The sequence below is a fragment of the Dermacentor andersoni genome, chromosome 3, assembly GCF_023375885.2.
Source record: "Dermacentor andersoni chromosome 3, qqDerAnde1_hic_scaffold, whole genome shotgun sequence".
Classification (NCBI taxonomy): domain Eukaryota; kingdom Metazoa; phylum Arthropoda; class Arachnida; order Ixodida; family Ixodidae; genus Dermacentor; species Dermacentor andersoni.
Genome location: NC_092816.1, coordinates 24,985,566 through 25,057,654, shown reverse-complemented (window position 1 = coordinate 25,057,654; position 72,089 = coordinate 24,985,566). Strand labels below are relative to the sequence as shown.

General features: G+C 45.1%; 2 protein-coding genes across 3 annotated transcripts; both read left to right on the top strand.

Moving 5' to 3' along the window:
* Positions 1-15,729: 15,729 nt before the first annotated feature.
* On the top strand, positions 15,730-67,652 carry LOC129382006 (uncharacterized). 2 transcript variants are annotated; one of them, XR_008610093.2, is made up of 3 exons: positions 15,730-16,324; positions 16,868-16,922; positions 67,294-67,652. XR_008610093.2 is itself a non-coding variant. In XM_072286706.1 (2 exons), exons 1-2 carry the CDS (start codon positions 16,149-16,151, stop codon positions 17,640-17,642), a joined length of 951 nt encoding a protein of 316 aa, XP_072142807.1. In that variant the 5' UTR covers positions 15,730-16,148; the 3' UTR covers positions 17,643-18,768. The 2 variants fall into 2 exon arrangements, 1 of the variants encoding a protein (XP_072142807.1); XM_072286706.1 differs by lacking the exon at positions 67,294-67,652 and having other exon boundaries at positions 16,868-18,768.
* LOC126518754 (adhesion G protein-coupled receptor E3-like) lies at positions 51,724-55,874 on the top strand. Its single transcript, XM_050168528.3, has one exon. The coding sequence runs from the start codon at positions 53,250-53,252 to the stop codon at positions 54,276-54,278; it is 1,029 nt and encodes a 342-aa protein (XP_050024485.1). The 5' UTR covers positions 51,724-53,249; the 3' UTR covers positions 54,279-55,874.
* Positions 67,653-72,089: the final 4,437 nt, after the last annotated feature.

The following is a 72,089-nucleotide window of genomic DNA, read 5'->3' as shown; positions in this document are numbered from 1 at the left end:
TCTCGTTAAGGCAGCTTAAAGTGAATTTCGTGAGTGACGAAGGATAACTCTTTAATCTGTGCAGCTTATTAATAGCCTTTGTAGAAAGTTACTTTTCAAACGTTCCAGATGGCCACGTTCGCATTACCCACGATCTTGCCCCAGAACCAGGAAACAACAGAAAAAGATACCCACTTCAAATTCGATGCATATAGGGTCAATACTAAGTGCACCGGGTGGCGATAATTTTGGGTTTTTGACTGGAAGAGAAGCGTTACAAATAATTATTGAAACCTCGTATTTTCGGTTTTTCCAGGAGTGACAAAGAGGCATTTATTTTGTTTCTCCGATGTGCTCAATGAACTATACAAGCTACCTCACCCATATACAAAGAAACTAAGGGGAAGATGCAGGGTAATATGTATGCAAAATTACAGCTGTGTGGAATAATTACAGTCTTTGAGATAAATTACTTATGCAAGTGCTGCGGAGTTTGATGGGTAGGTTTACATGTTTTACGAGCAGCGCAACATTTTGCGAGCTGCCGTGGCGTAAGCAAAAAAACCAGCAAGACCAAACCCGCCACGGTTGCCTAATGTCTTTGGAATTGCGCTGCTAAGCGCGAGGTCACGCGAAGAAGTCGGGGCCGCGGCGGCTGCATTTCTACGGGGAAGTAAATGCAAAAACGCCTGTGACCCTGCGCTGAGTGCGCCTTGGAGAATCGCAGGAGGTCGAAATTTTACCGGAGCCCCCCACTACCACGTGCCTCATAATCAGACCATGGTTTTGGCGCGTAAAACCACCGAATCCTTTTTAAAGCAAGACCGAGTTCATCGACTTCTGGGGGAATGCTATCAAAAATGTGTGGGCCAAGTTAAACGCCACTGCATCACCTACTGCATTTGTAAAGAAAATGTTTTTCAGCAAGTGCTCGAAAGTGCGACGCTGCCATTTTTGTTAACGTGTTGCTGTGTCTAGCGTATGCAAAGTTGAAAGTGAAGGAGTTAAATCGCGCCGTGGCAAGAAATAACCGATGCTAATGCTCTCGAGCGTTATGAAGAGGTCTAATGAGAGGTGTAAAATTCAGCCTGTAGAGATGCCACAGAGATCAAATTTAACGAAAATTGTTGGAAGGCTATGACAAATTTCTTTGTGACGTTACTTAGTTGTGTACAAAAAACAGTTTTTTGGAAAAAGAACCTTAAGCGTTAGGAAGTGTCGTACGGATGCTGTCAGCTATGCTTTTAAACGTCTCGACGTAACTGTAGGCTCCACCATCTTCGTAACTCTAGGCTACACCATCATCGGAAAGGAGGGTCATGATAAGTCTCATCCATGTATAAATTTTTACATGTGTGGTAACGCAATATTTCATCTGAAAATAAGCTCCGATATGCTTTATACCACTTCCATTCGGATCCCAAAGACTGCATGGAGAAAAGCTCGCAACGACGAATAATGGTCATGGGTCGGGAGCACACACGCATTCTTTTGTTTACTCTCCCGTATGTCAAGCATAGCGCTTCCCTTCATTCTGCGTTTTCTCCAGTTTTCTTTTCTTCTGTTTGACTGTGCAAGAGACCGTTATTTAATGCTAACGAATTGTCTCGGCCTTTCTGGCTCGATCAATGCAGATTATTACTATGAGCAATGGGGAACCATATCATAAACCATACCAAACGTTGTACCACAGTTCAATAATGAGACTAGAGCTCAGTCGGAATAAGCCCTACGAACGAAAAACAATATAACTGCCCAGGAGACACTGGTGGTACAGATAATAATGCGTACTTTAAGTTGAGCTTTATAATGATCTCCGGACGAGTAGCGAGCCTCGGAATTTAAGGAAGATTGTCTCAATTAGTGTTTCCTATATAAAAAATGGGGCGAATTCTGTTCTTCTTCTGAAACAGTTACTTTTTCAACTCGAACGTTTTAGAATGCGAGGGTCGTTTACGAAAAAAAGATAGAAAGAAAAACACGAACGCATAGGGGACAAATTTTCTGGTCATAACGCGAGGTCACTGTTCAAGACTAATGAATCCGGGTCTCAAATTACAGCTCTAACTGCGTCGATCGGCGAATTAATGAAAAACGAGCAGAAAATCTCCCTATACGAGGCGGGTTTTCATCCGGACTTATTATTGCAGCACCGAGAGTTTGTGTCTGCTTTCATTTAAAGATGCCTTCGAACTCTTTTATTATTCCCGCTCATTTCACAGCGAGGGCCTCGAATTAGGCACGATTGAAGCCATGATGTAGCATGTACTAGAGCTTGTTGGCCAGTTGCCCCTCCTCTTAAGCTCCCGTAATACGGGAAGCATGAAGTTAAGAGAGTGCACCACGTCCGTCAACTAAGCCGTGAGCGAAGCTGACTAATAATTCCAATTATAATTTTGCGCGCAAATGACCAAGAAAGCGGGCGTGGAAGGATGACCACCACGGTGTCTGAACTGGTAAAGCACCGCATGCGTGACGTGGAGGATGCTGGTTTGGATTCCACCGGGAGCAAGTTATCTTTTCGTCCACTTTCATTTCCTTTTGTCTTAATATGTCTATATTGCAAATAAACATAACAATTACCTTCCCCTGTGATTTCACTAAGCTTCATTGTACGTTACTTCAAATGGTAGTAAAAAAAAAAAAGTCACAGTTTCGCCTGAAAGGCGAAGCATCGACTGCGATAACGGATTACTAGATAGCTATGCGGAGTAAGGATAGCAGTTTTATCGATCGCATAGACGTGTAAACATTAGCCTCGTCGCTAAACTAACAAGCATGGTGTCACACATGCAGAGGCAAACATGAACACATCTCACTCGATGACCGCGCACACTCGCTGTCTAAATACTGGCGTAAGGAAGCGCGGCCACAGCAGCGAGCGAACTGACCTCCCCGCTGCCTCTCGCTTCAACGCGAATGAAGCGGCGTAAACACAGATCACACGAACCTATCATACGTCGATGTAGCTATACTTTGTCCCCATTGCAGATCGCTTTCAACTTAAGGCCCGCGCGGTCGCGCTCAGCGGCGCCATATGCAGCCGCTGCTAGAATAGACCATCCCCCCCCCCCCCCCCCCACGTCCCCGGTGCCTGGCGCGCGATGGATGACGACGGGGGCTGTTCTTGAGTGTATGCAGGTGTGGGTGTGTGCGTAAATACGGCAGTGCTTAATTGCGCCTAGTTACATTGATATGGCGAGTTACCGACTGCCCCAACAGCAAGTACAACTAAGATACGCGAACAATAGATATCGCAATAAAATGAGTCCCTAGGATCATCTCATTCTTCCTGCTTTAGCTAACAGTGAAATAAAAAGTGTTTTTTATTGGTGCGATGCGGAATTCTCCGCATATTCTGCAGGCCTCTTTCTGTTCTACCGTTTTAGCTTTAGCAGCCTCCGTAATCTTTTGTAGCTTTAGTAGAACGGCGCGGTTATATACCGAAAGTTTCCTAAACTAGTTTCTCTGGTGAATAATGGAAGGCCATTCGTCGAGACAAAATAACTTATACTAACGAAGTTTTATAGCAGCGTGGACATGAAAATGTCCATTAAAACCACCAATGCAGTTATTAACGCCGTTTCGTAATAGCATTTGTCACTAATGTCTCTAAGGAGTGTAGTGTATGAATGAACACTGCATAAACCTGTGGTCAAGAAAACGCAAATAAAGAAATTGCATTAAACAAATAACAACGCTGTACCAAACAGACAAAAGCACGAGGGGGTATGGACACGGACAAGAGCAATGAATAAAACTTGTGGAGCAGGTTTGTTCATAATGCTTAAAAAAAAGAAACTACTGCGCGAAAGACGGACAGGCATATTTTTTAAGCATTACGAACCAACTCGCCCGTTGAAAGCTTTATTGAAAAAAAAAAAGTTGTAGCAATAGCAAAATATTACGCAACTACGCGATGCAATGTTCACAGTCTCATCGGCTGTGGAAATTGCAGCAAACATTCTTTTACTAATTAAATTACCTAGCATGGTACCACGCGCGCACAGAGAAACACGAACGGAGATCTCACTGGATGACCGTGAACACTCGCTCTTACAACGCTGGCGGGATAAAGAGTACCTGCATGGGGAAGTGAATGCTTCGTGCACGCAGCCTCTCACTTCAATGATTCTCCGGAGCTTTAAGCAACGCGACCTCCAACAATACGTGCGCGGAATCCAGCTCACATCAGGCCAACATTCATCACGACTCACCCTCGCAAACTTTTCCTCGCACCAACAACACACGGGGCGCAACCTTATTGCAGTGATACTTTATACACATCACGGCGGCAGGGACGGCAAAATTTCCCTGGACCGAAGCTAGAACCTCGTTTTGAGTGCCGCACGCACTCCGAGAGCCGCAACGTCGGTGTGTGTATCTCGGAGGCAACAGCTAGCAATACCGTAGCGGACGAAGACGACATTGTGTGCATTGCAAACAAATTATTTTGTCTAGACCATAGCGGTAGGCTGTGCGAATATGCTGCTGCCGAGTAAATGAGATCAGAGTTGGTAGAGCGGCTCAAATGCGCTGACCTTATTATTTTTATTTTCCTCCGGTGCTTTCAACGTAAACCTAAACTTCAGTTGACAAGCGTTGTTGCATTCTGCTTCCACGAAACTGCAATCGCCTTGCCCGAGAACCGAACCCACAACGTCGTACTTGTCACGAGAACAACAACGCTCAAGACGTAAACTGAAGCGTACGACATTGCACAGCGAACAGGTTTACTGATTATTTCGCACGGTAAAATTGTGCGAATGAAAAATTTGCAGTTCGTGCACACGCCACCACCTGCGCATCGTTGTTCTCTTCCTCTAAAACTGGATAATTTTGCAAGACTCCTTAAGGTGTTGGAGGAGGGCGCGAAATGGCTTCCGGCCTAGAAGGGGCGCCGAAAAGGACGCGGCGGCGAGGCGATGTCTAGTATGTTGTAGCTGGGTATCTGACTGTGGTGGCATCAATGTTCACTTCTAAGGTGTGAGGAGATTGGTTGGTTGTACGTGATGCAGACTGACGACTTCCTCACCACCATTCTGAAAAATCGTTGTCGATTTGGCTCTTCGTCAAAGGGAGCGCAGGAGGTTTAATGCTGCGTGCTTATGTATTATCTTAAGTTTACAGTTATTTTTTAAGACCTTCATACAAAATCTATAAAAACTGCCTGCGGCAGCAATCGCAATTGTATCGCAACCCTTGAGCTTGATTAAGCGAAGCGGCCTACACTACTCGCACGACAAATCAAACTGCATAATCGACTAATTAAGGGTGATTCACTAATATACGTGTCAATTTCTTAAATATTGGAATTAACGAATTGTACCGGTGAATTTGCAAGGCATATTCACGAGGAAGGACTTAAAGGATAGCACAGGTTTCGAAAAAGGTGACGGGAAACTTGTAAAAATGTACTGCTTTTCCACTTATTTGAAGGAAAAATTCGGCAGAGACACTTTAGACTGCTTTCATATACGCGTGGGAATATGAAAGCATTGTAGTTCTTTTAGTTAAATGTTTTTAATTATCAGGCAGCGCGCTCATTTTATACACTCATGACGTGGCGCCACCTCCTCTCCATTGGCTGCGCCGTCACGTGTCCAAGGACGAGCGCACTAGGCCTCACATTTAGTCAGCCAGATGGCTGCGACGCGACGTGTGCAATGACGCTCGCACTAAACCTGCTTTCAGTGAGCCAGAACCTTGGTGTCGGGGAGGCGTGCGCGTCTCGCATCCCAGAAGCCCGAGTTCTGTTCCCACCGGGACCGGAACGTACCAAATGTTCTTTTCAAATCCAATAACTTGCTTTGTTTACAGGAACCTACCTGAGAAATACGACGTCAATTAGAGTATTTTTACTTGTTTTTACACTTTGCGCCTTCGGCCATTTTTGGTACCACCGCTCGGTCACGCCGCAGCCGCCACCGTATATTCACGTAATAGGGCATAAATGCTTTCGCTATAAAACAAAGCACCGTTTCATGCGATGGAGCGCAAAGGAAACTGAAATTATCGTGTATTTCATCGCACAGTTTGGGACAAAGTATCTCTGAACTGGTATCATCCCGAAAATTTGTTCCATGCGGATGCGCCTTGCGAACTCACTGGCTGCGTTTCATGGATTGTAATATGTGCGTAAATTATTCATTAGGAAGTTAAGTAGTCTTTTTGCTAAGAAGTCGACTATGCATTTTGATGTTTCGTGCAATTGATTCCCGCCTCATCGAATAATCGAGATTTATTACTAGAATTACACTATCGGTCTGTCGAAAGCAATGTTGAAACATTCTGTATACCTGCGAAAAAAGATAATGAAGAACAGACAGTATATAAAGAGTGAGAGATGGTCTCAAAAACACATGCAGTACTTTCGGGCGAGTTGGTAATAAGTGCTGTTGTAAACACGTAAACAAAACCACATGAAAAAGAATTTAAGAATCGATCCATGCTATCTGTATGTGAATGTAGTACACGCCACATTTTTTGCGCGTGGTATTAACTCGCGGTAGTTCTTATTGTTTACAACCGAAGCAACAGGGGTGAAAATGAGTTAAATAGTAATGCATTCTCATGCCTCTTTTATAGAAGCGGATTCCAATGCAAGCTTATTTTAACTTGAACGCGCTAAGAAACAGCGGTTTCATTCAACTGCGTTTCGTGTAGCAAGTAACAATGAGTAATAAGTCTGTAAGAGCTTTTTGATGGGGGTGACAGACTGAAATTGCGGATGAAATGACGTCGCTAAAGAGTTTTATCAGGAAAAATAAAGCTGCTCTCCAACACGATAAACAAGATATTCCGTCTCAAAGATTTTGCCCACTCAGGATTGGGGACATCCCGGTAACTTTCAGGCCCGACACTTTAGTGCCGGATGTGGCGGCAGGAAAGGAAAGGTGGTGACTGCCCGGGGAAGAAAAAGAAGAGGAAAGCGCGTAATTGCATGCTCTGGTGAGATGCTTGCTTCGAAAGACTGACCTCTAAAGCTTCTATACACTTGACAGCAAACGTCTACTCGTCACATCTTAGTGGATTTGTGCATTCTTTGATGTCATTCCTAGTAGCCCAGACGATACAGACAGACCCAAGGAAGGGAAAGAGAGATGCGAAGCTAATGGATTATAGACGCAGGCAACGCGGCAATGCTGTAGAGGCCACAGTGATTATTACGAAAACAATCTTCCTCGCTTAGACTGGGCTGTTGCAATTCCTTATGGCGACATAGCACTATTTGGGGTAGTGTTGCAATGCATGGTTAGCATACGAGTGCTGGTAACAACAAACAGTACAGCGTTGTTTATTGTTACGAAAAGCGAGAGAGTGAGACGAAAGAAAGGAAAAGGCGAGGAGGTTAGCCACTTATTACAAAGTTGCACAGTTGACAGTGCGTGACGTCTGCATATGCGATTGCGAATAAAATCGGATAATCACGGGTTCTTTGTAGTCAAAGTTCGGCCATTGCGCCACCCAGACAAATCAACCGCGACGACGTTGCCAATAATGAACTGCGCGCTGACATTGCCTACACACCATTATACAAACGAACTGTACGGTTGTTTCACCAGTAGCTGGGAAATACGTTAAAGTCCAGTACAATGACCGAATAGGACAAATTTATGTCGGTGGTCGGTGGCGGTTGCTAATTATCCCTCACAAGTCCTAGTTAAAAATGAACACAGATATGAATAAAAACCATCATTGCATCATAAGGAAGCCCTCAAACGCGCCCTTTTGTTTATATTTGTTCTGTGACATTCCGGAGACGCCCGTGAAAGTATTATACGATGGTAGGAATGTGAAATAATGACAGCGCGTGTTTATTCTTACTTTACTGAACACGTACAGAAACGCAAGTGCACAATGTTTCCGGCGCAAGACTTCAGCGTCTTTGCATAAACACTCCGCGTAATCATTTAGTAAATAACTGCGATGTGTAGCAAGGTACAAAATTTGTTGTACCAGGACTGGGATGACAGCTCAACGAAAATGTCGCAATACTTTTTTGAGGCACAGAAACTAGCGTTTCGCATATGGTATGTTTCCTTTCAAGTTTGTTTTCAAGATACATAATCCTGTGTTCAAGCTTGAAGATGTGCAGTTCGGTTGCAGCCGCCTGTCCTTGAGCACATACACGCTACTAGGAATTACCTTACGAGCATAAAAGACCCGTACTAATGATTTAATGCCTCGCCACAGCATGAACTTGTCATTCGACTACTTGCATAAGAGGGAAAGAGAAGTGACAAAACCAAGAACACACAAGAATTCAAGCTTCGTAGAAAAGAACAGAACATAATCTGATTTCGTGGCATCGGCAGATGGCAGTCTTTCTTCCAGATAATGGTGGTTGGCGTAGCACAGCGACTGGATCTAAGTATATCCGGGCGAACAGTTCACCGTCAGACGCAGCTGTTGGTGACGACGAAGGGGGATGACAGTGGGGCTTTCCTGAGAAGGTAACTGGCGCATTTGGCGCACAACCGATAGTGAAACCTAAGATACGGCGTCTTTTGATGGGCCTAATCACGTGTGCTGGCTAGTCGCGAAGAATTAAGAGTGTCGTAAGTGATTCGCCTTCGCCACAGTAACAAAACAACCGCAGAGAAGTCACCTCTACAGGCGATACACAAGGTCCCTTTCTGCTGCAGGTCAAGCATGGCTTACCACCGGCTGCACCGACGCGCTCGCACAAGGTTCGTAGCATGCTTGGCTTCCGTGCCGGGTATGTGTGGGGAGCGGTAATAAGTGGAGGGAAGGTCCTCGTTATATGATCTTTTTCAGCAAAGTGTCTACGCAGGCATGAACGCCGTCAAACAGCCACATGCATGAGGTAACTCCAACTAGTCGGGACAGGTCTGTGGCAACTTGGCAAACGTGAAAGCGCTGGAGCGTGTAAGAAAAGAATATATACTAAAGGACCATAAGAGGGTCGGACTCGTGCACAGTGGCACCAGTTTTCGGTGAGGGCAGCAAGCCTCGCCGAACTGCCTTTATTAAGACAAATGAAAATCAGGTTGCTCTATACAAACACACAGGGCTTTGCAAATATATGCTAGCGATTGCCATAGCCTAATTTGATTTGCATTCACGTTTCTAACACACCCAAAGTTTCAGTTCGTTGCATGCGCATTAAACGCAACCGATAGCCTGTCTTACACCTTCTCGGAACTTATAGGGATGTTGTTTAGATTGAGACTCGGTTTATCGACACCTCACTGGTTTTATTGTCGCATTGTGCTGCCACCTATTCAATAAATATGCATGTTTAAGATTTTCTCAGCAAACACTCAGCAGAACAACGTCTTCTTAAAGTCGGTCCTGAGCATGAGAAGGGAAGTGTGCGGTTTATGGTTAATCTAGCTTGGTGACAAGAATGGGCTTCGACGTAGTAATCTTAATTCTGCACAAATTAAATGAAAACTAGTTATTATGCAGATTCTGGAAGTCTTTCAATTCAGAGGTGACAACATCGTGGTTATTAATAAGGCAACTGGAGTCAACGTGACACGGTGAAGCGTCGACCTCATTAGTTTTATGCAGAAGGTTCAAGTCCCTTTGACTGCCGAGAAATGCAGTTTGTATTATTGGTGATACTGTCACATTATGGGGACATTGAACGGTCCCATTGTCAAAGAACCTTAGTTAAGAGCTTTACTCTTTACTGAGCGAACTTGTGCCGAGAAAAACAAGCAACAGCCAAAGCACACTCTTAGCAGCCAGCAGATTCCTGGGTTATAGAAATCTGAATCGCAACGACGTTGCCTTCGCTACAGAATCCGTGAGGACATTGAAGAATTTTCGAATACAGTAGGCACACCTTGCACCAAACGATACTTGATAACACTGATACACTGTAAGATAACTTACACCTCCAAAAAACGAAATAGAGCTTAAATCAATCTAAAACGCACACCCTTAAACCCAAAGAGGGTGCAAGGTTGCGAGTTATTGACCGATTTACACCACTTACACCTCCAAAAAACGAAATAGAGCTTAAATCAATCTAAAGTTATCACACCCTTAAACCCAAAGAGGGTGTAAGGTTTTGAGTTATTGACCGATTTACACCCTTTCTCACTTTAATTGTTGTAAATTATTTAATATTGTAGTCTGGTGCAAAACGGCCCTCAACAAAAAGCAAAATAATGTGCGCGCGAAGATATTGTATGCAACAAAAGCGTCATACTTGCTACACAAAGGTTGGCGAAACGTAATAACGTCTCCACCCTTTACGTGAATATCAGGGAAGGGCAATAAAATAAACATTCTGGTGTTTTACATACCGAAACGATAACCTCCTCATGAGGCACGCCGTAGTGGTGGTCTCCGGATTAGTTTTGACCACCCGAAGTTCATCAACGAGCATTTCAATGTGCACGAACGTTTCTTTTTTCTTGCATTTCGTCCCCATGTAAACGCGGCCGCAGCGGCAGGAATTGAAATCACAATCTCGAGCTCCGCAGTGCTACTCCATCGCCAGTAAGCTACCATGGCGGAAGAGAAGTCAATGGCTGTTAGATAAACGCCAGCGATCGAAGTATGTGTATAACGTTTGCAGTGCTTGTTAGCATTAAATCGTTCTTGTGAACGAGGTCCAAAAAGCAGCGGCATATAGCTTTAGCTTAAGGGTGAGCATTAGCTCGGGGCCTCCTATATACACGTATGGCAAAGAAGAAATCGTTTTTTCTCGGCAAGCACTGCACAGAATGTAATGAGGCTTGTTACAATTCAAAGAAAAAGCTAAGACCTAAAGTCTATCGGCAGCCTATTTTCGACTTAGGCCGTACATTCTTTTACAAAAGTTTTTGAAAATTGCGAAAAAATTTGATAAATGGAAGTATGTAGTTTACAAAGACATAGGCAAGCAATTAAAAACAACATGACCATTCTGAAGCGGTCAAAATTGGTATTATATACAGTCCTGTGAAACATATTACTAATCTGATGCACTAATGGATGTAGTTCACAGAGCTTCGATGTTTGATTTTGATGCAGAACTACAAATTTGTAAATTCCGTGCGCCAATTCTTTTCTACAAGCTTTCCGATTTTCGGGAATTTCAAATAGAAGCCTTTAGGCGCCACATCGACACAGAGAGCCTCTTACAGTCGCAACAATTTAAGTTTTGCCCTCGAATACAACAAATTTATTGAAATTTTGTTAAAGGATTAACTTATGAAAGAATTTCTGCATTCAGTGGCTATGATGTTGGGCTGCTGAGCACAAGGTTGCGGGATCGAATTCCGGCCACAGCGGCCGCATTTCGATGGGGGCGCAATGCGAAAACACCCGTGTACTTAGATTTAGGTGCACGTTAAAGAACCCCAGGTGGTCAAAATTTCCTGAGTCCTCCACTACGGCGTGCCTTATAATCAGAAAGTGGTTTTGGCACGCAATACCCCATAAATTAATTTCTGCGTTCTACATGTGTATAAACAGGTTACATCGGAAGTGGGCCCGAGTTAAACCTTCCTCTTAAGGTTGTTGTGTAATGCGTGCGCGAATAATGTCTGCTAGCTTGTCACAGAAAAAAAATTACTTCGCGATTCACCGAAAATAAGAAACATGAACCTAACCATATTTCTTTTCTGTCGATGTAGCAATGAACGAAATGCTTTTTCATGAGGAACATTTTACAGCGAAGCTGTTAAGAGCTACTTTCCCAGAGCAAGCATCCAGCAGTGGACAGACGTGGATGGGAACGCGAATCCACCGTGAGAGTGTGGTTGGCTAAGCGCCGCGCAACAAACCAGTTATGTACTGCCCGGCCAGAAGAAGGAACCCAGGAGGGACTGCAAGGACCTAGAAGCCCGTAATGGTGGCTGTACAACGTGACAAACGTACCACACACGGCCGTCAAGTACAGACGGTGCTATGTGCCTCCTTTCTAATAGGGATAAATCATATACCCTTGCAGATGCTGAATATTTCGCCTTACATCTTCAAGGATTGAGAGTCACACAGAGTTTAATATGGTATCATATCTGTAGTCAAGCCCTAAAATTAGAGTAGAATCGTTATTTTGAAGACGGAAGCGGTGCTTAGGCTTCTCTATGGTGAACCAATGAGCAAGTAACGACATTTTGAAAAATTTAGCGCGGCATCTGAAATATTTCCGCACACGACGAAAATTCGAAGGCTACGGGATAAGCTATCTTCCTTCCTTAGTTACAATGTGATGTGATCGCCGAAGGGTGTCCCCTTCACAACACCACTACCAGGCAATGGGAGACCGCATATGTGATGGTCTCTCAGTATCAAGCGCGGATATGGCTAAAGGCTGAGCGCAAATAGTACTGGGGATAGAGGGCACCCTTGACGAAACCCACGAATAACAGGAAATGGTACACTTTCGCAACCATCAAGAAAGAATGTACTTTGGATAATTGAATAGGCATACCTAATGAGTTCAACAAAAAATGACAAAAAGTCGAACGAGGCCAGTACATTAAATATGTAGCTAAGCTCAAGGCGATCGAATGCCTTTTCTGTATTTTTTGGTGAAACGCGTGTGAGGAAGTGTGGTGATGTGTTAGTTCCTGAAAAGCTGTGCGACTTCAGAGATTTGAAAAGTGTGTTACACATGATCGAACAGACACATAAGGATATCAGCACTGAGCGTTCTGAAAAGGCCCGTCATCTACTGGCACTGGTTTCGACATTGCTAGAGGAAGTAAGTGGAAAACATTTTGCACGCGAGTTGCAAGAATAGCATTTGGAAGTGCTTAAATTCTTGAAGAGTCAAGTTGATCTTGTTTTGAATAATGCTGGCCGATATCCCCCCGATTTATTGGTTTTTGCTAGCCTTTTGTTCACAATTTCACCTCATGCATACAGATTCCTGAGAAGTTTGATGAAGCTTAAGATGCCGCATCCTGATACGATCAGAAGACTGTTCATCGTACGATGTACGCCCTTAAACGGAGCAGCAATAATGTAGCTTTCTTTCCTATGCATAGCGCATTGTAAGCACATATAAAGAGCTTGAAAAGACTGTAACGTTAATGATTGATGAGATTCACCTTCAATCATTTTTTGATTACAAGGCTGGCTTTGTTACTGGTGCTGCGGTAAATTCATCGACTGCAGGAAAAACTGCCCACGTATTTATGATACAGAGCCTGCTTTCTTCAAACAAGGATGTTGTACACATTCTTCCTGTGGCACAAATCGATGCTAAGGCGCTGCACAACTTCCTTCGGAAGATTGTTCTTGATCTAGAGGCATCTGGTTTTAGAATAATCGCAGTGATCTCGGACAACAACTCTATAAACAGAAAAGCCATGTCCTACTTTGCTAAGACGGCAAGTGTCAGCATTGTTTACCAGCAACCTGCTGACCTATCACGACCCCTGTTTTTTGTGGTTGACCCAGTTCACATACTAAAGTTTATAAGAAATAACTGGCTGAATCAAAGAAACATTGGCAAATGCATGTACTTTCCTGAACCGAAGAGTGATGAGGCTGAACCAAAGATACTTACAGCATCTTTCAAGGTATTATGCCAGTTGCACGAAGCTGAAAAGCATGAGCTCACGAAGCTAGCGCCAACGCTCACTTTGAAGGCACTGAACCCCTCGAACATGGAACAGCAGAACGTTAAACCGGCCTTAAAGATATTTAACTCATCTACTGTTGCTGCTCTCAGTGTCGCAACGTTCCAGCATGCAAAGGAAACATCTCGATATGTCGACACCATTTTGACTTGGTGGAACATTATTAACGTCAAGACGCCAAGAAAAGGACAGCGGTTGCGAGATCAGTTGCAAGGTCCAATAGTTTCATCGTCATGTCCTCAACTAGAATTCTAAGAGAGAATAGTTCAATGGCTTCAATGGCCGCCTGACACGTGAAACGCACACAGCTTTCAGCCACACTACCCACGCCTTGCACGAACTTGCCATATACTGTCCCGAAGAGCTTCATTTCGAGTATGTTCTTTTTGACAAATTTCAAACGGATAGCTTGAAGGATCGCTTTGGAAAGTATCGGCAATTGTCTGGTGCCAATTACCACGTGTCTATAAGGCAGATATATGAAACAAATTGCGTTTGCAGAAGGTTCTGGACCTGCCAGATTTGGACATGCTACTACCACCGAGCGCGAGCACGTTGGAGACAAGTGTAAATTCAGGAAACGGCCAGTTTCACGTCACTGTGACTGACTCTGACATTGAGAAAAAAACGTCAAGGCTACCGGCACTAACATATGTTGCCGGCTATTGTGCCCATGCAGCTCTAAAAAAGTTGACATGTGCATCTTGCAGTGAAAGACGTCGATCTAGATGACCCTGAGAATGCATTAATCACGAAGATGACGAGGGGTGGCCTGAATTTTCCACGAGCAGTTGTAGTTAATGCTGTACTCTTTACTGAAATTATATTGGACAAGCTCAGGACACCAGAATATGCTGTACGATTTTTCTGCCGTCCTAGGCAGAAAGATACTCTTGTCGACCTTGTGTTCGCTACGCTTCATGACTTTGAGGATGTAGATGTGTGTGATTTCGGTCATCCTGCACAGGAGATAATGGGCATGTTGTAAGTGCTGCAGCGAATACACTGCTGAACAATTTGTGCCGCACAGAAAATGACAAATAACGCAACGGCAAGAACGACCGAAAATTGCAGACCTAGAAGGCCTGAGATATGTTTCTCATTATTTTTTTATTCAGGAAGCTCTGTTTTGTTGAGCATCTACGTATGTTTGTGTTGACATCTACGTTGTTTGGTTAAAAAGAAACCTGGGGCGTAGCTAGGACTTCTTTGCCTACATTATCAAAATTTAAACCCTGCATTTTGGCGAATTCAAATGTTAGCGTTTGAGTTTATTGTGCTACCTGTTTATGATTCGAACTCCCCATGCTACCGCATTCCATTAATTGCATGTTTTCCTTCAGGACTGAGAGTAGGCCTCTCGTTTCTGCTTTACTTTATCACCATTATCTCAGCATTTTATGAAGACCAAAAAGGCCTGCAAGCAAGGCGGGTGGAAATAAAACAACCACAAGAAATGGTACGACAAAGACGGAAGCTTATTCTATTCAACATTTCGTTGTGCGCGACCCTATAATAATAAAATTTTCACAATAAAATGAACCTCGATGTTCGTGTGTCCAGCGAGGACTGTTTTACGCAATGCAAGAATGAAAATGATAATTGTATGTGGAAGATTTAAAATGTTTGTTTCTGAATGCAGTTCTTATCATTTGTGAATAAAGCATATTTTGTGTCTTCAATATGCAGTTTTCCTCTTTCTTTCTTTCCGTCTAAGGTTAAAGTGACTAAGCAGCATGCAATTTTCTTGTCTTAGTCACGACCAAACATCACAAGCACAATAAGGCCGGTCGTGTTGCGATACACGCAAAAAAAAAAAAAAAAATGTCGCCAGTCAAGTAATCTAAGGAAGGTATGAAATAATGTTGCTTCCTATGGTGGTGTTGACTGCAGTGAACCAGCGGCTCCCCCTTATTTTTTGCGTCAGCTATACGTGTCTTGCTTTGGAACCGAAGCATATGCATTTATAGGTTGCTGTCACTTTAAGGACAGCACTAATTTTCCCATGCCATAGTATCCGCGACACGCAAAGAGACGCCCTGCAAGCGCAACGAACCTAGGTGTGGAGACGCCGACGGCGTCGACTGTCCGGCCCATCCGACTAGCGTGACGTCACACCGGCGTGCGGAGGCCTTACATTTTTTTTAGGTGGCTTTGCCCCGGCTTGCAGCACGTCAAGGTTGCCTGCCGACGCACGTCCGCAGCGTTCCGTGACCCCAGTCGCCGTGCATCTGTGGCAAGATTTGTCGAAGGACAAGCTCTGTCCACGCCAGGCCAAGAAAGTCGTGTACAACGTTTACGCACAAGTATGCAAAAGAGACCCACAGCTTCATATCACAGACATTCCGGAAGGTGAGCGAGCTGACTGGGCTTAGCGAACGCAGTGGGTACCGGATTAAGCGCGACGTACAGTGTGACACTTTGAAGTCACCGAAGCGCAAACGGCTGCGTCTCCCAGCCGCAGACAGCAATGCCAGAACCGGAAGAACGAGACTGCAACTTCATGGCAGTTTCTCCCTTGCCGCTCTGCGAAGGAAAGTGCACCAGTATTTCCTGCGGAATGAAATTCCAACAGTCGCAAAACTTACTCGAGATGTGACCAGTGATATTAACATGAATATGCCTAAAATGTGTGTGCGTACAATGCAAAGGCTGCGCAACGACGCTGGATTTTCTTTTCGCAAACTGAAGAGAAACTCTCCTTTCCTCGCGAGAAACGACATCTTGTGGCGGCGGCAGTGCCATAGGCAGTACCTGCGTACCATCCGGGAACTTCGCACCCAAAAGCAGTATGTACGATAATCGATCCTTTTTGCAAGTTTTATAGTGTATGGACGAATAAGTGATTCTTTAGCACCCCGTAAACCTGAACCTTTCATTGTTCTGTAAAAAAATTTTTTTCCGAGACGCAAAAGACGCGATCTGCGTTTGGCTGTAATTGTTAGCATAAAAAGTGGTAGCGCCCAATCTTTCTCTGCTCACAAAAGTGCTGTATGCACAAACGCAAGCGTTGTTGCTTGACAGTTCGGTGCATTGTTTATTCTCGCAGAACAGATATTACAGTTAGCGTTCCAAGTGGTCGTGCATCGCCATGCACATTTCAAGGCCCGTTGTGCAGCTCACGCCAATCACCTGGCCAGCGTTTGTACGCTGCGCAGAATAACAGGCTTCACTTTTTGCGTCTAACGAACTTGCGGTGCCTGGATATTGCTTATTTATAATAGCTGAGCAGTGCAAATTCACTCGGTCATTCGCCCATCTTGAGAAACTGAGCTGCGTGTGGGCCTGGCGACATGCTTCAATTCTTTTCGTTGTTTGTTTCTTTTTCGCAGGCACATATACTACCTTGACGAAACTTCAGTCAACGCTGGACATACCAAGGAAAAGGTATGGAAGGATGTGACCGTCGTTACACGCGAGGATTCTTTTCTGGAAGGTCTGACAAAAGGCCTTTACGCACCCAACGATAAAGGTGGCAGACTGATCCTATTGCACGCCGGTAGCGAGGATGGCTCCATAAATTGTGCTTGCCTCGTTTTCCGAACAGCGAAAGGAGCTGGTGACTACCACAAGGAAAATGATGGGCCACAGTTTGAGAAGTGGTTCTCTGAGCAGCTTCTACCAAACATCAAACCACGCAGCGTTATAGTAATGGACAATGAACCCTACCATAGTGTTCACCTCGAGAAAGTACCGACCGCATCAACACGAAAGGTTGACGTTCAGACTTGGCTAACCGAGAAAGGCATCGCGTTTTCTCAGGTTAATTTAAGGCCAGAGTTGCTGGAGCTTGTCAACCAACACAAGAGGATGTTTTCCGCGTATTGCGTGGATGTGGTTGCTAAGACTGCCGGTCACGACGTCGTGAGGCTTCCTCCATACCACTGCGAGTTGAATCCGATGGCACTGATTTGGAGCCAGCTGAAAGGTTATGTAGCGGCTAACAATACCGCATTCACCCTTGCAGCTGTCGAAAAGTTGCTGCAGGAAAGCGTCAATTTTGTAACGGCAGACAAGTGGCTTAGGGCGTGTTCTCATATTCAGGGAATCGAAGAGGAAATATGGCAGCGTGACGGCATTATTGCCGCAAGTCTCGACAGGCTTTAAATTTCACTCGTATCAGATACGAACAGGGAGAGTGATGCGAGTGATATTGAGGTGAGCGGAATGGGAAGAGCCGCCGGGAATGCGGGCACGGTCGCAGAAGCCTCTGCAAAATTGTGTTTTGTGACTGGACTTCTGCCTCAAGCTTTTACTAATCACGCGGCATATGAAATAATTGACTGTGAGGTTTTACGTGCCGAAACGACAGTATGATCCCAAGGAACCGCGTAGTGCTCCACCCTGGGACAATGTGTGCCGCTTCATTTTTCCTTTTAACTTTCAAAGCTTCCCCTTATGCTTCACCAAGGGGGCGCGAAAAATATGTGAACAAATGCGCTCTTTGATGTGCACCAAAATTTAATGTATGGGCGCTGTTACATTTTCCCAACATTGAAATTTGCCCGCAGTGATCGAACCCGCAAGCAAGAAAGAAGAGAACGACGTTGGCCAAGCTGCCTCGGGACCGTTGGAAACGCGCCTATCAACCAGATTCATCTGATTCTGCGTGAAACACCTCGTGTGTAACTATATATATATATATATATATATATATACCACAAGCATGCACGACAGCAATCATCGTAAAAGGCCCATTTGTACCTCGCGCGAAATTTTCGGGCGACTTGGCCACGTAGCCTTCCCTGCTATGCCAGAGAAAGTTGTCGCCAGGCATAGACGCTTACACAGTAGCGCGTGGGCACAAAGCAAAACAGGAAAGCAGCGCTTTCACGACAGAATAAACATTTATTTCGCAGCGACGACCGTCGTTTAAATAACTAAGAACGTAAAGTCACTTAGTAAAAAAAAAAAAATTTAAGAGGCATGTGCCGGCATATTGTAGGGTCATCAGCATGACAAAAGGCTTCGTTATCTCTTATTTAAGCGCTTTTGCTTGCTGGGAAAAATATTCTGTCGTGAAAGATTGGCGTCCTTCATATCCTCGTTTTGCGTCCCCGATCTTTCGCGCATTCTTTATTGAGAGTGTCCGCTGACGTCATCGCTTGGAAGCCGCCATATTGTTTTATAGCCAGCACCGTGAAAAGCTGCGCGTTATCTGGTTCCGCTTGTCTCCAACAACGAAGTAAAAACCGTGAAAATAGAACAAGGAAAGTTTCAATAAATTCTCAGTTGCAAGTGGGCGTCTGTACTGTCCACCTGACCTCTCTTTTCCCGACAAGTTTTCCGCTCAGGACAATGATAAATGTGCAAACCAACTAGCCCAATTGGCTATAGTCATAAAACAAAGCTTCATTCGGGATGTCACACAAATACGCCTCATAACGAGTCTTTCCCGATTTGCCCAACTTGTAGTGTTGCCGTTCCGAACATAATGTGCTAACCACTGAGCTATTGTGCATACTTGATACTTCATAGTGTGTGCGGGTTTTTGCCCGTGACGCATACGACATCGGCGCGTGTCGTTCGAATGTCACGGCTGGCAGAATTTCTTCAAATAAGGACGTCGCTGTGTTCGTCGCGAAGTACTTGCTCTCCAACAGATAGCGGTGTTCGCCGTGAAAGCCTTCGTCTGTCACAGTAAACGAGCTCAGAGTCCGGGGGAACAGCTGACGTTTGATCCAAACGAATGATGAGAAAGCTACGAAGTGACGCCAACGGACACACGAGCAGGACGAAGTTCTCGGCGGATGCTTGCAGTATATTGAGGCGCATTCCCCCGGGCTCTTCAGGCAGGGGTAATCTTTTGCGAATATGAAAAGCCCTCATCACAGCGGAGGAGTTTGCCACGGGAAAGCACACCGCCAAATCCCGAGTTCATTCGATGGTGGCCATATGCAAAATAGTTTTCTAGGAACACGAGTGCACGGGTACAGGAGCGTGTATGGAAGCCTGACAATGTATAAACGTGCAAACATAAATGCGCAGTAAAATGAAATCCCTCACAGAGACGTCGGAATGGAAATAGCCGAGCGAGGAAGAAATGGAATGTCGCGTCCGCGCCAGTGACATTTCTAGCGCTTTAGTCAACAAATATATAAAACATTTCGGTTAAGGAGCTGCGTTTTGCAACATAAAACGCAGATACGCAGGCACAAAAGAGGAGAAAAAAATGATGGATATTTGAGACGGCGCGTTTTTCCAGCGCGCCACATCAAGTGAAATCATGCAACTTCTCGCTGATTCCCAAATGTCAGAACGGCGTCAAATATCGCATCAACGGTTGGCGCAGTCGCACATCTCAGGTTTTACATTTCCAGGCTTGTTGTCAGTTCTCGACAAGAACGCAAGGTGACTTCCTTCTTCCTTACGGAACTTTTTTTCTTTTTTTTTGGGGGGGGGGGGGTGGGGGCGGGGGGGAGCTGCATATTTAAAAAATTCACCGGCCTTAGTATGTCTACAGCGATAGATCTGTCTCGCTTACACATCCTAAAGGTGAATTATTTGTCGCCTTAGACATCAGAAAGTAGCACGTGTACGTCCCATGTTAATGAAGTCAATTTTGGTAATAGTCATGGAAAAGAAGGGGTTGTACGGCTAAAAATGTGCAAACTACGGGTATGCAACAATGACACATACCATATCTGTTAAAGTATTTGGAGGCTGTGTAGAGATTTCTGAAGCTACGCTAATTAATGTGTGGGATCTTCCTTGCACTTTGAATAACGAAGGCGTTACTGTGCAAAAAAGAAAGAAGGATCCTATATGCGATAAGAGCATTAGTACGGCGTATACACAGTAAATTTATTGCTTGGAGTGCATGTGTGCAGCTTCTACGGAGTTTAGAGTTATACTGGAAATTAGTGAATTTAGAAACTCGCTGCATAATCGGTTGAGAACTACAACGATGTAGCTGGAATCTGCGCACACGTCGCGCAAGTCTGTCAATTCAGGCTTTCTACGGTTCCCCACTTTACAGCAAGTAGCAACTTGCCGCAGTGTTCGCTTCACCAAACACTTGATAGCTACGTAGCAAAGTAAGCCCACGTAAAGGAGAAGTACAAAAGGGGGAGGGGGCATGCAAAAAGAGAGCGTGGGAAGGTAATTAGGATATGGTGCAGTTTTGTGCATGAGAGAAAGGTGAAAGGGATTGAAAGAGGAAAAAAAATGGAAATAGATGAGTAGAGGGATATAAATAGTTCACAAAAAATGAGAGGTCGCACTCGATCCTCACCGTTGTAGCACACAATACACAGGTCTCACCTGTGCACACAATGCACAGGTGAGACACTTGGCATGAATTTTAAATATTTAAATAGCCAGCCACCGTTAACTACCGATATCTGCTGTTCAAATTTTACATTTCATTATTTCGTGAAAGTAGTCGCTTTGAAATTCCTAACTTCTGGTTACGTTTAGGGCTACAGTTCTAGTCCATATATATAGTTGGGGCTAGCATAAAGAAAATAACTTCCTGGCACCATCATTCGTTAATTCTGTTATTGTGCTGTGAAGTGAATTGACTGAAGCTGGTCGATTTCTCAGTCAGCCAACACTCAATACACGTAAAAGCTAAACGTTTTTATTATTTATTCCCACATATCGTGCTGGAGAAAGACTGACCTCCAGGCAGTTCGAAAGTGTCAATCTTCAGAAAATTTCAGTGAAAATACACAGCTTAATCTTTCTTCATTACGGGAGGGGTGCATCAAAACTGAACAAAGAATTACGTGCGTGCTTCGTTTCGCCGTCATAGCTCTTCAAAATTGATAAACCACCATTGCTGGGTGCGTGTTTTTTTTTTTTACTTTAGCGTTGACCATTCATGTATACGAAGTAGAGTGAACAAAATGCATAGCCTAACAAACATGCACTCAAGCCCTTCATTACAAGTTTTCACCTGCAGCAGATGGGCTGCCGTCATGACGAATGAGTCGAACAACACTACTCTTATGTCAATCCACTAAAGCTTGCACAGAACTGCCTTACTTATCCAAAATGAATACCTGCTCAGGAAACAGAGTGAAACACTTGTGCTTACCTGCTGTCATTAGAAAACCTGAAAGAGTCCGCAGAACTGAAAATCCTGGTGTCAGAACACCACAGACCACGCAAGAAATGCGATGCCCCAATATGGCCATCTTCGTGTAACGCTTGGTAGACGTGGCTTTCTGGCTGCGTGGCTTTCCAAAAACTGGACAATCGGCCGCTTTCTGTGCAAGTGTTGCTGGAACACCGCCCCCATCACCCGTCGGCCCATAAATCGGTGAAGGCGCTTTTCTGTTTGTTAAGGACGACGGGCTTGTGCGACCATCTGTGACTATTAATGCAATTTCTGTAAAACCACACGCGTCAGCGAACTTGCCGCAATTTCCTTCTTTCATTCCCTCCTATCTCTCGCTGTTATCTTTGTCTTCCCCTTTCCCATCCCCCCGGTGTATGGTAGCCAACCGGACGTTATTCTGCTTAACCTCCCTACCTTCTACTTTTCTTTCTCCTCCCTCCCTGCGTCGTCCGTTCCTTGCATGCCTGACCAAGCGTCTCTGTCTTATCTTTCCCATTTTCATACTTGGTACGGCAACCGAAGCTGATGGCCGAGCGCGATCCGACTTGCGATATCGCTGATAGAGTGGCAAGTGTGAGCGGAGGGAAGCTGGATGGACACAGGAAGTCAACCACTTTAGGATAGTAAGCTGTTGGGCTAGTTGGTTTGACATGATTTTTGGCAGCGATGGCAGCGCATGCGCAATAACGTTCCTGGTGGTTTGTCTCCGACAATATACTTATTTGCAAGTGAGCGTCTTTCTTGTCCACGTTTCCTTTTCCCGCAATGCTCTTGCGCGCCCCTTGGCAAACAAGAAGTCAACCACTTCCCACTCTTCACCCGATTTAAAATTCACAAGAGAAATACAAAAATAATTAAACGGACCGAAGAGCTGATTGCCGCTCACTAAAATTTCTTTATTCCTAAAAGTTTACGAATGACAAGAAATGCGAAGACGATGAGCAAAATGAAAACAAGGTGAAAGCAGGAGAAAACGGTTCAACAAGTGGACTTGCCTTCTGCAAGGCGATATTTGCTTTCCTCGCCAGAGTATATATAGGTGGGATTCGCTTGAAGTGTCACCTTGAAGACAAGTCCACTAGTCGAAACGTTGGCTCCTGTTTTCACCTTGTTCTCATTTTGCTCACCGTCTTGAATTTCCATCTCCCGCCTTCCCCGTGCTTTCCCAACAAATGTGAACATCCACATCTGCTTCGTTCCACGAGATTTTAGGAAGTCCGGCAACCGCTAGGAGCGCGCATGTTCCTTGACATCGAAGCTAGCACTCGCCTTCCGGGCATGGGCAACGTGCCATTAGAAGGCGCGCTGACCGGCCGACCAGTCGACACTCGCGCGGTACTGTAAAACGAGTCGGTCGAGTGTACATGTGCATTTGCAACACTCGTATAATATATGAAAGGGTCCGTATGCCCAAGTACACCGTTGACCAGTCAAATGCGCTGATACATGAGCCTTCTGGTTTCCGAATTCTTTTATAAACGACGGCAAAAACACACACACACACACACACACACACACACACACACACACACACACACACACACACACACACACACACACACACACACACACACACACACACACACACACACACACACACACACACACACACACACACACACACACACACACACACACACACACACACACACACACACACACACACACACACACACACACACACACACACACACACACACACACACACACACACACACACACACACACACACACACACACACACACACACACACACACACACACACACACACACACACACACACACACACACACACACACACACACACACACACACACACACACACACACACACACACACACACACACACACACACACACACACACACACACACACACACACACACACACACACACACACACACACACACACACACACACACACACACACACACACACACACACACACACACACACACACACACACACACACACACACACACACACACACACACACACACACACACACACACACACAAACGCGCGCGCGCGCGCACGCACGCACTCACGCACGCACGCACACACACACACACACACACGCACACACACACACGCACACACACAAGCACACACAAACACAAACACACACACACACAAATAAAACAATGCACAATATAATGCATAGGAAATACTCGTAGGGTAAGAAAGGGTAGAAAAAGGTAGGAAAGTGCGCGTGGTCTCTCACGCCAAAAGTTGTCGAGAAAGTAGAGGCTGAAACGGTGCGGCCACCATTCATTGCTTGCATACACTGTGGGACTTCTTAGCGATCTCCACGGTTCGGCTGGGATAGCTTTCATCGTGGGATAGTTTCTTTTGTTGAATTTCCGCAACATCGACGCATGCTGCAGCTCGACCATTCTTGGCTTGCACACACGCCTTTTGCCGACTATAAGCAGCGTCGCTGCATGCCAAAAGAATGCGCAGAAGATTGCCCACTCACGAGCGCGTGTACCTCGAGATTCGGAGAATTTCGTCACCTCGACGAAGCTCCTGCTGGGTGCTCTGTAGCTTCGAATTCTCTGTTCTTCGGGGAGTTCTACTTCGTAGTACTGTTCGCTCAGTGTAATCTCGGTTTCGTGCCCACTCATCCGCACACTGTCGCCGAAGCCCGACAGGTGAACCGAACGAAATTGAAGGTGCTACGCAGGGTGCATAGGAATTGCGTGCAATTCCTGCCAGGAGAAATGCTGGGCGTAGCTTATGTCTGCATTTTTGAAATTCTGCAGCTGAATTTCAGAAACAAAAAATGAGAACAAGATATGGTGTATACCGCTTTTACTGCGGTGGTTTCCTGGTTGTTCTCCTGCATTTTTCAAAGCAATCGGTAACTTTATCTTCATAAATTTTGAAAAGAAAAAGTATTCGGTGAAACAATAACTCGTGCTTTCTCTGCTAAAACATGACCGAGGGTGAAAAGCTTTCACTAAACTTCTTTTCATTGCGGCTTAGAGTAAATAATTTTATGATTAGTTCCGTGCACAGGAAGCAGGGCTCGGGTGCCTAACCTCTGTTACTGAGAAGCTGTTAAAAAGAGCGGGTGCCTGATAGACCAGTTACAAAGAAACCCATTTTTAAAGAAGTACTAAATACAAAAAACATTTGCTCAACGGGGCGGTATTTCATACATTCCAACAGGCGTGTTAGAAGATTTTATTCGCCGTTTATTTATTATATACTGAGAGTAATATATTGAAATAACGTAGTTCGAGACCAGTTTGTGAAATTGGTCAAGAGGAACGTAAAACAGGCTACACGAGCTCGTCGTTAGTTAAAAGAAGAGCGCCTTACTGACTTCTGCAAATAAACATGGTTAATATTGCGGCAGTGCGGTTACTGTTTGAAGTGTACCGTAATTTATTATTGCTGGTTATTCATGCTGCGCTGCATTCTTGCGTCATTAATTAAGTGATCGATGTATACTACTGTAGCGTTTGATTATGTGGAAGACAACATCGTGTTTGGTGAGTTCGGTGCTACGTGACGTTGTCTATGCAATCGCAAATTTGATGACATGGAGGGAAATAAATTTCTCGTGCCATAATTTGTTTTTGTACGCTTCTCACACTGGCACAGCCTCGCCGATATTTATTAACGTAGCACGCTAGGTTACACACCACATAGCATGTTAGAGCCTCATAACGGCGAGATGCCGCAAAATCGGCGAGTGTTAAGGACAAGCGCAGAAACGGCTTTTCAGCGTGAGTGTCACGTGCTACGCGGTTCCCTAACGGAGAAGACATGCCGTGCTGCAGTAAATGTGCTATCTTGATAAAAATAAATTACAATAAAAAAGAAGTGAAGAAATCGGCTTGTGAACATGCTAAACATGTACCTGACTAATGTGGGTCATCTTTAATGTGCCTATACTTATTTTTATTTATTTTTTTGCATTTCGTCTCCATCGGAATGCGGCAACCGCTGATAGCACGCGAACCCACGACTTCGTACTCCGCTGCACAGAACACCGTAACCATTGAGCCGCTGCGGTCAGTAAAAGAAATTTGTTTGATCTGCTTAAGCGAAATATGTTTAGTATTTTGAAAGAAAATTGCGATAAGAACAGACAGCTCAGAACCAAGATGTTCCTTTCATTTCAGTTACCTGTATCTTTTTGCGCTGAAGCAATGTCATTCTCTACGTATTCGGAGACGTCTTCCTATTCGCCACCATTTATTTTTATTTCCACAATGTTCGTAGCCCACATTTGCTGCCGACCGCATGCAGAGAAACTAAAGTCTAAAACATATCGCTATTTCAAGTAAGCCAAAGGAGATCGAGGCCCGAGTGGCTTTCCGGATGAGACATTTAATAAACGAGCCACATACCTGGAGGTTGTTCCTCTCTGATGCGGCCGAGAAAAGTGGAAATTATACAGACCTGATGAGCACCGCTGTGTGATTCACAGCAGCGAACCACTAGGCACTCAATGCAGCACTGGGCCATTTCGTATGGGCAATGGAATTGTTTAGTGGGGAAGCCCGCAAACGTTCCAGTCCTCTTTATACGATCGAGAGCCTTCCCGCATTTTATTTCTATTCGCGCATCAACTCGGACCGATACGTGCTTCTGAGAGAAGGACTGCGTAGCTAGGCGCTCTGTTTCAGCTTATTTGGAAAAGTGTAACCACAAATATTTGAAGAGAACTAAAGTTGAATTATCTGCATTCTAAAGTTGCGTTATACACTTAGTGTACAGATGCCACTAAGAAAAAGAAGAGCATTAAATAAATAGGTGCCGCATATGTCAGTAAAACCGATCCTAATGACATTCCTTTCATCCTTAGGACCTTCCATTGGCCCCTCTAATCTTAGCCGCTCTTGAAGAAATGTAGACGTGGAGAAGAGCGAGAATTATACAGAAAGGAAAATAAACCATTCCCTCGAATGTTGATGGACCCTCCTTCCCCCTTACTTGGAAATTTGACTTAAGTCAGCATGTTTATAAATGTTCTTTATTGCTTTCCTGGTTTTTCCTTCCGCGGCCGTAACTCAAGCTGTTTTGCATTTGCAAATGGAATGGAACGTATTTCTTTTTTGTACTCGACTCCAAATATTACGCAGTACTTTGCGGCACACATGTTTAAAGTACATGACAGCGTTGTTTCACTTTTTGCGAGTATATGGTTTGTCCGAGTGGACGCGACAGAGAGAATACTGAGTGAGGGTATTTCAGTTCTGTTCATTGCAGGTTGAAAACTATAGGTGCTGCATTTTGTAACGACTTTCCTGCCCTGCAGACTCTACGACATTATCCACCAACCTTTGGATTTACTTGTGAAACAACGCTCACCACAGCTTCGGCGGGCTGTGTGATAGAACGTCAAAACATTTTCACTTCAGTGGGCTTTATTACCTCAAAGACCCTGTTCGAGGTATCGCATAAGGGGTGGTTAGCATTACATAAAAAATAAAGGCAGTTGATTATAGTAAAATACAAGTCCGAACACTTGCCAAAAATATGAATGATATGTCATGGCGACACCATTGCAGAGAAGGTCGTTCGAGTGTTTAGCTGCCCGAGGAAAAATATGAAGCTTGATATGTAAATGTCCCTGTGCAAGAACGAGCAACTTGCATGTAAACTACGTAAAAATTACATCCATCGTCATTGCGATAATAAAAATGAACAGTTTCAGAGACCTTTGGCGAGACAGTCAAACTACAGATAGTGTTTAAATACAGCGATACCGACACAGGACACAGAAATGAGAATAGGACACATGTCGCTGTGTCCCATTCTCTTTTCTGTATCCTATGTTGAAGAGGTCTTTTTAAACATTATGGAAATCCACCAACTCAACTAATCTGCCGTTCTTCTTTAATGTATTAGTGGTCGCAAATTTCACAATGTGCACTTTCTTTACAGTAAGCCTTGACCACCCTTGTGGGCCAAAGGCCCCTAAAAGCGATTTTCATTATTTCTGCCCTCAAAATTAAAATAAAATTGAGGTGTCTAACCTCCTAAATGAAAAAAAAAAATGAAGAGCTGAAAAAAAGAACAGCACATACTCGAAAACGGGAACAGAGGCAGATACGACACCGCATCACTGTCACTGCCCTTGTGGGTGGGTTATTTTCTTAGGTCGTCAAAAATGCAGCGATAAGCCCCTTTCTCTACTCCTTTAACTTCCCCAATCTGCACAATGGGCTATGAGAGACGCCAAGGTGGAGGACTTCAAATTACCTAGGGTTCTTCAACGTGGTTCCAAAGTACGGCACACGAGCATACCTGCCTTTGTTCGTTATCAGAATGCGGCTACCATGTCTGGGAATCGCTGCCATTGCGTCGCCATTCGAAAAAAAAACTGTAATTAATAAAAGACTCCGCACATTTATAGACCTGAATTGTGAATGTGCAACAAAGTTGCCACTGCTTCTTAGAATATACGTTTCACTTTCGTGCCATGACCAATTCCTCTGAATGAGGGATCAACCAATTTTTTGCTAATAATATTCATCTGCTTTTTCTTCCTCCTTGTGCGAAAAAAGCGCCATCTCCCTCTGTTGGCAACCGTAAGGGTCATGCGCTAGTGGTATTAATTCTTCTAAATGTAAAATATCTGCGACAACTGTATTAGCACGACCCACAAAAAGGAGCACCACTGTGGTAAAATAGCTAGCAAAGATGCACAATATCGAAAGAATATATCTGACCGCCAACCACGTGTGCTCATATATCAGCCATTTTCTCAAATTATGAGTAATGACTTAAGGTGTCCGAGTATGAGGGCGAAACAGCCAACCGCTTTGGAACATTCAATTGCTCCTCGCTAATTCAGCGCTGGTATCCCGCTTATCCGGACTCTTTAGCGCCCTTTCTCGTGTTACACGTCCTGTTCAGAGCGAGAGGGAGCAGTGCCAGTTGCACCATTGTTTTTGTTTTCTGTTATAACCATGAACCCGCTTTTCCTTGGGCTCCTGTGCTGCAACATAAGCTTTCTTTTTTAATTCTTGTACTTTTAAATTGTGTTGGCCTAAACATGCGATTTCTCGCAGTTTGCAGTCACGCTTACCGTCGCCCGCTTGGCTGCATGGCACGAACGGGAAGAAAGACATGCGTAACTAAACTGCACGGCGCTCACTTCAATTCTACACTGTTAAGTGCTGCGAAACGTCTGACCCTTGTCTTGTTGAAACGTTCAGCGTGTGGAAGCTGTGCTCACACCAGGCGCACTAGCCCAGATACTACTATGAGTGGGTCGCGGGTTCACTAGCCCATAGTTATGCCTGCATTTCGATGATGACACAATACAAGACTACATTTGAGGCTTCCGTTAGGACGTCTCTCCAACAGTTTCTTTCTTTTTTTTCAAATTATTGAGCAAGTCAATCCCATGGGGCTTACAGGGCATCCGACCTAGAGTACCACTGCACAAGGTGGCAACCTTCCAATTTACTTTGCCGGGTTACCATATGGCCACACATCGAGCAACTGCGCAGGGATCATTAGGCGCGAACACTGCGCTAGTATGCCTTGCCAGCAACGCCACTGGCGAGCTGCTTTATCACGGCCCCGCACTTAAGCTCAGTAAGGCCAGACGCACGGCCGCATTCTCCCGTACTCGTCAGCTACGCGTGTCCCACTAACGAGGACTTTCTAAGCCTGTGCATATAGCAGTAAGCGCCTTTTTCATCGTGCCGCCGATCGACGTGCGGACGCCTCAACTTTCGATCTTGCGTTGGCTAACCAATGGCTGCGTCGCGGGGCAATTCTACGCGCACGCCTCTGCTTGAAAAGAGCGCGACAGAACGAGTAACGATGTTTGCCGAAAGTGCTTCGGCATTTCTGCGAATGAAGTGTAAACAGATCATTCCCTTCCTGTTCCCCACAGTTCTACAGCCAATAGCTAGCTTTCTTTGGTTCTGTCGGCCATTTTCGTGGTAGCTTGTTGATGCTCGGTGGTCGGGCTCGTTATCTCCCTCTCTCTCTTGCTCACTCTTTCTTTCCTATTCTCACTTTCTCTCTGGATTACCGCATGCTCTCTCTCTCTCTCTCGTTCGTTCGTTCGTTCTGTCCGTTCATTCTTTCCAGCCTTTCGCTCACATTGACAATCATCTTCGATGGTTTCTGCCCTATAGCTAAGCACTGGATGCGCTGTAAAATCTCTAGTCATTCCTGTCGTATAAAGTTTGTAAACAGGGATAAGGTGCCTCACAAATCCTTCGCATTTCCTCAAATATTTGGTCAGCCTTTCTGAGGCACCTTATCCCTGTTTACAAACTTTATACCACAGTGTGCCTTTATACCATCTGTCAACCCCTTTCTTGATTGTGGACTCTAGTCATTCCTGTGCCTTTCTTTCTCTTGTCATTTTTTGCGTACACACTAAATAACTAAGGCGCGCAAGTGTGCTTCACTTATGGTCAGCGAGAGAAGATACCACACCCACCAGCGTAAAGGACTGAAAAAGAAAATTTGTCAGTTCTACCACGCTTCCACACGTAATCGGTAGCAGCTATCAAAGTGCCTTACGGTGATATGCTTCTCTTCCGATGCTATTACTCACCTTGTACTTCTCTCCGAGTGCCTTTGCCTCAGCACGTTTTTAGTGAAATAAAATAAAAGAAAGAGATTTAATGACCTCTAATGATGAGAGCTGCTCCCTTTCGCGTTATAGTAATAATAGCAAAAAGTATATTGTAAAATAAGAAGTATAATCACATATCCGAAAAATTTTGGGCAGCGTAAGAAAAAACTGATTAAACCTATCTTCTTATGTTCTTAGTCACCAACTCTGGGCCGTGTAGCGAAGGCTATGGGTCGCATCGGCCAACGAGAAAAGAGAAACTGGAAGAGAAATTTCGGTAAAAGGCATGATTGTCAGAACCGAGGTTAGCTTTTTGAAAATCCGCTTGAACTCCGCTGAGCTACCGAAAGCTCAACGGAGTAGTTAGTTGTCCTCCGTCCAAGACATAATCCTTCGCATTTCCTCAAACATGTTGGTAAATGTGGGCGGTGCCTTTACATCCCCTAGCAATGAATCCCTTGGGATCCTTGGGAATGTCGTCGCTATCTGTGTTCCGCCACTTAAAAGTAACAAGGTAGACCTCCCCTCTAGACGTATGCGGGACAACGTGAGTGACCTCGCTACATGTCTTCCGGAAAAGCCCAGGCGATGCGGGTAGTAACTAGCGTTACGAGGCGCTGTCATGACAAATAACAAGAAGGGAGAAGCCACGAAGCATTTCCACGTAGGACACTTGAAGGTCTGCGCATCATTCGACGATTCGTTGGAAGTAGGAGTAAAAAACAATAGAGGGCTTTTATAAATGTTTAGAAGACAGGACTTCGGAAGTAAAAAAAAAAAAAATCTGAAGGACGACTCAAGGTGTACCTTTGAGTTGCGTTTTGTAATTTCTTTAAGGATTCGAAGCTTCAAAGCATGGTCAACTGGGCGCATCATTTAAATAACACAAAACAACGGGAACGGTGACACACGCAACGATTACAAGAGCGCTACAAACCTGTTACGAGTTATGAGAAGGACAACAACTTTAAGAAGGGTAGATCTTTCGCCGAGGCTTGTAAGGGGTGGTTGTTTTTTTGTCTTAGCGCAATAACGAGAAAAACCATATTTATGGGTGAAAAGCAGGTGTAAATTGCACTGCGCCAACTGTGTTGTATGCTTGCCGAGCAATTCGTTTTATTCCTATTTATTACTTTGACTTCTGCTTCGCAAGTACGTGCCCGTCTGGCCCCTGCCGTCAGCAACACACATGCTTCCCGCTTCAACGAAATATAAACATCCCGCCTCGCATTGTCCACCATGGAGACCAGGGAAAAACAGCCACATGACTTGTATGTTGAATTAAAATTGGGAATAGGCGAGTGCTCAGCAACTAAGTTGGCACAACATAATTAACCTACGCACTTCAAACTTCAGGTCCAAGGAGACCGAAAATGAGGGTCGCAGTTTTCATTTAACCCTCTTGTGATTGTGCGTTGGCCCCCGATAATAGTCGCTGACCCGCGTTACGGGGCTCGAATGTGCAGCGCCTTTGTTAGCCGAAGCCGCGTGCTGGTCAGGCGGCGGTTATTGATCGACCACTTTCGTCGGATAACGAGACGAGAAGCTCCTTGAAAAGGGAGCGTAACGGGAGAAAGTACAGCCGATGCAAGCATCCTATATGCCGGCCGTCCAGGAAAGCCAGCTTACAAGAGCAAAGGGGCGCCAACTGAGATGTGCCGGCCCTCCAGGCGATGGCGTGTGTGTTCATTGTCTTTTCCTACCCGTGTCAGGGGCAACAAAAAAAAAAAAAAAAGCGCAAACTGGGCAGTGACGTTGGTTGAGTTTTGGCCCTAATCACTTCTCACAGGAGGAGTGTTGCACAGTTCCATATTGGACGAAAACGACACCCGTATTCGTGGAGTCTAATTGGCTGAAGATGGCAGCACCTGTTTCCGAGCATTGAATTGGAGGAAGGTGACGCAACCGGGGAGAGGGATGTGATCGTAGACCAGACGGTCGCTTTGTTGAGAGATCGGCAACTTGAGTTTTGGGACGGAGGTCGTTCTCGGTGTCATTTCTATGTCCTCGTGCATAATGTAAATATGCACGTTGTTTTTAAACGTCCTGAATATCATGAATATCAGGCCAGGGCCTGCGATCTCCCAGCGCTTTAATGAAATGGGAAAAATTGAGGGAAGGAAGACGACAGAACAGGTATGATGCTGGTACATGTGCGGATATATATATATATATATATATATATATATATATATATATATATATATATATATATATATGTATGTATGCATGTATGTATACGCACAGGCTGGTGTCGCTCCTCCGGCCAATGTCCCCTCAATACCCCTTAAGCCTTCATCGCCTCATCTGACCGCACTATCTCCTAGCGTATTGAGCGGGCCCTACTATACCCGCCTTGGCGACCATCTCCTCCTATATGCTTTTGCTGTGTTTATCGCGGCCACATATCACGTTTTTGCCGCAAGCGCCAACAAGATGAACCTCGCGGGTACGACATGACGGCATTATCCATCGCATACAGTTTGCTGTACTGTCGCCATGCTCCCGCCAGCTCATTTTAGGATGGGATTGCCTTGCCTCTGCTTCTGCTGCTATCTGTTGTGGGCAACGTGTCGTACATATGACCGACACCGATTATTCGCTTGACGATGAAAAGCACAAGCAACTTCGTCTGCTCGCTGCAGAAGATACCGTGCTACCTCCAGGCTGTCAGCAAATTCTGACCATCACGTTCGACGTCATCGACCATGGAGATGCGTTAGTGTTACCTTCCTCGCGTTGGTTCACAAAGGGGACAGCCATTGTATCAGGCCTAGTTAGATTTGACCATGGGTCTGCGATTCTCGCCGCAAGGAACACAACACCCGAGAAAATTCTCCTTCCTAAAGGCGCCACTTTGGCTTGTGTTGCTGATTCCGAGCCTTTCTGTGTCGTTCCCCTGAAGGCGACTTCCCCTGAAATCTCTTACGCTGGACATTCTCCCTCTACCTCCGCTCTTGCAGCCGTAGTGAGCCCCGACTTGACACCCTCGCAGACGCAACAGTTACTTAGTTTGTTGAAGATGCATGAAACTTCATTCGACGCCCCTTCTTCGACATTCGGTCAGACTTCCGTCACAACGCATCGCATTCAGACAGACGGCAGATCCATCGCACGTCGCCGGCCGTATCGGGTGTCTCTAGCCGAGCGCAAAATTATTGAAGAAAACGTCGCCGACATGCTGCAACGTGAGATAATCCGCCCCTCTGCTAGCCCTTTGTCATCTCCCATGGTTTTTGTCCGAAAGAAAGATGTCTCCGTGCGATTTTGTGTCGATTACCGAGCGCTCAACAAGATTACGCGCGAGGATGTATAACCTATGCCTCGCATTGACGATGCCCTCGATTCTCTGCAAGGTGCAGAGTACTTCTCCAGCCTGGATCTGCGTTCAGGTTACTGGCAAATTCCGGTGCACGAAGACGACGAAGAAAAGACTGCGTTTGCAACCCCAGATGGCCTTTACGATTTCAACGTCATGCCCTTCGGCCTCTGCAATGCTCCCTCAACTTTTGAGCGCATGATTGACACTGTTCTACGCGGCCTGAAGTGGAAAGCATACTTGTGCTATCTGGACGATATCGTTATTTTCTCATCGACATTTGCCCAGCACCTGCAACGTCTCGACGAGGTTCTCACATGCCTCGCTAACGCTGGTCTTCAGCTCAACACCAAAAAGTGCCGTTTTGCAAGCAAAACGATCAAAGTGTTAGGTCACATTGTGAACAAGGATGGGATTCGACCTGATCGTGACAAAATTTCGGTGGTGCTTTGCTTTTCCCGACCAGAAAAGACCAAGGAAGTACGCAGTTTTATTGGCATCGCTTCCTATTTTCGCCGATTCATACGCGACTTCGCCTCTATAGCTGCTCCTTTACACAACCTACTTCGTTCTGGTCCTCCCTTCGTGTGGTCACCGGAATGTGAATCTTAATTCCTTTGACCGGCTGAAGGGCGCCCTCACATCTGAACCTGTCCTGTGTCATTTTGATGAGACTGCACCCATCACCTCGCACACGGACGCTAGCGACCATGGCATTGGTGCTGTTCTCTTCCAGCGAGACACCTCTTTACGTGAGAGAATCGTTGCATATGCAAGCCGCGCACTCACACCTGCCGAGAAGAAGTATACCATCACCGAGCAGAAATGCCTGGCTGTCGTTTGGTCCGTCCAGAAGTTTCTCCCTTATCTCCACGGCCGCTATTTCATCATCGTTACGGACCATCACACCTTATGTTGGCTCTCCACACTCAAGAACTTGTCAGGGTGGCTTGGTTGCTGGATTCTTCGTCTGCAAGAATATGACTTTGAGATCAGCTACTACCGGTCTCATGTCCTGCGGAACCGTTCGAGGTTGTTGGCATTGATCTTTATAGGGCACTTCCCATGACTCCAGCCGGTAGTCGATGGGTTGTTACAGCTGTTGACCAACTCACGCGCCATGCCGAAACAGCTTGTGTCAGTTCTGCATCTGCTTCCGAAGTTGCTACCTTCATTCTTCAAGCCATAATCCTGCGTCACGGCACCCCTCGTGTCCTTCTAAGCGACCGCGGAAAGACATTTCTTTCAGAACTGGTTGGCGAAGTGCTCAGAGTCTCTGGCACAACTGACAAGACTACTTCAGGTTACCATCCTCAGACCAACGGCCTGACTGAGCGGTTTCATCTTACGCTCTCTGACATGATAGTCGCCTATATTCAACCAGATCACAGAAATTGGGACGCACTTTTGCCATTCGTCACCTTCGCGTATAACACCGCCAATCAACGCACAACCGGTTACTCGCCATTCTACCTTGTTTATGGCCGTTCGCCCAGTTCCTTTCTCGATATTTCTTTCTTTTCTGCCCCTGTTAGTTATCTCCATCTTCCTGCAAAGAATATGTTTCCCGCCTTGACCATTGTCGCCGGCGTGCCCGCTTCAACACCGAAGCCAGACAACAGGATCGCGAGGAACACTATAACGCATCTCATCGCGTGGTTTTCTACCAGCCAGGCGATGAAGTGCTGCTATGGACACCAGGAAACTTCTCACACTCCTGGGTTGTGTGAGAAGTTTCAGTCCCGCTTCATTGGCCCATACACGGTCCTGGAAATGACTTCTCCCGTTAATTATCCTGTGACCCCTGTTGTTCCCTCAACTGACCGCCGTTTCCACTCTACCGAAGTGGTCCACGTTCCTCGTATGAAGTCATTCACGCGGCTTTCCCCCTACGTTTAGGCTGCGGTCAGGATGGCCGCTCTCGCACGGGGGAAATTAGTGTGGGCATTTATTGTGCACTCCTTCATTATCTGTATCTTATCATCATCATGTGTGTGCTCTTCTTCTTCATCGTGCAGGTAGTCGCATCATCATAGTGGACTGTGCCGAGGGTCCTTCGCCGCGCCTCTCAGGCTCAATAAAGGTCGGCCCTTACTGTGACGTCACAATATATATATATTCACTGATCATGCGACAAATATTTCCCATTTCTTTATAGCGCTGGAAATGAATGTCATGTCGATATTCCAACTAGCCCGCCTGTCTTCTTTAAGTACTATGAGCTTCACATCACCACGTTGCATAGAAACACATTTTTAGAGCCCAGCTAACAGCAACCCTTAATTGACACACTTCAAAGGTTGCGTGAGCATTAACCTTGACATTCCCCACATTTTCTCAAAATAAAAACTTCGTGAGTGATACACTCTCTCGTAAAAGAGCAAAAAACTCGCGAGCGGTGTTTTGCAGAGCTTCTAGGCGCATTAACAGTTTCGCAATAAAATATGACGCAGCAGTAAACAAATCATCTGCGGAACGTAGAAAGTGCATACACAACTGCTATTGTGAAATGCCAAATGAAATGAAATGTGTAATATTGCCGAAAGGTGACAGATTCGAAAAGGAATATAAATATAAATAGACGCAAATAATATGTGGTTGTTTATTTTAAAAACACTGGTCGGAAACGTAATCTGGCAGTTAACAAGAAAAGTGAAGAACATTCTTTGCGTAATTATTGATATATATGGTACGTATAGCATTGGTTCGCTTACTGTTCAGTCACAGTCATAAAATGCGGCAAAATAGGAATACCTATCGGCCAATTTCCTTTTTTTTTGCAAAAAAGGGCGTCTTTAAGTTGTCCTTTTCTCCCTTTATTATTACTTGCCGCACAGTGCGTGACTAGAATGCAGCTCTTCGAAGACTAACAGCAATTCTTATAACATTCCGCTCTACGCTGGACTAAGAGCTTCGTTATTTCTTCACTAGATAACTTTAATATTTTTGATTAGTCACGTTACCTTACAATCGCCCTCTCTTCTGCGTCGCACCGCAGCACTGTATTTTCCATTTTGCCGTACACTTCAGACATAGCCAAGGTTGTGTGATATGTTACGGGGATGTTGCGAGTATAGAAAGACTATATTTACAATATATACAGGATGAGTCAGAGCAGTTAAGATGGCTGACCACCAACAACACGCAGTAGCCCAGCGTCTCCGATCTTCTTCTTCCTCTCTCTTCTTTCATCCTTCCGTAACAATATTCTTCAAGCTAGGAGCCATAGTTTGGAAAGAAAAGAGAGACTATCATATTCAAAGCTAAAACGCAACACATTGCCTTCCATGACTGTAAGAGTAACATTTTTACAATGAAAGCAATTTAATGTAAACAATGCAGGAGGCTCTCAGGAAGGCAAGCCAGTATTTGTTTCAAAAGCAACATCTTTTTCTGCCTGTTCTATTTCACGCACACGCCGAGAAACCTGAGAGAGGCCCGCTCTCGACTGGCTTTGCAAATGCACCGAGCCCAAGCCATCGCCTCGCCATATGGCGTGTTCGCAGCCTCTCGCGTGAATAAAAAATGGGGAAACGTCGGCAGGTCGAGCCACGCTCCGTTGGCTTTCACTGCTTTCTGGAAATTGCGCGCAGTGGAGAAATTGCAAGGGAGCTGTGGCAGAATTTCGATAAAGCGGCGCTGGAAGCACGCAGTGCGGATTAGCTGATTAGTAACGCTCGCGTACTGCTAGAACTATTGTTTGGGACCGGGCGAACTTGCCGTACTATATTTTTCTTCAAGCGCGAATATTTCTTTTCGGTATACCCGATTCCATACACTGCTATTTTATTCTTATAAATTTAAAGGGGAGCTTGAAATGTTAAATTTTTTATAAAATTTCCATTGATTATGAAAACTGAAAATTTACGTTGGATATGGCATATAATCAAGGATATAACGAAACTTCGCCCGGTCAGACATAGGTGGAAGCGAATCACGATGAATTACCAGATCTGAAGAAATATCGACATTGCAGAATATATGGATTCCTTGTTCACTGACTAGGACAAGCTAACGTTGTTACTTAAGTGCACAACACATGACGTAATGAGCGCGCGTGAACGCGTGGAATATTTCCTTAGTTCTGTCCAGCTACGTATCATTCGGATATTTTTAAACTGTGGCTAAATTTGGCTGGGACACCCTGTATATAAAGCATTTAGGATGTATGGCGACATGAATAATTATCTTGCCAGTTTGATAGAAAAATTATAGTATGAGTACGTCATGCTATAGTCTAATGGCAATGAATGAATGACGATGTATTGTGCTTCCCAATATGCTTCTCGCCTCAGCGCATCAGCGGCTGCACAGTAATGAGGAAGTAAACGCATCTTGCGAATAGAATGTTGTCGGATTGCGCTGCGTAAGGGTGCGCATGCTGCGTCTGAGACCATGATGCGTTCAAGGCGCCCGTCATCAAAAAGCTCGGTGTAATTTGTGTGCGCCCGGGCATGTGCGTGTATGCGTGCGTGCGTGTACTCGTGTTTAGCCACTTTAGGCATTCACAGGAATCTTCGCTGTATATAGATTCCAACTCGTTGGGTCTGCGACACGTTTCTTTTGTTTTTATGTAATCGTTGCTCACCAAGTAGCATGCCCCAATTGCATTTAGGCTTTTTCGACAATGGCAAACCGTTTTTTCACGAATTGTTCCTTTGACTTTGTGTTGTCGATGCGAATTAGGACGAGTCATTCGCCTCGAGAGAGCCGTGCGAACGAAACGCAAACGTTTTACCGCTGTTCTTAATCACGAATGGCCGATCGATGAAGCGGAGCTAATCAAAGAAGCAATAAAACTATAAAGTTCCAAATGCCTCTGCAATAAGCCAGCTTCTTATCTCTGTGGCACTTGCTTTTCTTACTGTGCGAGTGCCCCTCGCCTTATTGAAGCGGGCTACATTTCTTTACTGAACAAATTAGGATGTAAGCGGCTCATCGCTCACTGCATGAAATCGATCGCATGCATTTCTGCTCAGTCCTTCCACTTTCATTTGAAGGCACCGCTGCGTTCTCTTTCTTTCATGGTATGCATCGCGTTTATGTCGTTTTATTTCTATTGTTAGTGAGCGAAAATAGATCACAACAACCGACACATGACTGACTTAGAGGATCTGTCGTTATGAAATGTTTGGGAAAATATTAGCTCGCACAGGAAGGAAGACGAAGAAATGCACCAGTGGATTTTAACATTCCACATTAGGTTTTGCTCATGACGTTTTAGGCAATATTTAAGGTCTTGTATCAGTTTTGTGATATAGTCTATTGTGGATGGCCAGAAGGGATGCCTCCTTTCTAGAGTGAATTAATTATCAAGTAAATTGTGCAATATCATTTCTCATGGATTCAGCTTGCCTGCTTATCATATTGAAGGTGCAGTTTTGCTACTTCTATACGTACACAATATGCATGTCACCCCCCGCTTTTTTTTTTTTAGAGGGGGATGAAAGTTACACAAGACCATTCATTCAATTTACAGCTGTGACGCGTCCAGCCGTTTACTAATTGTAATGATAAAAACAAATAAGGTTCCGAGAATAAACGTCACATATGGAGAAAATCATGCACGAATATATCTAAGAGGAAAATATCTCCATTTGTAGTCCGAGATAGAGCGGTTTTAATCGGGAAGGAGACCTAGATATTAAACTCTATAATAGACTGCACTACACACTATAAATGAATCCCATATAAATCAGGAAGCGTACGAGGGCCGAGACGTACAAGCGCACAAACGATAATGGTACACAGGCGTACTGAGAGCCAAAACATGAAAGCTGGCTGCACTACTGAAAACACAAAATATGAGATACTCCTGTACAGAAGCTTACGAACGTGAGAGCTCCTATCCTCAGGACGACAATTGTTACAACCATAGAGAGCTCATAAAATATCTTTCTCACATTTCCCAGGAATTGGATGAGCCGCAACCATCATTAATTGTGCAGCTCATTTCGCTATTGATAAGGCGCAGTAAGAAGTTGCAGGTGCAATAGGTTCTCGTTAATTTTAACGGGGCCAACGATCTCGTGAAATTTAAAAGCGTTCCGTCTATATCCATATATTGATCACACCACGTGATACGTTGACATTTAAAGGTGTATATCCCGCGCGCTCCAATCTGGAACGTACGGTACTATGGAGGAGGAGGATGAAAACGAAGGAAGGAAAGGTAGGGAGGTCAACCAGATGCACGTCCGGTTTGCTACCCTACACATGGGAATGGGTTTACGGGAAGAAAAGAAAGGAGAGGGAGGGAAGAAGGTACTATCGGTGTGAATACATGCGGATGTCCATAGCTTCACGCCTGTAATCGGTCACTGAGGCCAGTCGCTTTCATGAAACGTAGCAGTGCCCGCCTCGCTTTGTAAGCGTGCGACGCGTGGGGCCATGGTCCGAGAATCTTAGTGTCTGAAAATGGTCGTTTATCCAATTAGTTTAACACTCTCCGAAGAACGTCGCCTTCGTTGTCATAGAGATTACAAAAACACAACACGTGCTCGATCGCCTCTTCACAGTTGCACGAGTCACAGATCAGTGTGTCGGACATCCTACTAAATATCCAAATGTTGTTCTGTTATTAAAACTGACAACAATGATAGTAGAAAATACAAGCAAGTTCCTAGCGAGATTGTACGTGGTCTGGGCCCCGCGCTTCTTCGTCAAAGGAGAAAGCTATAGCCAATAACATAGGTAAAGGAATGGCATGGTGAGCCGGTCTCTATGTAATCCTTTCTATATCCCGAGGAGCGCCTACTCCTGAACGAGATATATTGTGCCCAATTTGTTCAGCTTAAGCCTAATCTTCAGAGAACGAAGTGGGCAGCAAAAAAAAAAAAAAAAGAACAAGTTAGCACATGCACTTGGTGTATTTGTTATTATAAGGAGGACATTCTGAAGTGCCTCCCACGCTGGATTGTTCGTGCTTGCTATCGAAAGCCCTGGCTATTGATCCCAGAAAAAAAAGAAGACAGATGGTTTTACATCCGTTTAAAACTTTCTCATCGTACCGCTGTATACGAGCGAAAAATTCAGTGGTCGCGATTTCCACTCAGAGGGAATTTTTGATGTAGCGTTCACTTTTATTACTCTCGCAGCATTTTAAGAGGTAATTCCTGTTGACAGGATGATTCCAGATTTATTGCTGAAAGAAGAGCGCCTGTCAGTCGGTAATCCATCAAGAAAGATGAAAATTCTGGAATTTCGCGGGTCCTTCTAGAATGCACTCCGGGTTTACGAGGTTCCTAACAACAGTACTCGGACCACTTAGGCGCCGCAGTGATGCACCTCCGCTCTTGAAATGAGCCGTCCTCGCTACGATTGGCGGTCCTCCGCTGTGTCTGAGGGCAACAATGCCGACCAAATTCGTTACGGCGGTCGCGTGTGAGCGTTTCTTGAACAGATGAGACGCTAGCGGCTAGTAGGGATGAAAGTTGAAAAATAACGTGATACCATAGTAAAGGTTTTCCTTTAGTAAGTCAGCCTGACGCAAAGGCGACCCACCAATGTGACATAGCTGATTGTGTGTAGCACACCAGTTTGCAGACATGACCGAGCTGATGGCAGTCGCGATCCTGCTTTGGACGGTAAAAAAGAAAAGACTGGACCAGCTTCTGCCTTTCCGTCGTAGTAATCAACGTCAAGTCAAGGGCTGTAGCGAGGAACTCTGTGACAAGACAACACCTTATAATGCTAAACCTCATGACAAATATCTCCGAGGAGAATATCTCCCAGATCTAAAAGAATAAAAAAAAAATTCTTAGAATCTGATTACGTTGAAGTTTCTTATAAAAGCAGATATAATAATCAGAAAATCTAAGAATCAGTTCATGTTAGGCCTTCTTTCATTGCCTTTCGTTCTGTTTATTCGCGAAAAGTTTTTCAGAGCCACTTCTGCAAGCAGCACTTGCGTACGTATGCCCCAATAAAGCGTTTATTGAAATGCTTTAATTTTAAACGCATTTTATGTTAAACTGCCATGGCATATGCTTTTTGAACCTATAATGCCTCAAATATGTCTGCCCTATGCAAACGTCACTGAGATTTTTCATTCAACTATTTACTTTATCATCAGGCTGCAGTATTTAAAAAAAGGAAAGACGAAGCTGCACTTTCTCAGCACAACTGCGAAGCGCGCGATCCCCCGCAGTAATACGGAAAGCGAGGCTGCTACAAAATTACGATTCGTGTGTCTCATATAATGTACTGGACGTGCATATAAAGTACACCTGCACTCCTACACGTTATACCCACTTGGAATGGGTGAGGCGCTCTTCTCGATTTCCTCGAGTGCCGACAAGCTTGCCACCCAGCCTGTTAGTGTCTGCTGGGATGAATTGCATTTCATCCGTTTCGAAAGCCTCCTACCGGCTGGGCAGCCGCATGGGCCTCCACAGAAAAGTTTGTAAATGGCGGCAATATTTCACGTGGACCTCTTCACGAGAACACGACGTAAATTAGCACCAGACACTTTCAATCTAACTTGAAAAATAGAGAGTGTTCCATTTTCTTTTTCTCCCACTTCCTAGTCTCTGCGATATTTTCTTTGCTTGCATATTTTGTTTTTCTTTTTCCCCAAGTGGACGCTGTGTTGCAAGCTTCTGAGAAATGGAAAAGAGAAATAGGGGTCACGTGCGCTTCACTCCACTTAAGCGATGCCCGTAGAGCTGCTCGGATGACCCCTGTGTTGACGAGTCCACTGGAAGGCCATTAAGGTGATCTACGGCAGACAAGTCGCTGGTGTGCCCGACACGTATACACCACGCCTAACCGCGCCTTGCCTTACATAATTGCGCTGACGACAACTTGTAGCCATGTTCTTTTTACGATTTATTTTTGTTTTGAATATTTATTTCGCCAGAAATCATATTTGCTTGAAAGGATGAACACACGCCTCATCCAACCACAACTCCATCTATAATTCCACTTGATTTTCTCATATGCGTTTTTCCTTTCCCCCCATCTAATCTCATACTAGTCGAAAATACCATTGTTCATTACGCACAGCTACAGATAACATTGCGTTTGTTCCATTCGCCTCCTTTGCATGAAGAGAGATTGTCATCGGTACTTCAGTAGGAATGGCACTGCCGGCTGTTCACATAGGTAAAACACAACGCCACGTAACCACAGGGGGTCGAGTAGCCGCGGCTGCTTGGCGGATGCAGTAGTCTGTACCGATGGCAATATAAAAAAAATGTGTAGATTAGCGCACGTGTTGGAATACAGAAGCTTTCGAGAAAAGGTTAATTTGGGGCTATAAAATTAAATGTAATGCGTAAAGTTGTCTTCACTGCCATTCCATGCAACTGCGTTCCAATCAGGGCGACCCCAGCCCAGGCCTTGTACATCTGCTCGCGTGTCTAAGCCACAATTAAAATCCCCAACAAGCACCACGTGACTACTGTCCAGGAAGTACACGTCAGGTCACGAAACAAATTATTGGACTTAGGGGCCTGCGCGCGTCCACAGATGCACAACAAAGTGCGTAACCTACGTCGAGTCCATCCAGGTTTGGCGAAAGTCCAACGCTGCTATCGAATGCGAGGCTGAAGCTGTTTTCTGGCGATAATGATGTCGGTAGCGGTAGGGCAGCGGGATTGATTTCATCAACGCCGTCAACTTCGGCAGCCGAGGGCTCACTCAGATACAACGGATGCGGCGTTGTAGGCGTCGCATTTGAGGCGGATGGAGCCACAGCAGACTTCGTGAGTGCATCCACTGTAGAAATCGCAGGGTCAGGTGTTTGAGCCGTGTTTAAAACCTCGGCGCGATCTGGAAGACTGATGGTAGCAGCCGAAATGGAGGCCCTATCGGCCACAGCATGTGTCCTTCGCTGCTTGGGAGGCCAGCGAACAAGACGTGTTTGTGTTGCGATCGGCCACGTCATCAATAGCACGGTCTTTTATTTTTCGGTTGAGGAGGCCGGCGAACATGGCGTGTTGTGAGTGCCCAAGCTGCATGCTTTTTCTTTGTCATTTGGCAACGCTGGTTGATGCGGTGCCAAGACAATTTCTTTGGTTACGGCGTCACGTGCAGTCGCGACCACAGCCGACGCAGGCAGTAAGTGGGGAAAGGCTCCAGCGGCAGCGTCCGAGTATGAACGCCGCAAAGGGCATGCGATCGCAGGGTGACCATCCCCGCAACGCCGACAAGGACGATCACATCCATCGCTTTCGTGGCCATGGATACCACAACGGCCAGAGAGCGCTGCGGTGCACTGTGCACGATAGTGTTCGCTGGAGCCGCTCCGACGATACATGCATTGCAAGCCGCGGTAGTCAAACTTCAGACGATGACGAGATACTCTCAGGTAATTGGGGACAGGGTGTTGTGGTGCTCATTTCCATCTGAACGAAGCGGGTGTCCGTGAGCACCCCACGTCGTCCGCTCATAAGACCAGCGTTGACAGACAGGAACTTGCCGTATGGTGATTGTGCCTAGACGAGGACTTCATTCGGGACGAAGGACGGCAAGAAGAGGCACGTTACATTCGTGACCTGCGGGCCGACGAGAACGACAGGACAACTCTTGCCATCGATGAGAGGGCAGCCAGCATCGATGATTAGAGTCATGGAAGCCATTCTCTTGATGGTCAGTTGTCCGTTGAGGTATGTTGTACGTATGCTCAAGTCGACGTCAAATTTATCATTGTCTTGCATAGAACGCCATGGTGTTTTGTATATATGCAAAAGCTCACTAAACACTTTTGATGGTGGGGGGGTCGCCGTCGTCGTCGTCTTGTATCACGCGCTAACGATCCTTCATTACGAAATGGCATGCACCGCTGCTCCCCTCATATCGATTTCTTGGCCACATATGTGACAGGAAACAAGAACACTATCGGCGCCAAATCATGAGTGTATAAAATGAGGTGTACAACCATCATCATATCTCAAAAGGAACGCCGTGCAAGTTTACAACGTGCTCGGTGACATGCGGATCAATACGTAAGCGAAAACTTTTCACCAAAGCGACTACAACGCTTTCGCATACCCACACGTAAGCAGTCCTAAGTGCCTTTGCCAAATATAAGGCATTATATGCCCCATTATGTGAAAATCCGGCGGCGGCATGACCGAAATGTCGTTCAAAAATGGCGGACCACGCAAACAGAAAAATCGTGGCAAAAATGCTTTGATTGACGTCAGATTTAACACGGGGGTTCTTGCAGACAAAGTACGCTAATAGCTTTAGGATAGTAAGCTGTTGGGCTAGTTGGTTGGACATGATTTTTGCAAAGGGGGAGCGGAGAAGCATTGCGGAAGAAGGAGACTAGGACAAGAACGACGCTATTATTAGCTTTGAAAAGAAAAATCTAGGTAGGAATCGAACCGCGCCCCCGGCGTTTACAAATCGAGCACGCTTGCTTGCCTGCGGCTCGCCGGCTCCACGGTTTTGGTAGATCAGATATATGCCTAGTGCGTGCGTCATTGTACATGATGCTGACGATAGCGATCTAAAGAAGGAAATGTAAGACCCCCTCGGCGGCTTGCTTGCGAGCGAGGAGTTCATAAGTAATGATGCTGACGATAGGGAGGCATTTCCATTTCCTTTTTCAGATCACTATCATGGTCATAATCACTTATGAATGCTTCCGCATTCCCACACGTAAGCAGTCTGAAGTGGCTCTGCCGAATGTTATTTTTCTTTGCGCCACCGTTACTGTTGCGCGGCATCCATAAATATCTACCACCAAGTTTGGGCCAAGGAGCAGTCATAGATCGCTCACTGAGGCAAACAAAAAGGATGTGAGGCACTGTTTAGGGTGTACAAAAATACCTCATTTGGTGGTGGCCGCATGTTTGAGGAGACACGCATATCGGTCATGAAGACCATGCCCAATCGCAGTCTGAAAAAAAAAAAAAAACGCACGCATGACTCCAATGTTTAGTTCCTCGTAGAAACTACCGACCGTAAGTCGGTGAGATAAAATTTAGTGAAATATTTCGAGAAACTCATGCGAACCTTTGTGAAGGTCATGACTACAACTTAGCTACAAGATAACTTTCACGAAATGATGTAGCTCAGTAGGTATATTTGCTTCGAAGAAGAGGAAGTGCTGTTTACGCGCTTTTTTATTGAAGCACGTCAGAGCACTTGATGAGCCTTCGTGCCGCTATTTTAAAGTACATTAGCAATCTCAATCACGACTTGACACTTACAATTTACGATCGCCTTTATAGTGACAAAAAGCCAAAGACAAAGCCAAGAAATTCAAGTTCTTGGGAAGTTACAGTGATGAACGAGATTTGTATTGAAACGTTCGAGAGACGTCGTCTTTGTATGCCATGCTCTTGCGCCGTGAACAACGGAGGAAAGTGGTCTTTCGGAAAGTCTCTCTTTAAGGGACACGATGCCTCAGCTGAAAGAAGCGATAACGTGCTTCCGAGTAGTACATGCTTAGTGGTGCGGCAACATTGTGCAAAGGATCCGAATGATAAAAAATTGCAACAAGGGAGGCCTCATTGTCATCTGAAGCAACCGCACTCGGCCTCACCAAGGTTTCTTTCTCGCCTGAGAAAGTGGCGTGGATGTGTGGCCGGTAGCGAATATCTGCCGCCACTCGGAAACAATGGCATTATGCACAATAAAAGGAGCAGACACAGCAAAGCCCGCTTCCTACTTAGAATGCAATTTTCGAGAGCGTTGTTTACCTAATTCGATGACCGTATATCGCACTCGCCGCTGGGAACGAGGGGGAGTAGCTAGATTTCTATTAGCACTCCACACAACAAAGACCATTACTTGGAGTAAACTGGTTCAACGAAGCCCTTTGCACGACAGCGTGCTTAGTCTCACTAATGCAGTCCAGACTAGTTAAAGTAGAGAGCAGAACAATGGGCTGAGATGCCTGCTGGGGATGCGTTGCCGTCGCCTGCTCTTTGGTATTAGTAGAATAGCAGTAATTTTCATTAGTTATTCACTCCGGGATTCTTGTCCATAATGGAAATAATGAAACATATAAGGCGTAGTTAGTTCTACACGACAGCGAATACAACGAGCCCTGTAATGTTTTACGCGTGGTTTTTGGCTATTTTATTATTCTCAATTTATCGGACACCTGAGGACACTTTAGCCAACCTTTTCGTCGACGCATTCTTATTTTTGTTATTGTAAAGCGTAAATATTTCAGCTGAAGCAGCGTGTTTATGTAACACTTGTCCGTACTGATATACACCGCAAACTTTATGGCGCGCATGCTAAGTTGAAAGGGGCGCTGACCACGATGCGACACAGGCAAGTAAATGAAAATGTTTATATTAAATTTAAGCTGCACAACAACTGAAGTGGGGTGCAACTTGACGTCCCGCAGGTAGTGCTGATACTATTGAGTAAAGACTGGGAATATGGTGAGCTTCTGAGTGTAATAACGACAGAAATACGCAAAGAGAAATAACATGTTCGTTTGAAAGGAAAGAAAGAAACCGAAAAGCTGGTGGCACAGGGAGATACGAGAAGCGATCGCCGAACGACAGAAAGCCTCTCGAGAGCACAGGCAGGCAAAGAAGGCGCAGTTGCAGCAGGATGAAGTAACCAGTAAGTAATACCGGGAGAAAAAGTCTATGGTTTAAATACTGGCGCAAGCAAAATTAAAAGGTGAAAGTGAACGTTGGTTGTCAGAAATACGTGAGAAAAAGAAGGCCGCACCTAGAATATTTTGGAACCACATAAAACTATTAGGCAGGAAGTCAACAACAGTACAACAATCAGAATCAGACGGAGCAATTGCCGGCCTCAGTCGCCAGGATAATCTCGCGTATTGCTGCATTCCACTACCTAAACCACCCCTATACCCCCTGAACCAACGCGGTCGCCAACTTTGCGAGCAAGCATCTTCAATGCCGTTCTCCACGTCTCATATTAATAGTTGTGCGTATGTGTTTACCTTTTCAGTACGGAGAAATAAATATTTATTATTTCCTATCTGCATATCTCACGTCTTCATTTGCTTTTTATTTTTGTTCACTATCTTATTGTTAGTGATAAAAATCAACTAATACAAAAGTTATAGTTTTCTGCCGTTCACATGACTCACTCTTTCGGAAACCGTGACAGTAGGATCGAGCAACGTTGGAAAACAAGAAAAACGAAAAAACTGAAACAAAAGGTAGCGAGGGCGCGACAAATAAAGGGAGCGGAGCCTCTTCGTAACCCGTTTTGCGAGTTCCCCTGAGGGCAAGCTCCCTTACTTTGGAGCGTGCGACCATGCCGTCCGGTCTTCTTCGTTACAATGGCGGGAATCGAGTCTCCGACTCCCTGTTCATGCCCAGCTACATGAGTGCAGAAGTATGTATTTTTTTTTTCTGGAATGCACATTTCGGAGCCAAGAGACTCGCTGTCGAGAAGGAAGGAGAGGAGCCAACAGCGGAGCAGAGCTGTTAGCTGCACCAAACATCGGTAGCGTACGTGTGAGAGCCCGTTCGAGGCATTCAGGGACGAGGGCCACATGTGCGACAGCGTCCGTTGGATGCGCGCGGCAAGCGACACTTTCGGTGTCCTGCTCGTGTAGGACGCGATCGTTGTTCCCATTTTTCTGTACGAGTTCTGATTTACCCATTACTCCCAGGGACGCGGGATCTGCGGAGGCCGTAATCACACAATACAGAAAAACGGAAAAGCTAGCACTATAGGCAAATGCCTCCTTACTTGACATCCAAGTAATCGAAGATGACAGGGAAGAGTAGGAGCGGTGCAAGCGATGGCGCATCCTAATCCTGGGAAATGGTTATAACTATAGGCGCGGAGTCGCGGGATCATATCCCAGCCACGGCGGCCGCATTTCGATGGGAGCGAAATGCGAAAACAGCGATGTACTTAGATGTACGTGCACGTTAGAGAACCCTATATGGGTTCCAAATTTCTGTAGTGCCCAACTACGGCGTGCCTCATAATCAGATCGTGGTAACGTAAAACCCCCATAATTTAACAACTAGGAACACATATATATGTGCGTATGACTGTAATATGAAGCAACGTTGATACCTCTGGAATACGGTTCCTCGTTAACGGATTTGGATGTCGTGCAATAATTGCTGTATCTACGCTTGACCTTTGTTAGCACTTGCTATGAGGAATAACACGCCACCCTGCCTCAAGATTGTCTCCATGAAAGAGGGGGGGGGGAGGGGTGAAGAGGCCTGAATAAAGTTGTTGCACTGTTGTCACAGCTGTATATGATGGAACAAGTGCTGAAAATGTCGACACTATATTGGTTTGCTTTGGACGCAAAGAGAACTTCTCATGAGTGAAAGAGAAAGTGGGAAAGCAAGGAGAAGAGCACGACATATTCCATGATGTCGCCAAGTGGCTGAGAGGATTCAGTGATGGGGATATCAAGGCGCCCACCATCACAAAATGCCTCGTAGCGGCTTTCCTCGTCTTCTCACTTCATCCACAAATCTTGAGATCAGCTTAGTTACTTCAACTCACGACACATGTGCCCACCCACCATCCCACCTGTCCCGGTCAGCTTGGGCTGTGCCGTAGTTTGGGGCCAAGCCACGTCGTGTTCTAGAATAACTGTTTTTGAAAACACGCAGCGGTCGTTTCTTTCGATGCCGAGTACGATTCTTGCGTAAAACATAGGTCGTCGGTTAGGTAGTCGGCCGTCTGGATTATTGTCACTAACTTTGACGGCATTCTTCTGCTTAGGTCGTCCTTTTTTTGTGCCGAGTGAGGACTCGCTTCGCGGCCGTCTCCATAAGAGTGCGTTCCTTAGTCACCTTTCCAACGGTTAGTCTATTTCGCATGAGCCGGTTTTCGAAAGTCCTTGCCCGTTGGGAGATGCCTTTTAGTGCAGCATGTAACTGCCGCAGCATGCGCAACACGTCTCTTCATGGTTAGTCGTGTAGATGGCGCTTTTCAGGTTTTCCGCCATTAATATATTACGCACGGCCACTGACACCAAGCTTGAGGAGCTTCGGCTGAGCATGTGCAGCACGAAGTCGAGGGGACATACGTAACGGCCCTACGCTAGTGGCTACCCTTGCTGAAAGAATTTCATCGTCACGTCGATCGCTCTCATCAATCCAGGCACCCGAATACTGGCCACTCAAGCAACGGCCTTACGCGAAATTATGAATGATTGAATTTGAACTCATTGATTATCCGGAATGCGCATTCGAAAGAAGGAGGGGCTATGGGGACTGTCATCATAGAGGGCTCCGGATTTTGACTTCTTGGGGTTCTTTATTGCGCACCCGAAGCGTGGTACACGAACGTGTTTGCATACCTATCCCCACGGTAATGCGTCCGTCACACAGGGAACCTAGACCGTGAAGTGGTTCGCATCCACTAGCACTGTAGAACGCTGCTGTTCATATGGTGCTCTGAGGAGTGAAAAAATAATTGTTGCCTCTCATGTATTCCAGAGTAGATGTAAGTAGGTGTGTACAAAAAGTGATATCTGAGACCGAATCGAGTAGTGCGAGAAGTGAATCGAATCGAATATCGAATAGTTTTCGAAAAATGAACAGCCGTTAACACAATTGATATAAAGCGATCAGAGTATTCATTAAGTTATCGAATTTCTGTCATTACATAGTATTTTCTGAAGCGTTTATTAAAAGCACAAATGAAGCATTAGGAGCAAACAAGTATTGTCTTCACATTGAATTGAATTCTTGGGCTTCATGTGCCAAAACCGTAGTGGGGGACTCCGGATTAAATTCAATGACCAGGCGATCCTTAATATGCCCCCAATGCACGGGACCACGGGCGTTTTTGCATTTCGCCACCATTGGAATGCGGCCTTTGCGGCCGTGATTTAATCCAGCGACATTACGCTTAGCAGCGCAACGCTATAACCGCTAAGCCACCGCGGCGCGTAGAAGCACCTGAAGCAGACGACACAAAACGAGCGCTCAGCGCCAAAAGATGTCAGTGAAGTATATGGTGCCCTGTATCTGCCTTTTGGACGTCGCTCTTAGAAATGACAAATAAATCGTCAGCATGCCACAAGTTACAGCTTCAGTGATACGGTTAACAAACATTAGAAAGAACTCGGAAGCAATATTTTTTTTGATAACTTGTTTGGGCAGTCTCTAGCGTATGTAATGTGGTCCTGTGCAATGGTTTGGAGGCCAGAGTCCGTATTTTCAGAAGTTTTGACTGGTTGCCCGGATGATTTCGTTTTGTTCTCTTGTAAATTTCCGGATAATGGCTCTGGTTTTTGTCACTTGAAGGTCGCCGACAACGAGAGCTAAATGCATTTCAAGCTTAGTACGTTCGAGCTCTGAAACAAGATGGCTAAGGGCAGGGAAACGGGCGGAGGTTCCATGAGCGCTGTGCAGTCGCTTTATAGGAAGCAGCCCTATAGCTGTATGCGGCACGCGAATTTGCGGTGAGCTCCTGCTTTAAACGGAGACTGCCTTCTGAAAAACGTTTCACTATTTCCTACTCATTCTCTTGGCCAAAAATTGAAGAACTGTTAAAGGGGTTCTGAGCCACCCAGCGTATATTCGCGAATTTATACAATTATGTACACGGGTTGCGAAAGGTTTTCATAAAGTGGACCTTCATGATTTGCATGTAGATAGCAAACACCTCATATCATTCATGGGCCCCCACAGATTACTTTTTAAGTAATCATTACTCACTTTGAAAGTCAGTATATGGGCACCACAGTTTGTGTTATTAAGTGCATACTACATCCAGCGTTCTGTACTGATTTTAGATCTCCCTCCACCGATAGATTTATACCTATGGTTTATTTTAAGTTTTAATATTTACAAACGATATCATGCCACAAATGATACACAGATTACGAAGGCCATGGCTTATGAAAAATTTTACATTTTGAAGAATCTGGTTTCGCAACATGCTCTTTATTTGCACCGAATTTCAAGAAGTAATCGAGACATTGGTCGGCCGCACGCAACGACAAAGACTTTAATGAGCTCCTCTCAGAACACCACCCACAGTTTCAATCCAAGCCGAAAGGCTAGTTTCCTGGCTCACCGACAGGCGGCACCACCTAACAGCAGCTCCTCCTCCCTCTTTCTCTAGCCTCCCTCCACATTCAAAACAACCACTTGCACACACCCGCTCGAGTTTACCGCCAGGCTCTTTTCCCCTCGGTGTGTGCCCCTTTCCCCATTCCATCTGTCGTTCGCTCCCTCCTCGTTTGTTGTCGTAACGGGATCTCTCACCTTTCCTTTCCTTCCCCCATTTTCTTTTTTCCTCCCTCTCGTCGCTCACTCGGCTTCCCGGTGTTATAGAACTGCGGGCTCGAGCTACCGCGCCGTCAAACGACGACCAGCGGTCGACGCAAGAGCAGCCGCTCGCCTCTGCGCTCCAGTCTCCTTTGGCCTCGGGCTTCGGTGCGGTGTGCCTTGGTGCGTTCGCTTCACTGATTCATCGCTGCCTGCTGTCAGCGGCCACGGACTCGAACGAGCTGCACAGCGGGGTGGGACACGGATATTTTTTGCACCCGTGAGAGGTGACCGTCGAGCTGTCACTACTACTAGGACAAGAAGTTTCTTCCGGACTCCTTCTCAGTTCGTCACCGTCTGCTTTTAGACTGGGGTGTTTGTTTCTGAAAGTGACGGGTGCCTATTCGGAAACTGTATCACTCTTTAGGCATTCCGACCACCACTCTTTGCCTACCACGGCGTGAACCGAGAAACCGGAATATCCGCCTTCGACAATGGAGGAACGTTTCTGAAGATTTGTTGCATCCTAGCCCGTCACAAGAATGTGATCCTTGCTGAAGTCAACTGTAGTCCGAACCGTCTCATTCAGGTGTCCTACTCTAAGGCTGTAGAGGGACGAATGTGCCATTTATAGAAACGCAGGAATAGCGGCAAAAAACAGCGAGAGCCTGCCGCCAGCAAATGTTTTTGTTCATGAATACTCCGGTGCGTAGGTGACACGAGCTGACAACGAATATTACGTCTTTGATATTGTGAAAATTTGGAGCGACACCTCGTGGAGAAAACAAGAGCAAAAAGGTATTTTCTTCAAGAAGATAAAGGCTCTTGATTCTCGGCGTCTTGAATAACACGCGTATTCGTGTAGCATCCCCTTTGAAGAGAAAAGACTGGCTGAGAACCTTGAACAGAGTGACATGTTTCTTACTTTGACGGAGTCAGAAAGTTATTGGCAGCGTTCATCGTACTAGAAGCTACGATTGCTTAACTGCCAGGAAAGTCATATTGCTGTGCACGCACGTGTTCCTGGACAGAAACTTGACGCTTGTGTAAAGTAAGCACTGTTGCGTTGCTGTGCGAATGGCTTTCGAGCACTGTGTGTTTATTTCATGAACAGCACTGGCAGAATCGAATCATTTGTGACAGAAGACGACACACACAACCCTTTGCTAAGCAAAGCGCGGCCCTTGTCAACAGAAAATTTTTCCTTTAGCCAAAAAATAATTGCGCCCATCGCACATTCACAAAGAAGAAGAAAAGGAGACCAGCACCATCATCACCTGGAATCGGTGCCTAAACTGCATTCAGTAGCACCAAGCAGTAGGCGTGAACAACGCAAAGCCGGCGAATAAGAAGCCCAGGAAGATGTCTGCACCCGCAAAACAACACGAAATATGAATAGCAACCATTACATTTTTCTTGACAAGCTGAAAAGTTGGGAAGTTACTGGGATAGCAAGACTTGCTGGTGCCGTAATTCGGTGATTAGCCTTCATCTCGTCGACGGGAACACCGACAACAAACGGCAAAGTGGTTTCGCAGCGGTAACCTTGCGGTTGCATCATTCTCCATCATTCCGTACACTCTTCTCATTGCCGGCAAAGAGTATCACGATGGCTGACGTGTTTGCCGTGGGACTCCACACTTTCGGCGACGGTGGATATGCTCCGCACTTGCACAAAGTCAACGGAACGTGGGTAGCCGGCAGTGGCTTCGAGATCGGCACGGGCTCCACGGGTCTTCTGTCACTGCTCTCCGTGATCGGCACGAGTTTGTCAATAGTAGGAGTTGTCCTGACTTTCATAACGTACAGCCTGTTTTCGGACTTACGGACACTGAGCGGCACCTCACTGCTGAACCTCCTAGCCGCGTTCTTTCTGTCACATCTCCTAAGCGTCATTGGCGTTGAACGACCAAGCGACAAGAGGCTCTGCGTCACTCTTGGTTTCCTGCTACATTTCCTCTGGCTGGCGGTTCACTGCTGGCTCGCCGCCATGTCGAGAGACATGTACAAGACCTTCAGGGACAACATCAACCTTCAGCCGTCACCCGCCAGCGAGGACCGCAAGTCGTTCCTCAAAGCGGCCGCATTTGCGTGGGGCCTTCCGTTGCTTCTGACGGGTCTCTCAGGAGTCGTCCACTTCGGCACGGTGCTGGATCAGATGTCCGACGACAGGATCACCTGTTGGATTCTCGGCCGCGGCTCCTACCTCTGGACATTCTGCCTTCCTGCCTTCGTTCTGGCCGTGTCGGATGTTCGGTACTTCGTCAAGGCGGCTATCCTGACCCGTTACACGGCTAGCCTGCAGATGAACCGCAAGACGAGGGACCGAATGAAGCGGAGGCGCTACCTGCAGCTATTCCTCTACGCCAAACTGCTCCTCGTCCTCACACTTACCTGGGTCGCTGGGCTGGCCGCGCAACTGGCGCGACTCAAGGCCGTCTGGTTTGCCTTCTGCATCCTTGCGTCGGTGCAAGGGTTTTTCGTGGCGCTGGCCTACTCGTGCAACTCGCGCGTCTTTCGTCTGTACAGCCGATCTCTGCGGTCCGGAAACAACCGCAAAGGTTACGGAGCGTCAGATCTCTCTGGGTCTACCGACTTGGCCTTGTTGACTTGGGAGCCGACGCCGGACGCTGTGTGAACACTGCTGATCTACTGTGGTGCGAGACAGAGAACAGGAGTGGTGTGAGCACAATGCGAGCCAGGACGGATACTCATTTGAGTGAAACTGTTTTGCCTAATGTGGCGTCGTGAGATTTGTTGAGCGCTCTGTGCGGCTTCTTTTGTCGAAAAAAATAAGATGAAAGGCTAAGTAAGAAAGAAAAAGATTATGAGGGTCTAACTTTGCAAAAACCCGACAAAATATACTCCTCGTTAAAGCTGAATCCATGTTAATTACCACTATTTGCTTTAAAGTGGTGCAATTAAGGGTGTGATGTTTCGCGACGCCACTCGTTAGAAAGCGACAGGCTGCAAAACATTAGAAAACCATGGACGCAAGACAACACGATAACGCAAGAAGCGAACTGTCTCACATCGGTCCGTCTTCGTCTTTGAACGCTTTCTCTTGTGATAAAAGTGTTAGCGTCGAAACTTGTGTCGGTGTTAGCGGTTGTAGGTACCAGCGAACTAGGTTCGCAAGGGACAAACCGGAAATTTCTTCGCTGCAATAGCTTTGTCGCAGTGTGTCGCAACCAAACCACGTGTTATTTGGACGCCAGAATTGAGTGACGATGTTTACGGGTGAGTGCATGTGGAAGAGCTGTGCTTGCAGTCACTCTTCTGAGAACCGCGATGACGACGGTGCATATCAGGCGTTTCTTAACTAGAAAGGCGACAGGTTCCATAATGCACAAAAGAATGCGTTTAGTGAGAAGTACGATTTCAACGAGTATCCTTGTCATGTACATGCCATAGCTCGAGGAAAGGCTCTTGACGACACTTCTAGCAATGCGTGTAAGATCCTAACTTACAGGATTTAGGGATCATAGAATAATATAAATTCCTTGTCAACAAGACCACTATTTTGTTTCATGAGACTTGAACGTAAAAGTGCTTTTTGCAAGTGCACGTTTAAGTCTGGCTCTGTAGAATCTCTTGGAGAAACCCGTCGCTACTTCATTCTAGGTTATGGGAGATCAAGATGTTGTAATATTAGCTTCAGCTTCGATAATAGAAACGCCACGTGAAAAGGAATACATATCAATTCGCATTGCTCCACCCAAGTGGAATATCCATGGAAATCTACAAACATACGTTGTTGAGTCGCTGCCTGATAGTAACTGCGAAATATCGAGCGAATCGCAGAAAATTTGTACATCATAAGAACGAATCACCAACTTTATTTATATACAGAGACTTTCGGTTTTATATCATGAATGTGCACTAGAAGCGTGTCGCATTGAGCACGTTTGCATGACATTGTTCCTATATCAGCTTTGAAAAGGCACGGCAATATCCGATATTTTCTGAAGAAGTTCGTATTATTTTTGTTCGTGTCAAATGCTACGACTTGAGACAAATACTTCGTATATGATCGCCTAAATTTGCAGTTTGAGCACCTCATTGTTACATATTGCTTGAAATTTTGCAATAGAGATCGCTATCGTTTTGATAATTTGAAATCTTACCTCAAAACCCAGGGGTAGTGTTCTGCAATACCTGAGCGAAACATTTATATGTGCCCTGTTTTAGTAAAATCTTGGAAAACTGTCGCAATAAAGGCGTTTTCAGCGTCTGTGTTGTTTTTCAACTACCTGACGTTTCAGAACTTTCACCTAGTTATCGAACCAAACGAAGGAAAGCAAGTCAAGAACCACTAGCCGCAGCTCATGAAGGGGTTTGTGTTGGAGTTTCCGCGTAGCACATAAGTGTTTTCTCATCTATTTGAATTACAGTCATATGCTAGCACGTCTATAGGTTGTGTGTAAGCCGTACTTTACAAATTTTCCGGCACACTTTAAAAAATTCAATTACTTCAATAACGTACTTGCACCAGGCAAAGGGCCCAATAACAAACAGAAGCTTTGCAAGGTAAGCATGCCTGGTAGCGAAGCTTCCATAGAAGCCCATACATTCAAAACATGGCGGTTCATCGGCGGCTCATGGGGCTTAGCGCCATTTGTGTGACGATGGAAACCTTCCGGTGGAAGAAAAAGATAACGTGGCGCCATATCCGTTAAAAACAGAAGTGACGTCATTTTGTTCTCGAAGACGCGATATTTGTTTCGGTGGTCTGCCATTACAGTTGTATATTCAAATGACCCGCCATTCGACTTGATGGGAATTTCGAGCTTCCAGCGTGGAAAGTGATGCAGCAGAAGGCCAGCCGCGTGGATGTCGAAATCGCACCCCCGCGCAGAACATGCTTCCTTTGGAGGCCGACGAAAGCTTTAGGTGTAGAGTGCTGGTTCCATCGTCGGAGGCAAATTCCGTGGGCCAGCGCAGTCGCACGAAAACAAATAAAGTAAATAATTTTCTGGCGGTCGTAACACACTACTTTTGACTGAACAGGTTAAGAAACAATGAAGCTACCAGCGTCACCAAATTCAGACAAACGTCGACAAGCAAAACAGCACAACATGTTAGGGGGGCGTATTGTAACAGCCGAACTTTACGCGCGCGCCTCTTTGCACACTTCAAGGGCTGCATTGCTTTGCAAGTGATAGCGGCGTCACCTTTCAGCCCCCTCTTACGATGGGCGCTGAAAGAAGTGTATTTATTGGTAATAATAAAATAAAACAAACATGTCTTTACTCGTCACGCATCATAATATTCACCAGGAATTTTATTTTCATTGAATGAATCCGTATCTCGCTTTAATTAGAAAACGCTTTTTTCTTTCCCAAATGTTTGTTCCCTCCAAACATAGTCGCGCTTCAATCGCTGCTCCCATCACCACCCTTGATGATGTCGGTGACAATTTGTTCTGAACTGCTTTTCGACCGAAGCTTCGCGACCCATTTGTATCGACCTTGTGCTTTGTGTTTGAGTTTCCACGTAACTTGTTTTTCTCGCATGTTCGAATTTCAGTCCGATGCTACTATGTTTGCAGGTTGTGTGTAAGTCGCCCTTTATGAATTTGCTGACGCATTTTACTTTGAGATATTCATTTACTTCAAGAATGCACTTGCACTAGATGGAGAACCTACAAGAGTAAGGATTTACGCTGTGCTAACAGTGCTGCTACCTAGCGGCCACGGCAGCTCAAACCTCAAACGGCCGCTAGAAAATGACTTTCTCTTTCAGTTTCCGCGTGTATTCGAATAACAGTTCGAAGCTATCATGCCTGCATCTTGTGTGTAAGTCGTACTTTACGCATTTTCGGAAGCAATTACTTTTTAAACATTTATTATTTCAGCAAGGCAATTACACTTGGTGGCTGGTTTAGAAGAATTAGGATATATGCTGCACATCCGCACACGGGTGCGCGTGCATGGCGTACGTCGCTTGTGGTGGTGGTGCTTGTATAAAGTCGTCTAATGCAAGTTGTTGTGGCAGTTCTTGCTCAATGTCTGCACCAGACTTTTCTGTACATCCACTCTCCCGGTGTGGAATGGAGGCGGAATTTGTATTTGCTGCAATCTTTCGGCAATAGTTAATGTTTAAGCAACTTGTGAGATAAGCAATGCAGAAGCATCGCAATGCAATGTATTTTCATTGCAAACTTATATGGCAAAAATTTCAAGTCTATGCTTTGCCAATCGCTGCAGCTGGCAACAATGGCTATCCGTACATTCGTCCGTATGTTTCACTCTGGTTAGATGATCTTGGTTATATGTGTAGTCACAAAGGCGCTACCCTTCTGATTGATTCCTTTATTTTCATTTTCCCGTATTCAGTAATTTTACGCGCGGATTGCTTACTTTGACGAATTGTGACAGTGCCTTCAAGAGTTCCCGAAATTATTTGAAGTCTTGTTAGCAACCAAAGTGCAAATAAGTACCCGTTAGCATTTTTACGTGTTCAATTTATTTCAGTTCAATTAAAAAATTTGTTTGCACTCGGATGTCTGATGTTTAGTGGGTCAAATTCGACAAAGTTTCATCGTTTTAATGTGACGCGTATAACACCTAAATTTGAGGTAGCGCGTTCTATCGCTGCCTACGTGATCACACCTCCACGGAGGCGAAATGCAAAACGCTTGCTTACTCAAATTTAGGCGAACGCTAAAGAACCGCAGGTGGTCAAAATTAACTTGGAGTCCACCACTACGCCGTGCTTCAAAATCAGATCACGGTTTCTGCAACACGTAAAACACCAGAGCTTATTTAATTTTACCGTATAACAATATTGGCCAGAGCACAATATTAACCAAAGCAATGCGTTAAGCTTTACTGACTCTTATGCTGTCTGGTTTGACTAAAGGAATGTGGAGAATGTGACGGGCGTGTATGTACACCTTCTAGTGGAATGTTCCTGTGATCACAGCGAAGCTGTCGATTTGCGAATGATAAACACTGCCGAAACTTAGAGCGTGAAACCATGGAAATCGCTTTGGGATTTACAAGAGTGATCACTCTGTTAATTCTGTACGTTTTCTGGAATACGTGCAGCTGACATCGGGAACTCGAGAAGAGCAGCAAATAACTAATGCGAATAATTCCTCGATGTCAGCTGTAAGACAATTCCAATAGTCTGGTGTTTCAAAGTGTTAAAACAGCTATGTTGTAATGTCGCCGGGGTCAACTTATGTGCTTACCAATAAACTAGAGAAAAGACGGGGAATCCGGGAGATGGCAATTCAAGGCGATGAGCAAAACGTGAACAAGGTGAATGCAGGCTCCTGCATTCACCTTGTTCACGTTTTGCTCATTACCAATAAACTAGTGGTACATGTCTACGAGCGCACGGAAAGAAAGCTTTACATAACACAGACAGCGCGACTATAACCTTGCAGGTTCACGCTGCTCACTTCGCTATACATTAAACCTAGGTTCGCAAAGTCATTATAGCAAGAGACTCTTGAAAGGAACTAAAATAACTAAGCAAATACCGTTCAGCAATCATATAAGCTAGACTGTCTTCAAAAGCAATGCTCCGTCATCTGCCAACCCAGTAATTGTATAAAACAGTCGGACACTCTATGTTCTTGCTTTTCGTGTTACATTGAAGCATCTGACATCCATTTCAGCACTAGAGTCAGTAGCTGTCAGAGGAACGCATCATCGTTATTCCCTACCGACTTGTTATGATAGCGGAAACTGCCAGTGCCGCCTCACCGTTAGCATTAGGAGACGCTCGGCGCAGAAGAGTTTGATTGAGCAGCCACTATCGTCAATAAAAGAAGGTCGGCCCCCGATTATATTATTCTGCCCCCCCCCCTTCTCAATGGATGATAAACTACAGTTAGTGTTCATTGAAAGTGGCTTAATTAGTCTGCGCGCACTGAAGAAGCCACGCAACAAAATTGTGCGGGCTCGTCATATGCATTTATTCAGTGATACGCTTCAGCCTCCGTTACCTGGCATAGTGAGAATACCTGGCATGAGTGAGAAGCCAACAGACACTAAATTATCCAAGCAACCGATATGTGTCATTACATGTTAGTGATGTGACGTCAATGCGTGACCGTCTGCTGAATATATAACATATATGACTTTCTCTTTACTTTAATATATGATGGAGAGAGAGATGTAAGGTGGGAATCGCTCTGGTCCACCTAGTGTCGGAATCCGTTTATATGGGGCCTTCGGCTTTACGTTTTCCGGCCAGGATGCGCTCTTGCTCCGCTGCTTGCTTCGTGACACACATATACACATGAATTCTTCGGCGCAAAGCTTCTGCTGCAGCTCCTTGTCAGCTGTTCAAAATCTTTGTTTGGAATCACGGAAAAAAGATGGCGAGCGCAGCTGTTCTACCTTCGATAAGTAAATTGTTGCTGCGTGACTTGACGCGCACGCCAGTCGTCTCAAAGAGCAAGTGGCCACGAGGGAAGTGGTGAGAGAGAGATGCAAATGAGAGAAAGGCAGGGAGGTTAACCAGATTTAAAACCTCCGGTTTGCTACCCTGCACTAGGGGAAGGGAAAGGGGAAGTAAAGACGGAAAGAAGAGCGAAGGAAAGAAGAGAGGAGAGGGAAGTGGTAAGATTGACAGTCCTCTACCCGTTCTTAAGCCTACATCTGTCGCCTAATGAAAACTGGTACGCGTATCTCTACTCGCTTTTGTGAGAACATTGTTTCTATGCGAGGTGACGCGTGAACCAATGATTTCAATCTGCTAGCTGCCACAAGAGAGAGCAGAACGACAACATTGACGATTATTCACTAGTTCTCTGGCTGCATCTGCGGCCTTTTGCACCGGGGAACAAGGGCTCAAAATTCACCAGACGGACCCATTTTTCTTTTACTAGAGACTCCCCCAACGAGATAAGGCAAAGGTCTACCTACCGCAAAGTATCTGATAAAGGCAATAAATGAGTCGCAATAAAAAGGGTAGCAATGGCAGGATGGTCAACCAGACGATGTCCAATTTGCGGTTCTACGCAAGAGAAATGGGGTTAAGTAGAGATGACATTGACTCCGGAGCTGCACATCAAGTGTACAGGAGATCACCGAAATCTGTCAGTTTCAGTAACTGCAGCCACGTGACTTGCGTAATATTTCCGCAAGATCGAAAATATCAAAGTGCTGTGTTATTATGTGGTTTACACAAACTGTTCCCGCCTCATTAGGATCCGACATGTGAGCCCATTAGAGTGTCATTTCAGCAAGAGAAAACCATATTCTTTCTCGATTTTTCAGTAAGTGTTCATTGGCTAAACTAGCCGAAGTGGACTAGAAATAAAAAGAAGAAAGAGAGTGGTAGCTCTTCAGTCTGCTTTATTCTCACTTCTCATAGCTTCCAGTATAGTGAAGAAGTGTTCTCTGCCCAAACGAGGCGTTGAGTGTCTTTTACGTCACGCATAAGGAAAAATATCGCTGAAAGTGACCTACAGAGAAGCCAACACCAAAGCAACGTACCTATCTTAAGTGACTGGGAACAGCAGTGAGCTGGAATGAAAAAAACAACGTCATCTGTTGAAGCCTCCGTACAAAAATGGCGTTTTTGTCTTCGCCGACGTTAATCTTTGAAGTATGTGACATATAAAAATATAAACTGTGCGAGTTTATTGCCATCCTAAGTGGACACAGCAGCTCCATGCCTTACAGGCATCCCAAAAACAGCTCGTGCAAATTTCAGCGCACCATGGTAAGGGAGCAAAGTTATTCCAATTCGTGTCCTCGATGATTGGATTTATTACAGACTTCGAAAAGAAAGATGTTCGAAGAAAATGGCAAAATGAAACATTTATATGTTCAACATAACACGAGGCTAGTACTATACAATCATAAAGTATCCGCTGATTAAAATTTCCGCTTATACTTGGAACAAATTTATTTTAGGAAAAGAAGGCTGTCTACTTCCAATAATCGTACGGAATAAGAAATAAAGACCGTACAATGCACCTCTGGAATCTATGTATTGGTTGCGATCAAACTGATAAAAATGATATGCGTATGGCGCTCCCACGTGCTACAAATGGAAGGTGATTTGAAGAGCTCGAAAAGAGGAAAAATGTCAGAGAAGGACACTGCCAACATAGAACTAGAGGGTGAGCAACGACACAAGATTGCATACTTGGCAAAATAGAAAACAGGAAGTTTATTTGGCTGATGAAAGCAGACGTCATTCCATAAACTGTGGACAAGGAACGCCGGAAACCTGCCATTCAGTTAGTGCCGTGCAACATGAACAAAGTGAGATTACGCAACCGTCTTCTTTCCTTAGACGGTTAGTACCACATGGTGCCGCAATGCTCTGTAGTCTTCGGTTTGCTGTATTTTGTTGGCGAATAAAGGGAACATGTAGGGTTCCTAACTTCTTTAACCTACGGAATCGTAGAAATAATATATGTAGCAGTATACACAGTAACGTACGCACCTGGATATATTGTTTGATCTCTATAGTTACCTTGGTGGCGCAGAAGGGAAACAAACTGTTACTGAGCATGTATTTTCCTTTGTTTGAAAACATGAGGAAAGTATACTTTTTTACAATTACTGACTATACTTATTTACAAGACCTCATTGATAGGCTATGTACATTCCCTTACCTATATGTGTGTCATTGTGTGCATTTATTACAGTGATTCTATGAAAAAATATATAACAACGTAGAACGGCCGCAATAAATGTGCGCATAATGTTTTTCCACAAACGTAAACAACGCGAACAAAATATTATCGCACTAATTTCATTCTATTGCCTTCGCTGGCTGTCCAACTCAGCCCAACTTATGGGACAGATGCACGCTCTCTCGGAGTGCTTTCCTTCAATAGACATTAGCGTAATCTATGCTAATTTGCATGATCTAACCTTGGTGAGTCGTCCTGGCGAGTAATGTCCAGCGCATTAGGTAATTCGGCAACTAATCCGGTTCTGTTTGGCTGGATTCGTCGTGCGAGTAGAAATTGAGTCTCAGCGGATTGCGTTATTCCGAGCGAAAGCAGTAGCGCGGAAGGAGACAATCAGATTCCGAGAGGTGTTCCTATAGTATAGGACTTGTCATTCACTAAGCCCTGGCTATGCATTGCAGCTTTACATGCATGCACAATGGTTCTTTTCCACGCATTAGGTTTTCTTTCTTTCTTTCTTTAGTCTCTTGGCATAGGCTTTACCTTCATATATATATGCAACATCATATGAATCAATATTCTCAATCTTCACTATTCGTGATCGCCGCGGTTGTTTATTGGCTCTGGCCTTGCACTTCTATAAGCACGATATCACGGGTGCGATTGCCGGCCGCGGAGGCTGCATCGGCGAAATGCAAGAACGCTCATGTACTTATATTACGCCAACGTCAAAGAACCATGGGTGATCAGCAATAATCCGGAGTGGCCGACTACACGTGCCTCGCAAGTCCAGGAATCCGGGACATCCACTACTGCGGTGAAGGGGACCTTGGGGCGATACAGCCGGCATAACTCTGTGGGAAGAACTTTTTTTTAAAGATTGACTGCTGGGCACTGCCTCCTTTATCGCAAGTTGCACTTTAGGCACTTAACACCGACTACGGTCGGACACTTTTGTAGACCCGTTTAAAATGTATTGGCTGATTATTTTTTTTAAATGCTGATTGCAGCGCAGGTAGAATTGATCCGCTAATTGCACTCTAGTGGCGTACACAATGGCTCCCTCTGCATGAAGGTCAACTTTGGTTTTATTCCGCTCGTTGATCTTTTTTTTTTTTTCCTGGGGAGCTTTCCTTTATGCGGTGAAGCAGCACTACAGTGGAAATAGATTCGTCCATCGTGGAATTGACGGGAAAGGGCTCGTCAATCACGTTAAAACTCATGGACTCGAATGTGCAGCTTTGATGCAGATTTGTGCCCTGACGTATAAGGGAAGAAGCCACTGTCATTTTCTGCGAGAAGCAGTGGACCAAATGGCTTTATGGAGTGACATCCAAGCATTAAGCCCAGCTGCGCGCGCCATTTATTTCTGAAGTTACGGCGCATGGTAAATATTTTATTTGATATTTAGAAAGATAAACATTATGTTCTGGCTTAACTCATGAAATCCAATCCGTAGTTACACTGTATTAATGAGCAATTAACTAAGTAATTATTCAACACAGCTAACTAATAGGACTATATTAGTGATCACTGGTTGCTAACATACTATGCTAAGTTGTCTCGTTTTTACACACCATTAATGTCATGCATATCAAATAAACTGTCATATATGCATGATTAAACAAAGAGAAAGACTGAAAATTGGCGTGATAAAGCCAACAGTTGTAATAAATCATTTATTTCTTAGTTGGGAAAGTTCATACCGCATTCTCCATTATTAATGCTGGAGTTCCGCAGGGATCTATACTCCGCCCGTTATTATTTAATATTTTTGTAAATGACCTGTATAGCATGATACCCGTTTCCCTTTATCAATACCCAGATGACACGATGATCGTAACTTCTGCCCACAGCTACTATGATGCGATTGCTTCTTTACAGTCTGCTGCCACAAAAGCTATGGACTGGTTTCGAAATAACCTAATTAATATAAAGGTATCTAAGACGCAATTAATCTGCTTCTATAATCCTTTGAGGAAGGTAGCACTTGACTATGCTCTTGTTTTGCATTGTTCAGATTGTTCATCTTGTTCTAGTAGACCATTACAGTATTCATCTATTGTAAAGTATCTTGGTTTATATCTTCACAGCGACCTTTCTTGGACCAGCCACCTTGCTAACGTTTACAAAAAACTTCGCGCCGTATCATGTCTACTGCACAATATAAGATATTACATGCCCTTATCGGTAAGGAAAACATTAACACACGCTTTAGGCTACAGTCTGCTGTGGTATGGAATAACAATTTACGGGCACTGCGCTGTTCGCTGGCACAACAGAATAAATGCGATACTGCACTCCCTCTTAAAGAACATATCTTATGATCTGAGCCTGAATGCTGACACAGACAGTTTCAAAATACTTTCCATGCAAAAGTTCAATGATTTTCTAATGCAAACGGTTGTTTTAAAACACTTCTGGTCCAGTGAATTCCTAGTTCCTTACACTTCAAGTTGCTTAAGGCCCAGGCACCCCTTTTGGAGGCCATGTTGTTCCACAAGGTACAGTACTAGAGCTCGCGCCCATTATGTTCCAACATACTCTAATAAATTACACCCCAGCACCTTCTGTGCAAAAACGAAATACAAGTTTTTAAAACAATTTTGGGTTTTACGTGCCAAAACCACTTTCTAATTATGAGGCACGTCGTAGTAGAGTACTCCGGAAATTTTACTTCCTGGAGTTCTTTAAGGTGCACCTAAATCTAAGTGCACGGGTGTTTTTTCGCATTCCGCCCCCATCGAAATGCGGCCGCCGTGGCCGGGATTCAAGCCCGCGACCTCGTGCTCAGCAGCCCAACACCATAGCAACGAAATACAAGTTAAAGAGACTGCTAAGGCGTATCTATTTGTAAAGGCGTATTTGTTCCCTTTGTTTAACGTTATTGCTTGTGTTCGTGTATGCGATTGCGCAATTCCTTTGCACCATGACGGTCAGATTGGTATACGGTTATCTATTATCTCATGATCATTTTGTTCACACGCATTGCTGTGTTTCTGTGTTTCATTATGCTCAATTAAAATTACTTTCATAGACACTATATAAATTTGAATAACTTTTATCTGGTATGCTATACTTGAGTTCGCTGCTTATAAATAATCTAATAATGCATCGTGTATGGTTTTGCTGCCTGCCAGGCTCCGCCACTCAAGCCTTCAAAGTCTTTGCCAGGCCTGTATGAATGTACTGATTTGAGCATTGGCAATAAAGGTATTATTATTATTATTATTATTATTATTATTATTATTATTATTATTATTATTATTATTATTATTATTATTATTATTATTATTATTATTTACCTGGTACAGTGGTAGTTTTGATTCGGCCACACCGTCATTGGTGCCATTGGCATTGTAATTAAGTGAGCATTTTGATATACCCCTGCTAAGTGATAACGCCGAGTTTAACTTTCATACAGCATTGGGTCATGCATATAAAATGAAAAGTCATGCAAACAGGGACTGATTTACGTTAACTAGGAGTGTTAGGTCTGACTTACGAGCGATCACGAATCATTTTTGTTTAGCATGACTGTGGTAGGCTTTATTCATATGCGTCGTTATTGATATATTTGTTTACCGCTGCTGACCGATCACGCCCGTTTATTAGCGATCACTATTGATACGCTCACTATGATGCTCTCATATTGTATAAATTGTGAGCGTAATGGATAGCAAAAGAAAAGTCATGCACAGGAGAATTCAATTATATTAACTCGGCAATGGTAGGACGCAGTCACTAGTGATCACAAATCAGGGTGAATAAAAGATCCTTGCCTATATTTTTATTAGCCAAAATAAGGTACATGCAGGTTATTACAAATATACATACTATTCTACGTACGTTACACTATTTTCACACATAGTCTCCACACCGGCTCAGACATTTGTCCCATCGCAGCACTAAATTTGAGATGCCCCTGTGGTAAGTCAGGGACGAACGCGGTCTCCCCGAACGCTCATTGTCATGCAAGTCTGCACGGCCTTTTACGAATTCACAACACCACCACCTCACACTTATCAAAGCGAGACACCTTTTCCTGTACGTGGGCTGCATTTCCGTATGGATTTCGATGGGCGTTCGTCCCTTGCTCCATAGAAAACGAATCGCACTTCGTTGCTCGTACGCCGTGGACGTGTGACGCACAAGCGCCATCTTCGACAACTGACAGCAGCGCCGTGCCGCGGAGCTATCGGCAGATAAGGTCGGGCCGATCCAAAAGAGATCCGCCGCGCTGGGAATGGATATGTTGACTTCGCATTCACAGCCATAATTTACGCATTTGCAGCCGTAAAGGAATAGGGGTAAATGCTTTCTTATTCGTTCTCGTATGACAGTGGTAACCTTGATTCGTGCAAGTCGTCGCTGGTATCAATCAAAATGTGATTGCATGACTATTTTGGTTACCACTGTTAATTAATAATACCGAATCATTAGTGATAACTTGTGATACGTTGCTTGAATGTGTTCGCACTTTTAAGGAACTTAGCGTTGTGGATATCAAATGAAAAGTCATAACATGGTAATGCATGGTAATGCAAAGATTATAACTAAGAGATGGTAGAGTAGAATTACCAGTGATCACGGATCATTTTGTGGTTTGTGATCATTTTGTGATCAGTGGTAGCCCTAATTTATTCAAGAGGGTTGCATTTGTTCGTTGTCGTTTCTATAAGTTAGTTTCATTACGCTTAATTTTTATGAATATATAGCATATATAGGGTCGAAATGCTGGCGACCCCAAGTGATTATGTTCACTTCAGTGTTTTCGACTTAACTCCTAACATTTTCAAAGAAATTGTCTTGCTTGGGAATTCGAAGGCTCTTGAAAAACGTTCTGCTCGGATTAAAGTCGATCACTGGCACTGGGAATAAACCGGCTGGCGTTTGGATTCATTTGGACGGGAAAACGTGCAGTTTGCACAAACGAAACAAAGTGCCGCAACAAACTCGCCCTCAGAAGTGCATCTCTTCATGTTTCGAAGAATTGAGCCAAAGGTATGGTTGCTAACACAAGTCTTCTATTTCGTTTCAGGTGTTGGGCTGAAGGCACTCCTAATAACAAGACCACCCGGATGTTTCCAATCATGGGGGTTGAGGGGAAAGGAAACGAAAGGCGCTTCTAGCGCGCCCAGGAACTGCATGTAGGTTTCTGGCGAGGGGGAAAAACTCGCGCTGTGACGCAGCAGGCGCTCCAAGCAATGGCAGTGTAGTCGGCAGCACGCGGCCAGCCGATGTATACGGGCGGTGGGGGTGCAACTCGGACACGGCGAGGGACTCACGCCGTATCGTTTCTATCTCCCACGTCTTGCTTTACGCCATACGCCTCGTTTATTTCGTGTGAATACCGTATTCTGAATGCAGAAGCCTTTAAAGTGAATAGTTCTATTTGTCTCTTTGGCGTACTGTCATCTGTTATGAGGGTGCAGCCGTATATATCTGCTGCTTCCTTGACTTGTTTGCCTTTCTTGTCGGGTTTTTTGTAACCCAAGGTCAGATCTTTGGCGTTGAAATCTCCTACAATCACTAGGGGGTTTGTTTCGGCTAATTTGCTCGCTTCTGCAAAAAGTTTGCGGAAGTCCGCGTCTTTTTGGCTCGGAAGACTATAGACATTTATGAGCTATACCCCCATAGTATGTTCGGTTTCCGAACCAGGCTAGCGACACAGGATGTCCTTCTCCAAATTAAACATGAGGTTCTCAGCAACATCCCATACAACAGAGACCACATTTTAATGGCACTAGACATAAAAGGAGTTTTTGACAATGTCAGCCACGCGGCAATCCTAGAAGGCCTAAACAACCTAGACTGCGGGAAGAAAGTACACGGATACGTCAAAGCCTTCCTCTCCAATAGAACAGCAACAGTAGGTTTGGGAGAGAGCCGATCGTGAAAATTCCCCACACCAAACAAGGGGACACCCCAAGGTTTAGTAATTTCCCCGATAGTCTTTAACATCACAATGATTGGCCTAGGTCGTAAACTAAGCAATATCGAAGGCATACAACACGCCATGTATGCAGATGACATCACCATCTGGGCCACTAAAGGCTCGCTGTGCCAAAAAGAAAGCTATCTGCAAGAAGCAGCCACTTGCGTGGAAGAATACGTCGGGGAAAGAGGCCTTGAGTGCTCAATGAAGAAATCCGAGCTCCTGAGAATTACACGCGGCAAGAAAAGCAAAGAAACCTTTAACGTGCGGCTAAAGGGGCAGCCAATACCGGAAAGCCAACAAATCAGTATCCTTGGAATGTGGGTGCAATCCAACCAGCGCTGCACCCACACGCTCAAAACATTCAAGCAGTCAACAACGCAAATAGCACACATGATCACGCGGGTGTCACACAAGAGATATGGGATGAAAGAAGGAGACACACTTAAGCTGGTTGGCAACCTGGTGGTCAGCAGGGTCGCATACTCACTCCCGTACGTCAACTGCACCAAAGAGGAAATACAAGAAGCAGACACCATTTTACACAAAGCGTACAAAACAGCACTTCCCCTGCCGAACAATACATCGACAGAGAAACTAATGGCACTTGGTTTAAGCAACACCTTCGAAGAACTAAAAGAAGCCCAAAGTATCGCACAGCTCATGAGACTCCACCAGACCAAAACGGGAAGGGAACTGCTAGCAAGTCTAGGCTTCGCGAAATCAATCAAGGAAACCCAAGGAACGGAGGGGATTCCTGATGAATATCGGAAAACATGCACTGTTAGCTCCCTACCCAAAAACATGGACCCAAACCTCCACACGGCGCGAAGGCACGCAAGGGCGAAATACGTCGAAAAGTACCTGGCCACAAAAAACACAACAGTATACACAGTTGCAGTATACAGTATACGCCAAGCAGTAGTATACGCCAAGCAAAGAGGAACAAGCATAGTAAAGCCAGTTGCGATAGTAATAAGCCCGGACTACAAAGAGATCAGCAGCGCGTCAATGAATGACTGCTCGGTAACGGAAGCTGAGGAAATAGCTGTAGCTCTAGCGGCAGTGGAGGGCTACCGATGCGAAAGGTCCTTAACAATACTCACCGGCTCGCAAGCCACGTGTCGGAATTGCATGAGCAGCAGAATAGGACGCAGAGCGATCCACATCCTCCGCTCCTGCAGGGCTAACAAAGTCAGGCATACGATTTTCTGGGTACCGGCACACGCTGGAATAGAAGGGAACCTAAGGGCGGACAAGGCAGCTCGAGAGCACACAAACCGAGCGGCCACGAACACCGACCCTGAGGAACCCATACCAGTCGACCCAAGCTACTCTCTGACATTCTGAATTACTATAAGGAGGTCCGAATCGAGTACCCTCCACCCCACAACAGCCAAAATCAGCATGAAGCAACCTCTTGGAGAAGGCTGCAAACAGGAACATACCCAAATCTAAACATACTAAGCAAGATGTTTCCCACCCAGTATAGAGATATTTGCCCCTGGTGTGGCGCCAAGCCCACCTTATATCACATTACACGGGGATGCGTTCACAAACAACAAATCCTTCAAATAAAAGACCCGAGTGCAGAGCAGTGGGAGAGGGCGACCCGAAAATCCAGCATGGACTAGTAAGGCACGCTCACCGAGTAGCCAGCCTCAGTGGGGCCCTGGAATAGGGGCGTCGACCCTGCGCAGATGGGGAAGAAGACCGTGAAGACGGCCGACCACATCTGCCACCGCTAATTTCTAACCAATTAGAGCAAATAAAGTTTTTCCTCCTCCTCCTCTATTTGTCTCTTACCCAGGGTTTGTTGGTGGTCGGTGGTCTAGCTCACGCTTATGGCTTTATCTGGTTTGATGAAGACACGGTGAAAGTTAACGATCCAATGAGACGTGGCATCAATTGAGATTAGGGTTTACGCTAAAAAATCGATTGCTGGTTATAATTTGTAGCCCAAACTTAATAAACTGTCAAACTGATAGCTGTCGCCTTGTGCGTGCTATCCGTGTATGGCTATGCTGATGCTTCTGTGAAGGGTAGCGAAACTTAGTGGGGGCTCCCGCTGCAATGCGAGGGTGATTGCATATGACGGAGGTTGGCGCAGAAGACTTAAAGGGCAGTTGATTTTAAAGGGATAGCTGGGTACTACGACGTAGCCAAAGGGTTTAAAGTTGCATTGTGAAAGTTATTACGGCGAACGTTCTAAAGGGATAGCGCAGTGGCGGCCAATACGCGATAGCTGTTTTAGACGGTAAAGGCCCGTCGGCACGGCTCGGAGTAAACAGGTTTCTTTCTTTCAGTGTGATTCGTGTAGCCCCGGTGCGCGGCACCACGTCACCCTCAGAGATGCTGCAGAGATGGTATCGCGCGGAGAAGAGGATGAGCGTATGTACCGCTCCAGTGCAAACGATAAAGGGAGAGCCCTCTTCCGGCCGAAGCCGTCAAAAGTGCTCAGTAAGCATGCGCTACTGCTGCTACGGCGGGAACGTGCCTTTGCCGACACCGATGGCATACGAGCTGAAGCAAGCGGTATGGCAGTGTTTCCGCCCAGTTGGCTTCTCTGTATCGAGTAGAGCGACTGATGTTACTTTTCAACGACGAGATGATGCTCGGCTAGCGGCGGTACGGGTAGCGCGAAGGACACTATCCTTCAGCACGCGTAAGCCCAAGCCAAGTACACTAGTTCGCCTAGGAGATTGGAGATTGGAGATTTGGCTTATAGTAAAAAAAATAACGATAAGTGTGTCAAGAAATGTCGATTGATCAAGGGTAAAAAGACGACAAAACACCTGTTTTATTATTCTTTAAGGGTCGGTGTCTTTTTTTTTTACCTTTGATAATGATGCCTCCCGACCAGACGGGCTTCCGTCGAAACCTCGACTTCAGAATGTCGATTCCAACGAAAATCTGCATCATATTGACAGCCATGCCACATATGTAACAAATAAAAACTTTTCTATAAATGCCAAAAGAACATTCACATCACTTAAACACTGCGTTGGATCTGACGTAAAGCTATCATGGTTTCTTTTTTCCTATATAATCTATTTATTTATTTATTTTATTTATTTATTTATTTATTTGTACATACTTCAGTGCAATAAGTGCTATAGCAGCAGTGGGTTAACACAGATAAATTATGCACCACAATATACGATAAACGATGAGGGTGATTTGCTAAGACCATACATCTTGGATGGCAGATACAAAACTTTGGGATGGGCATGAGAGAAGAGACCCAGGTAAGGAATTCCAGTCTTGTATGGAAGGAGGGAAAAAGCTGAATTTAAACATATTAGTGTGTGCAAAGTAGGGCAACTAGATTAAGTTGTGATGTCTTCTCGTCGATGACTCTGGCGTGTCATCAGGTTAGTATGGTTATTTTTTGAAAGTCTAACGAAAGAATTGATGATCATGTGCTAGAAATATAATGATGCTATGCAGCAGCATGAATGGAGCGAAATTGAATTCAAGGAACGAAGTGCAGAAGACGGTGAAAAGTCCCGATTACAACAGGGATATATCAATCTTACAGCATTTTCTGAATTGCTTCTAGACTGCTAATCTCACATTGCTAATAAGTGTTCCAAATGACTGATGCTTAGTCAACAACGGGACGGATTAATGATTTATATAATAGTAGCTTAGTATATTTTGGAGAGTTGAGTAGTGTACGACGTAGGCAACCTAATTTTTCAGCGCTTTGGTGCAAATGTAATCAACGTTGTTAATCCATGACATGTTATGCGTAAAAATGACACTGAAACATTTATACTCAGATACGCTATACAAAGCGCGATCAGTGAAGGAATAGCGAAAAGGTGAAGGGGGATATTTTTTACAGAAGGACATAAGGACTGCTTTACCAAAGTTAATGTTCATTTTCCAGGTGT

Bases quoted from the DNA above. Each gene is read 5' to 3' on its own strand.
- LOC126518754 (XM_050168528.3), top strand. From the start codon at position 53,250: ATGGCTGACGTGTTTGCCGTGGGACTCCACACTTTCGGCGACGGTGGA.
- LOC129382006 (XM_072286706.1), top strand. From the start codon at position 16,149: ATGAATATGCCTAAAATGTGTGTGCGTACAATGCAAAGGCTGCGCAAC. The intron at 16,325-16,867 runs GTATGTACGATA...TCTTTTTCGCAG, and splicing joins GAACTTCGCACCCAAAAGCA to GCACATATACTACCTTGACG.